Source organism: Schistocerca serialis, unplaced genomic scaffold (genome assembly GCF_023864345.2).
Source record: "Schistocerca serialis cubense isolate TAMUIC-IGC-003099 unplaced genomic scaffold, iqSchSeri2.2 HiC_scaffold_1407, whole genome shotgun sequence".
Taxonomy (NCBI): Eukaryota; Metazoa; Arthropoda; class Insecta; order Orthoptera; family Acrididae; genus Schistocerca; species Schistocerca serialis.
Window position 1 is genome coordinate 1,280,636 of NW_026047633.1, and position 72,089 is coordinate 1,352,724.

The 72,089-nt window shown below is 41.1% G+C and overlaps 1 protein-coding gene across 6 annotated transcripts; it reads right to left on the reverse strand.

Annotated features, from left to right (window-relative positions):
- Positions 1-29,574: 29,574 nt before the first annotated feature.
- On the reverse strand, positions 29,575-48,110 carry LOC126442778 (uncharacterized). 6 transcript variants are annotated; one of them, XR_007581634.1, is made up of 5 exons: positions 48,000-48,107; positions 47,613-47,729; positions 45,989-46,075; positions 39,010-39,072; positions 29,575-29,921 (listed from the first exon to the last, which is right to left on the reverse strand). XR_007581634.1 is itself a non-coding variant. In XM_050090808.1 (4 exons), the coding sequence occupies exons 2-4, from the start codon at positions 46,055-46,057 to the stop codon at positions 29,745-29,747; spliced, it is 309 nt and encodes a 102-aa protein (XP_049946765.1). In that variant the 5' UTR covers positions 46,058-46,075; positions 48,000-48,110; the 3' UTR covers positions 29,575-29,744. The 6 variants fall into 6 exon arrangements, 4 of the variants coding, with proteins under 4 accessions (XP_049946765.1, XP_049946766.1, XP_049946767.1 ...); XM_050090808.1 differs by lacking the exon at positions 47,613-47,729 and having other exon boundaries at positions 48,000-48,110; XM_050090809.1 differs by lacking the exon at positions 47,613-47,729 and having other exon boundaries at positions 48,055-48,107.
- Positions 48,111-72,089: the final 23,979 nt, after the last annotated feature.

The following is a 72,089-nucleotide window of genomic DNA, read 5'->3' on the forward strand; positions in this document are numbered from 1 at the left end:
TATTTTGCCAATCTATACAAGAAATGTTCTGCACAAGTAGTCACCTCTTGATCGGATTTCGTAGTGCTAAGATGGGTAACTTGCAGTAAGTGTTCAGAATGTAAAATTTTACACTTCACAAAAAATGTAGGATCCCACTACTACAGTATCAATGAGTCACAGCTGGAAATGGTCCACTCATACAAATATCTGAATGTAGCAATTTTTAGGAATTTGAAAGTCAACAATCACACAGGCTTAGCTATAGGTAAAGCCAATGGCAAACATCAGTTCAGTGGTAGACTACAGGAAAAACACTATGCGCCTCAAAGGAGATGGCTTACTAACTCTTACGACCCATTCTAGTACATACCTGAAGCATTCAGCACTTGTATGTAACAGGACTGACAGGAGATACTGAACATACACCATGAAGAGCAGCTCAAATGGACACTGGTTAATTTGAACCGTGAGAGCATTATGGACATGCTAACAACTACTCCTTGACCAATGGTGCAGCAACAAGTAGTGTAAGTGCTTCTACACCTAAATCTGCATCTACAAAGCTCTGCAATTCGCACAAGTGTATGACAAAAGTGCACAGAGCCACTTCCAGAATATTTCTCTCCTCTTCTACTCTCAAGAACGATGTGAGGGAAATATGAACACTATCTTACTGTGCAAGCTCCTTACTCTCATGTTGGGGACCAAACTTTATAGTTCACGGAAGTTGCTATTTTTCCACCATATAGTTATCTTCTCTAAATCATTTTGGATTTGTCTTCATCTGATGAGTTTACTAGAAAATAAAGATCTGTAAACAAAGCTGCTGAGATTGTCTCCTATATCATTTACATAAATTAGGAACGAAAGATGCCCTAAAACATTTCCTTGGTGAACCAACTAATTACTTCAATCCCATTAGAAGACTTCCTGTCAGTTCCTATGAACTGCGACCTTACTGACAGAAAATCAGGAATCTAGTGCCATGAGTATGACAATCTGAAGGCACATAATTTGACTGGAAGCCACTTATGACAAATGATGTTAACAGCCTTCTAAAAATCTATAATTATGGTATCAACTTGAGATACGCTATCACTAGCATTTATCACCACATGTGAATATGATACCAGTCATGTTTCACAAAGACATATTCTGAATCTCCGCTGATTATGTGTCAATAGATCATTTTCTTTAAAGTATTTCATAATGTAGGAACTCACCATTTGTTCCAGTAGCTGGGTCCCTCATTTCGCATGTAGTGACAAAATGTGGGCTGCAATATGAACATGACCTCATGCTTGTGAGAAACTACCTAAGCCATGAAGACTTTTACAGTGACTCCAGCTACATGACATCAAAACAGAAGTAAAGATACACTATGTGATCAGAAGTATCCAGAGACCTGACTGAAAATGTCTTACCAGTTCATGGCGCCCTCCATCAGTAATGCTGGAATTCAATATGGTGTTCACCTACCCTTAGCCATGATAACCGCTTCCACTCTCGCAGGCATATGTTGTCAGGCGCTGGGAGATTTCTTGGGGAATGGCAGCTCATTCTTCATGGAGTGCTGGACTGAGGAGAGGTATCCATGTCGGTTGGTGACGCCTGGTTTGAAGTCTGTGTTCCAAAACAACTCGAATGTTTCCAGAATGAGATTTCCACTCTGCAGCAGATTGTGCGCTGATATGAAACTTCCTGGCAGATTAAAACTGTGTGCCGGGCCGAGACTCGAACTCAGGACCTTTGCCTTTCGTGGGCAAGTGCTCTACCAGCTGAGCCACCCAAGCACGACTCACCCCCTGTCCTCACAGCTTTACTTCTGCCAGTACCTCGTCTCCTACCTACCGGTCCAGCACACAGTTTTAATCTGCCAGGAAGTTTCATATCAGCACACACTCTGCTGCAGAGTGGAAATCTCATTCTGGAAACATCCCCCAGGTTGTGACTAAGCCATGTCTCCGCAATATCCTTTCTTTCAGGAGTGCTAGTTGTGCAAGGTTCGCAGGAGAGCTTCTGTAAAGTTTGGAAGGTAGGAGACGAGGTACTAGCAGAAATAAAGCTGTGAGGACGGGGCGTGAGTCCTGCTTGGGTAGCTCAGCTGATAGAGTACTTGCCTGCGAAAGGCAAAGGTCCTGAGTTCGAGTCTAGGTCCAGCACACAGTTTTGATCTGCCAGGCAGTTTCAACCCGAATGTTTTCTGTAGAATTCTGGTCAGGACTCTGTGCAGGCCAGACCATTACAGGGATGTCATTGTCGCGTAACCACTCCGCCACAGGCCATGCATCATGAACAGGTGCTCGACCGTGTAGAAAGATGAAATCGCCATTCCTGAATTGCCCTTCAACAGTGGGAAGCAAGATAGTGCTTAGAATATAAATGTAGACCTGTGCTGTGATAGTGCCACACAAAACAATGGATGCAAGCCCCCTCCATGAAAAACATGACCACAATGTAACGCCACCACCTCCGAATCTTACTGTTGGCACTATACATGCTGGCAGATGACTTTCACTGGGCATCTGCTGTACCCACATCCCGCCATCAGATCGCCACATTGTGTACCCGGTACCAAGATTCATCACTCCACACGTTTTTCCACTGTTCAATCGTCCAATGTTTAAGCTCCTTACACCAAGCAAGGCGTCGTTTGGCATTCACTGGCTTGATGTGTAGCTTATCTACCTCTATGTGATTACTCTGCTATTCACAATTATGTGTCTGGGAGAGGGTTCAATGAACCACCTTCAAGCTGTCTCTCTACCATTCCACTCCAGAACGGCATGTGGGAAAAACGAACAACTTAAATTTTTCTGTGCGGGCAATGATTTGCTTTATTTTATCGTCATGATCATTTCCCCCTATGTGGGTGAATGCCAACAGAATGTTTTCGAAATCTGAGGAGAAAACTGGTGATTAAAATTTCATGAGAAGATCCCATCGCAACGAAAAATGCTTTTGTTTCAATGATTGCCACTCCAATTCACATACCATGTCTGTGGCACTATCTCCCGTATTTCGCGATAATACAAAACGAGCTGCCCTTCTTTGTACTTTTTCGATGTCATTCGTCACACCCACCTGATGCGGATCCCACACCGCACAGCAGTACTCCAGAATGGGGCGGACAAGTGTGGTGTAAGCCGTCTCTTTAGTAGACCTGTTGCACCTTCTAAGTGTTTTGCCAATGAATCGCAGTCTTTGGTTTTTTTCTATCCACAATATTATCTATGTGATCGTTCCAATTTAGGTTATTTGTAATTGTAATCGCTAAGTATTTAGTTGAATTTACAGCCTTCGTATCTGTCTGACTTATCACGTAACCGAAATTTAGCTAGTTTCTTTTAGTACTCATGTGAATAACTCCACACTTTTCCTTATACAGTGTCTATTGCCAACTTTCGCACCATACAGATATCTAAATCATTTTGCAAGTCGTTTTGATCATCTGATGACTTTACAAGACGGTAAATGACAGCATCATCTGCCAACAATCTAAGCCAACTACTCAGATTGTCTCCTGTCATTAACATGGATCAGGAACAATAGAGGGCCTCTAACACTTCCTTGGGGAACGCCGGATATTAGTTCTGTTTTACTCGATGACTTTCCATCTATTACTACGAACTATGACCATTCTGACAGTAAATCATGAATCCAGTCGCACAACAGAGTCGATACTCCGCAGGCACACAGTTTGGTTAGAAAACGCTTGTGAGGAACGGTGTCGAAAGACTTCTGTAAATCTAAAAATATGGCATCTATTTGACATCCCCCATCAGAAGCACTTGTTTTATGAGTATATGGAGCTAGTTGTTTTTCAGAAGAACGATATTTTCTGAAACCGTGCTGACTATGTGTCAATAAAGTTTTCTTCGAGGTACTTCATAATGTCCGAACACAGAATATGTTCCAACACCCTACTGCAAATCGATGTTAGTTATATAGGCCTGTAATTCAGCGGATTACTCCTACTTCCCTTTTCGAGTGTTTGTGTGACTTCAGCAATTTTCCAGTCTTTAGGTACGGATCTTTGTGAGAGTGGTTGTATACAATTGCTAAATATGGAGCTATTTTATAAGGATTATCTGAGAGGAATCTGGTTTACAATCTGGACCAGAGTCCTTGCCTTTATTAAGTGATTTAAACTGCTTTGTTACTCTGAGGGTATCTACTATGTTTCTCTCCTGTTTTTACCCCTTGTACCTGTTTCTTGCTTCTCTCTGTGGTTTTCTTTTCCTGTTTCCTCCATAGTAGTGTTGGTTGTCCGGCTTGTTATTTTGGTTCTGCCTTTCTCCTGTCATTTTGCTGTATGCCTCCTTTTCCTTCTTTTACTGATGACCTCGCAGTTTGGTCCCTTCCCCCTCCCCCTCTTTTAAACCAACAAACCATCCATTTTGGGGTTCTCCCACAAACTGTCAGACAGGTGCCCACTTAGCTGACCTTGACCAACTTAACCACTTCTATCTTAATACAGGAGCACCGACATTCCTTTCCCACTCCTTACACACCTAGTCCTATTTGGACATATACTTCTGCATCACCCAGGTTGCCCATGGTCTCAAGCGGTCCATTACTTCTGACACCTACTTGAGCGACCATTTCCTGTGTGCTATCCATATACTGACCCCTACCACACCTGCATGCACACCCGCCTAGCAGGTTACTAAGGCTGACTGGAGGCTTTACTCCTCCCTGGTGGCCTTTGACGAAGAAGATTTCACCAGTTGTGATGACCGGGCGGAATATCTCACAAACGTTATCCTTACTGCTGCAGAACATTCCATTCCTCATGCTTCCTCTTTACCACGCCATGTCCTGGGGCATGTAGATGTACTATCTGCATTTTCAACCATCATCCTACGAAGGCAAATTGCATTCATTATACAGCAATGAATGAACAGTGTCGTGTTTTTCAGGACAGAAAAAAAGCTTGCTGGATTTCATTTACAAGTTCTTTTAACAGTTCCACTCCCACTGTCATGTGGGCCAACCTCTGATGGCTCTCTGGGGCCAAGATCCATTCTCCAGTTTCCAGTCTGACAGTAGTAGATGATGCTGTTGTGGACTCCACTGTGATCTCGTAACGCCTTGGGCCGCCATTTTGCGGAAATTTCGAACTTTTCCCACTATCCCTCTCCTTTCCTCCACCGGAAACGAGCAGAGGAGGCTCGTGCAATACCCTTCTCAAAATCGAGTGTGCTACAATGTCGCTTATACTATGAAGGAGCTAGTTCATGCTCTCACTTCATCCCAAACCTCCACCTCAGGGCCAGATCTGTTCACATTCAGATGTTTTAGCTCCTTTGTCTTGCAGGCAAGCACTTTCTGCTTAATATGTACAACCTCACCTGGGCAGAGGGCACGTTTCCCAGGCACTGCTGTGAAGCCAGTCATACCCATACCTAAGCCTGGGAAGGACAATCACCTTCCTTCTAGCTACCACCCCATCTCTCTCACGAGCTGTGTTTGCAAGTTAATGGAACATACGATTCATGGCCAGCTGGTATGGTGGCTAGTCTCTCGCAGTTTGTTTATGACTGCACACTACGGATTTCGAGTGTGCCATTCTGCAGTTAACCATCTCGTCATTTTGACCACCAATGTCATGAATGTTTTCTGCACAAACCCCAGGGTGTGGCTGTCTGTCTCGATTTGGAGAAAGCCTACATCATGTGCTGGAGGACTGTTATCGTCTGCAGTCTCTACATGTGGGGCTTCCGTGGTTACATGCCCAATTTCCGTGAGGAATTTTTAAAGGAGACTTCTCGAAGTATGTGTGGGTTCTGCCTTGTCCGACACCTTTATCCAGGAAAATGGTGTGCCTCAGGGTTCTGTCCTGAGCATTGTCCTCTTTGCTATTGCCATTAATCCTATAATGCCCTGTCTCCCTTCAGCTCTTTTTTTGTTGTTTTTTCCATCAATTGCAGTTATCCACGGACCTTTCTCATTGAGTAACATCTTCAGCGATGTCTCGATCGTCTTTTCTCATGGAGCATCGACAATGGCTTTCGCTTTTCCACTGACAGAACAGTTGGTATGAATTTCTAGCATGCAGTCGATTCCTTCCACTGTCTTTACATCTTGGCCCTGTTGCTCTTCTCTTCATGGAAACTGAAATACCTAGGTCTCTTGCTCGGTAGGAAAGTTTCTTGGCCCTCCCATGTCTCACCTGCAGCCCACTGTATGTGATCCCTCAATGTTCTACACGTCCTCAATGGTACGCCACCATCCTGTTTGGACTGATCCCTTGTCACTTCGAAATTAGACTACCAGTGCTTTGTTCATGCACCTACACTTATGGCTCTTGCTCCAGCAGCTTGACTTCACACTACCTGCCACTTTCCTTGTAGGTGTGAACCCTTCACAATCTCGGATTCATGTGGTGGCCCACGTTCACCTTGGCCTTCATTTGCTTCCTTGGGACACTACTCCAGCCTTGCTCTATTCCATTGTTGCACGACATGCGTATGGAACGTCATGATAGTACCTTTGTGTACACTGACGTTTCTCAGACTGACAATGGTGTCTGTATGCCTTCATCATTGGCGATGTTTTTCAGTATCGGCTTCCAGCACACTGCTCAGTAGCTACAGCAGAGCTCCGCACCCTGTATCAATGCTGGAGTACATCTGGTGACACAGCCTTTTCAATTGTCATCTGCTCACTATCAGTGACCTTCAAAGTCTCTGTGCACTGTACACCGCCCATGCCTTAATGCAGTGGGTCCAGGAAAACTCATTTGCTCACTCTTGATGGAGCCACTGTGATGTTTCTGGGTTCCTAGTCGTGTTGGTATGACAGGAAATGTTGCTGCTGATGCTGCTGCCAAGGCTGCATTCCTTGTACATCAGCCCACTAGTTCTTACATTCCCTCTGGTGATCTGTGTGTTGCTGTCTGGCTGGAGGTTGGACAATCTCCTCTCGACCTTCCCCCTGCTGCAGACAGGTCATTTTAATTTCGTTCTGTATTGGGCGCTGCCTTTTTAGCCATCAGCATTTGGTAAGTGACACTCCCCCACCAATTTGTGCACATTGCGCCCAACTGTTAACTGTCTGCCATTTCCCAAGGAATGCCCTTTTTTAACTGTTCATGTACCTGTTTGGATTTGCTGTCTGAGTTTTTGGCCGTTTTTTCTTAGTGAATGATGTGCGGGCTGTCAACTGCATTATACTTTTTAGCCATCATAGCGATACGGCAAACCCCGGTTAATTTTTAGTTATGGACCTCTGTTTCTCTTTAATGAATTTTGTAGACATTTCTCCATGTCCACGTGTTTAGCTGTCTTCTCTTCAGTCGATTGGGATTAATGTGTGGTAATTGTTCTCTTTTTCTGCGTGTTTCACAGTTTTTACATGGGTGCGTATGATCCTAGTTGTTTTTACACCCTGACACAAAATACCAACAAATGTGCCTGTGAACAACCAAAATTTTATTTTCCAACTCTATATTTTGAGGTACTGGTTAAATATTGGACTATCCCACACGTACACTATGTGATCAAAAGTATCCCTACACCCCCAAAACATACGTTTTACATATTAGGTGCATTGTGCTGCCAGGTACTCCATAACAGCGACCTCAGTAGTCATCAGACATCGTGAGAGATCTGAATGGTGTGCTCTATGGAACTCATGGACTTTGAACTTCATCAGATGATAGGGTGTCACTTGTCATAGGTCTTTACACGAGATTTCCACACTCCTAAACATCCCTAGGTCCACTGTTCCTGATGTGATAATGAAGTGGAAAGGTAAATGGACGTATACAGCACAAAAGCATACAGGCCGACCTCATCTGTTGACTGACACAGACTGCCGACAGTTAAGGAGGGTCATAATGTGTAATAGGCAAACACCTATCTAGACAATCACACAGGAATTCCAAATTGCATCAGGATCCGCTTCATGTACCACGCCAGTTAGGTGGGAGGTGAGAATACTTGCATTTCATGGTCAAGTGGCGGGTCATAAGTTCAGTTAGACAGTCAGTGAGAGCAGCAGCACCACCACTAGTTCCTGCTACTAATAATGCAAGTAAACCACTTGCGTCTTACATATTTTACCCACTTCAAACAGCAGTGACTGCAGTAATGGATAGAAACTGTGACTGCTGTGTACAGATGTGAGCCGAGTTGGCGACCCTTCACTCACAGCTCCAGGCTGCTTTGGCTTCCATCACACAGCTTCAGGCTGCTGCCCAGGGTCGTCACTATAGGGGATCAAACACAGGGATGCAAGGGTCGTCGAGCACATCCCACATGTCCTCCAATTGGTCCACTGCTGTGGCTGCCCCATGTACTGCCTGCACTGAGATTGACCCCTTACCTGTGGTCGAGTGGGAGATCATTCTAAAGTCTTACATGCAGCGTAAAACTTTCCAAGGGGCCCGATCGTAGTGCCTCCCCAGTTTGTTTGATGAACAGGTTTCAGGTGTTATCTGTGGCTGATGATGTGTCTGACCTGGATGCAGTCATCCACCCTGTTCCAAAGGAAGCTTCTTGGCTCACATGGACTGGGCATTCACAGAGGGTGGGTTTGCTTGTAGTTGGGAGCTCCAACGTTAGGTGTGTAGTGGGGCCCCTTAGGAACATGGCGGCCAAGGAGGGGAAGAAAGCCAGTGAGTAATCCCGGGGAGTCATTCCAGATATGGAAAGGGTGCTTCTGGAGGCCATGGAGAGTACAGGGTGCAGCCAGCTGCAGGTGGTGGCTCATGTCGGTACCAATGACGTTTGTCTCTTTGGATTGGAGGAGACTGTCTGGTTTCAGGCGGCTAGCGGAAATGGTAAAGACTGCCAGTCTTGCTTCTGAGATTAAGGTGGAGCTCATCGATAGAACCAACTGTGGTACTTTGGTGCAGAACCGAGTGGAGGGTCTGAATCAGAGGCTCAGGCGATTCTGTGACCATGTAGGCTGCAGATCCCTTGACTTGTGCCATCAGGTGGTGGTTTTCCGGATTCTGTTTAATAGGTCAGGATCCCACTACACACAGGAAGTGGCTAGACGGGTACTGGCAGTTGTGTGGAACGGACTGGGCGGATTTTTAGGTTAGAGGGTCTCAGGGAACCACAGAAGGGACATCCGTCTAAAAGTAGGCAGGTAAAACACTGTAAGGTAGTTGTAGAAAAGATTGGTACTTTAGTTGTAAATTGTCGTAGCTGTGTTCGGATAGAACCAGAGTTCCAAGACCTAATAAAAAGCACTGAAGCTCAAATACTTGTAGGTACAGAGAGGTGGCTAAAGCTGGAAATAAGTTCAGCCGACATTTTTTTGAACAATCTAACAGTGTTCAGAAAGGGTAGATTAAATACAGTTTGTGGTGTATTTATAGCTGTCAGAGGTAGTTTGCCTTGTAGCGAAGTTGAAGTAGATGGTTCGTGTGAAATAGTATGGAAAGACCTTATACCTGACAATCGGACTAGAATATTAATAGGATCTTTTTACCGACCCCCGCCCTGACTCAGACGATATAGTAGCTGAACAGTTGAAACAAAACTTGAGTCATTTCAAATAAGAACCCCACTCATGCAATTAAAGTCGGTGGCTACTTTAATCTACCCTCAATATGCTGGAAAAATTATACATTTAAAGCTGGTGGCAGCCATAAAACGTCATCAGAAATTGTAATGAATACTTTCTCAGAAAATTATTTTGAGTAATTAGTTCATGAGCCCACTCGAACCGTAAATGGTTGCCAAAGCATACTTAACCTTTTAGTAACAATCGTCGACATATAGTGAGTATTGTGACGAATACAGGAATTAGCGACCACAAAGCAGCTGCTGCTATGCTGAATACCGTAACACCTACAATCATCAAAAAGAAACGCAAAGTATATCTATTTAAAAAAGCTGATAATGCTCTTAAACCCTTTTTCAGAGACAGTCTTCACTCCTCCTAATCTGATCATGTAAGTGTAGAAAAGTTGTGGAATGTTTTCAAAGAGATAGAATCGACAGCAATTGAGAGATATATACCACACAAATTAGTACGTGAGGGTACTGATCCCCCATGGTACACAAAACGGGTCAGATCGTTCTTGTAGAAGCAACGAAAAAAGCATGTCAAATTTAAAAGAACGCAAAATCCCCAAGATCGGCAAAGTTTTACAGAAGTTTGAAATATGGCGCTTTCTTCAATGCAAGATGATTTTAATAATTTCCACAATGAAATTCAGTCTCTAAATCTGGTAGAAAACCCAAATAGATTCTGGTCATACATAAAGCACACCAGTGGCAAGACAATACCTTCACTGCGTGGTAACGGTGAAGTCACTGATGACAGTGCCACTAAAGCAGAGTTATTAAACACGGTTTTTCGAAACTCCTTCAGCAAAGAAGAAGTAGTAAATATTCCTGAATTCCAATCAAGAACAACTGGCTGCCAGACCACGAGAATAAATAGGAAAAAGCAGCCATTCTGCACTAGGGTGGAGGACACAGACATGCACTAAAACTCAGATCGAATGATAATACCCACCCTCATGGATAAAATGTAAAACAGAATCAGCTGATGAGGCGTCATCTGCTAAAATCAATGATAAGCCTGGCAATCGAAGATGAAATCACAGGGCAGCCAAAGAAGGACAAAGCAGAAGAATTTAGGTCACTGTCAACCAGGTGCTGCACCGACACTGAGGTGGGTCTTCACAGCACAGGAGGTAGCCATGGGTTGCCCAGGCATGGCCGATGCAGAGCCGGCGGAGAACCACCAAGTCCCTGTGAGAGGCCCTCATCAAGGACTTCCACCCATTCGTGGTCCCCTTAATGGCTCGCAGTTTGTTGTGCATACTGAGATTTTGCCATTCCGTCTCCCAAAGCTGAAAAACCTTGTGACGTAATAAAGAAAGCAGGTTAGTTGCCGGGATGCTGATCTCCAGAAGTGGTTTCGTGTAGCCTGTTTGGCCAGCCTGTCAGTAAGTTCATTTCCTGGTATTCTGGCATAAACACCACTGAACGAATGCACCGTTACAGGGCATAGATGGAATCCCGGATGGATGCTACCAATGGATGACGAGGGTATCACTGGTCGACAGTTTTCAGGCTGCTTGAAGAGCCTGTACATAAAAGAAATGACTCCCCAGGGCATGAACAGACACACTGAGGTCCACGATAAATGGCCACCAGCTCTGCAGTTAATAGATTGCTGCCATCAGGTAAGGAATTCTGGTCACAATATGGCTGCCTTGAACATAGACAAAGCCAACACGACCATCAACCATCGAGCTATCGGTGTAAACCACTTCAAAGCCCCGAACATGTCAATCGAGAGGAAGTGAAAGCAGAAAGCTGCAGGGTTAAGAGGGCCCTTATGGCCACCTGAAAGGTCCAGACAAAGCTGCAGCCGATGTGTACACCATGGAGACGTACGTGAATGGACTGCAAGTAGAGGTGGTAAAGGAAAGGATTCCTGTTTGGAGAGAAGGGACCACACACGAACCACAATCATTAGCCCTGACCTGGGTTGCCGATGCAGGAGATGAACCACCATGGGTGGGGAAAGGAGACAGTGATTTGGATGTGCAGGAGAACTAAGTGTGTGCAAGTAACAGGCCACCAGTTGTGCATACTTAATCTCAAATAGAGGTACTCTGGCCTCCACAAGGACATTGGTCACTGGACCCGTCATAAAAGCTCCTATCGCTAAGTGTAGGCCACAGTGGAGCACCGGGTCGCGTAAACGCCACGCTGAGGGCGCCTCCAAACCATAAACCAGACTGCAATAGTCAGGGTGGGATTGAATAAGGGCTCTGTAGAGCTGCAGCAGCATAGAGCTATCAGCACCCCAGTTGGTGTTACTCAGGCAGCGGAGAGCATTGAATTGCTGCCAGCACTTTCACTTAAGCTGATGAAATTGAGGATGAAAAGTTGATCAGGTGTCGAAAACCACTTCTAAGAATCGATATGGCTCCACTACAGTTACTGGATCGTCATGAAGGTAAAGTTCTGGTTGCGGATGAGCGGTACGATGCCGACAGAAGTGCATGTCACGCGACTTAGCGGCCGAAAACTGGGAACTGTGGGCTAGAGACCATGACTGCATCTTCTGAATTGCTCCCTGTAGGCGCCACTCAGCAACACCCGTACTGGCGGAGCAGTACGAAATGCAGAAGTCGTCTGCATTCAGAGAAGGTGAGATGGACGACCCAACACCTGCTGCTAGACAATTAATGGCCACCAAAAGCAGAGAAACACTTAATACATCGCCCTGTGGGAGCCCATTCTCATGGATATGGTGCGAACTATGTGAGGCACTAACTCTGACACCGAAAGTACCAAGTGACAGGAAATTCTGGATAAAAATCGAGAGCGTCCCTTGGAGACCCCCTCGTATAATGTGGTAAGGATATGATGTCGCCAGGTGGTGGTGTATACTTTTCGTAAATCAAAAAAGTCGGCAACCAGGTGTTGGCAGCTGGAAAGACTGTTCAGATGGTAGGCTCAAGTGACACGATTATCAGTGGTAGAGCGACCCTGGTGGAAGCTGCCGACATGGCATCAGTAGGCCACTTGACTCCAAGACCCAACCCAACTGCTGACACACCATAAGTTCCAGCAGCTTACAAGTAACGTTGGCGAGGCTGATGGGGGGGACAGCTATCCACATCAAGTGTGTTTTTACTGGGTTTGAGCACTGGATTGATTGTGCTCTCCCACCATTGCAATGGAAAGATGCCATCACACCAGATCCTGTTGCAGACGATGAGGAGATGACGCTTGTAGTCAGATTAGATATGTTCAATCATCTGACTGTGGATCCGATCCGGCCCAGTAGCTGTATCAGGGTGATGTGCAAGGCAATGAGGAGTTCGCACTCTGTAAATGGGGCGTTATAGGATTCATTGTGAAGTGTAGTGAATGAGAGGACTTTTCCTTCAACAGGCCATTTGAAAGTGCGAAAGCCTGTTGGGTAGTTCTCCGATGGAAAGGCTTGAGCATAGTGTTCAGCAAAGCGCTTGGCAATCACTTTTGTGTTGGTAGATAACATGCCATTTATGTTAACACTGGCAACACCTTTTGGAGTCAGGTACCTGAAAACAAGTCTGATTTTGGCCCAGACTTGGGAAGATGATTTACTGCGCCCAATTGTCAAAACATACCTCTCGAAACACTCCTGCTTCCGTTGTTTGATAAGTAGGTGAACATAGGCATGGAGCCGTTTAAAGGCTATGAGGTGCACCAGAGAAGGGTGCCACTTATGCCGCTGCAGAGCTAGCCAACGCTTCTCAATTGCTTCAGTGACTTACGGCGACCACCAAGGGCCTGCCCTTCGCTGGGACACCCTGAAGAGCGAGAGATCATGTTTTCTGCCACAGAAACGATTGTTGTAATTACCTGCTCAACCATCACATCGATGTTGCTGTATGGGGAAGATTCAATGGTGACAGAGGTGAAAGTTTCCCAGTCCACCTTGTTTAAAGCCCATCTGGGCAGGCGTCCATGGGCCTGACGCCAGGGCAGTGGCAGGAAGATGGGGAAGTGGTCACTACCGCACAGGTCATCATGTGCTCTCCAGTAGATAGATGGGAAAAGTCCTGGGCTGCCAATTGATAAATCAATGGCCGAGTAACTACCATGAGCCACACTGAAATGTGTGGCAGCCCCAGTATTTAAGAGGCAGAGGTCGAACTGAGACAGTAAAGATTCAACGTTTCTGGCTCAGCCAGTAAGCATGGTGCCTTTGGATTTCTCTCACTGGCTTCCATGGCAGGGAGAACTTCACTAATTGAGTCTCCGGGACTGAGGATGAGCGTGAAGCCCTATGACCAACTGCTTTTGGGCTCTTCAGCCAGTGGTGAGTGTCATCTTTCCCACTAGCAGAAACCTGGGAAGGCAGTGACCCAAGTGACCCCTTCCTAGCAAGAGGATCCAAAGAATACTTATGTTTCTCAAGCTCAGAAGTGGGTACCGATATCCAGAATGGTTGTGTGTGTGTGGGGGGGGGGGGGGATTTGCTCCCATAGTATGTGGTGCGGGACCAACCGGGAGGGAAGTGCCCTGCACCATCAAGGGGGCAGGTGTAGCCTTCTGGTTCCGAGAGGCGACAACTGTTCTCATAGTGGCTGTGTAAGAGGTCATAGCTGAAGGATGTAGGTGCTCAAATTTCCTCTTAGCCTCAGTCGGTCCAGGGTCTTATATTCCACGAATTTCCTCTCTTCCTGTAAAATCCTTGCCATCAACGTGATTAATGCTCTCCACAGTTGACACAGATGGGAGGCAGGGCACATGGAGTATTGGGATGTGATGGACATTCACAATATCGACATGTGACACTAAAAGTACAGCAGGCAGACATATGACCACTTCCAGCACCTCATCGGGGGATGTATATATGGCTTGACGTCAAAGCGGTAGACCATCACCTTCACCGGCAATGTATCACCCTCGAAGGCCAAGATGAAAGCACCAATGGCAAATTGATTATTCCTCTGACCCCAATGGATGCGGCAGATGAAATGAACACATCGCCACTCTAAACTGGCATGCAGCTCGTTGTCAGACTGCAAAACTAGGTCTACATCTACATTTATACTCCACAAGCCACGCAACGGTGTGTGGCGGAGGGCACTTTGCGTGCCACTGTCATTACCTCCCTTTTCTGTTCCAGTCCCTGTGGTATGAAATACCCTGGACCAGATTTAAGATTTTATGGAGTGTGATGGAAACAGAAACATCCCCCAATTTGTCACAAGCGAGTTATACCTGTGATTGGGCAGAGGATGCTGTTTTTATAAGGACTGACCCAGAGCGCATTTTGGACAAACCCTCCACCTTCCTGAACTTGTCATCCAAATGCTCCACGAAAAATTGAGGTTTCATGGACATCACAGATTCCCCATGAACTCTTGTACATACGAGGTACTGGGGCGAATAAGCTTCACTGCTATCTTTAGCCTGGCATTCCTGCCATGATGTGGCCAGGTAGGGGGACGATTTGGGCTCTTATTTCTTAGCATTGAAGTTAGACTTTTCCCACTGAAAGACTGCTGGCAGCGGACCACCAGCATGAGATGACATACTACACATCATGGTGTGTCATCTGCCCTGATGCCACCAACCCAATGCCACCCACTCCGGACAGGGGGCCTCCCCACAGGTGAAACCCAGCCTCAGCAAGGATCACCTGGCAGGATGGCCATTGCTGGGAGTCCCGATGCCCTAGGGAGATGGCCATCTACTCCATGACATATGTGGGGAGTTAATGGCGCAGACATCAGCAGAGTGATCCCTGTGTTGTCGGGGGACGCTGCAACCAACAGGGTACACACACACTGGACTAGATACCATGCTGGATATGAGGTACAAAGAAGTCCATGGTCACCATAGGCACAGAAAGTGACGCTGCATAGTGCATGGTGGAAATGCACCCAGGAGGGTGTCTCACCCAAGATATGCAGAATGGGCAGGACTGCAATGCGATGACGAAAAAGTGTGTTAAAGATCTCAATGCACAATGGACACGATGCACCATGTAAGGCACCCTTCCCCACTTGGCTCGCTCTTCAGGAAAATTTAGAAAGATGGTCAAACCAGACAGGAGACCATCACAAAGGCCAAAACATATGAGAATCCTTTTAGTCGCCTCTTACGACAGGCTGCAATACCTCTGGCATATTCTAACCACCGGACTTTGAGAGTTGGGGAGGGGGGGGGGGGCGGCGTTAGAACGGATGGTGTGCTTTAGTCACTGAGCAGCAGAAGTGGGTGAGGAAGTTGCCGAACAAGCTGCGAGAGTCTTCCCTGGTGACACTGAATGATGGAGGGATTTAAGTGGTGCAAAGGGAGAAGGTCAAATGAGGAAGGAAAAGGCGAACTGGAACAGCTTGAAGGCGGGGAGTCAGGGAGATGGCTTTACTATGAACATCATCCGGTATGATCAGCTTGACTCCCCAATAGATGAGCTTGGGGAAAGTCAAATCAGACCAGGGAGAAATGCAAAATCTCAATGCAGTTATGAGGACACAATTTTGTTTCCTGAGAGCAGAATACAAGTGGATGCTGCAATTCTAAAAGCAGACCTAAATCCTCTTTGTTGGATTGAAGGCCATGAACATCCATTCAGAGAGTCATGATAAGGAAACAATGGATGGATGTCACCTCAGAGGATGCCGATTGCCATCCTGTCAAGACTCACTGCTACAGAGCACAGAGCCATGACAATCGTGTTCCATTTAGTCTACAGACGTGTCGGCTTTGTTGTGCAGACAGCTTGCAGAGTTCAATACAGAGAAATGGTTAGTGGTGCACACCAGAGACACAAAGGCCAGCCAGGCCAAGGTATAATGTGGTGACACCACCAAAGAGGCTCTTTGAATTGGCGAAGGAGAAGACCATTTGCCTTTCTTGGACTTCTTCGGACCTTTCTGGCTAGCAGATGAAGACTCAGGCTGTGGTTGGCAGGAGAGACATACGAGTTCTTCACGGGAATATTCCTGCTGTCCTTCCTGGCCATCCGGTTGTATAACTGGTGACTTCACCCCGTGTGGCCAGAGTTGGATGGCTTGTTGCCCAACTGGAAGAAGGAATAGCAATGCTACCATAACACTGGGCAATTTCACAACCTCAGAGTAGAATTTAAGATTTCAGGTTTGCATGGAGCGAGATTTAGCAAGAACGGTACTCTAAGTACCAGACAGCAGAAGGCAGGGTTTGAGACTAGTCAGTAACTTTTGAGCGACCAGCTAAGGTACTTTTTCTTTTAGCTAGATCTCCTGGACACCCCACTCATCAAGATACATGGGGCTATCTCGAGCAGCATGGTGGCCATTTCTGTTTATACAGTGGGGAGGAAGAGAACAATTGCCCTTGTGTGCATCCCCACCACAGGTTAAACATTTGGCCAGGTGTCAACAAGACATTCGAGTGATTGAAACAATGACACTGGTAGCAGCGCATCAGATTCAGAATATATAGTTGGACTGTGATAACTTCATAGCCTCCTTTGATCTTTGATGGAAGCACCAATCTATCAATGGTGAGAGAGAGAGAGAGAGAGAGAGAGAGAGAGAGAGAGAGAGAGAGAGAGAGAGAGAGAGAGAGAGCATGAGAGCATGAGGGTGCGCGCGTGCATGCGCACTAAGGAGGCACCTACCTTTTTATCACCAGATTGACGGCAATGGTCAGAGTGGTATGTTTGGATTTCGGCCTTGATCAGACCATCCCACAGCCTACTGTAAACACCAGCACAGAAAGAGTTCAGAGTTGTATGGACCTCAAAACAAACAGGATGTCATCGAGAAGCAAAGCAGCAAGCAGTCGTCATGCTTGAGAATCAGAAGCAGTTTCCAAAAGCAAAGTGCTATACCGTAAAATGAGAGCAGGACATCACAGGGCTTGCAATTGCATCAACACCTTTCTGAATTAGAAACAGATTTACTGTTGTGAAGGACTGACCGTCTTCAGCAAGTGAAACCATGAAGAGTAGACAACATTCCATTAGAACTACTGATAGCCTGATAGACAGGCAAAATACCCTCAGATTTCAAGAAGAATACAGCAATTCCAATCACAAAGAAAGCAGGTGTTTGAAAATTGCCAAGCTATCAGTTTAATAAGTCACAGCTGCAAAATATTAACATAAATTCCTTACAGATGAATGGAAAAACTGGTAGAAGCTGACCTCAGGGAAGATCAGTTTGGATTCCATACAAATGTTGGAACACGCGAGGCAATACTGAACCTACGACTTATCCAAATCTGCATCACCTGCATCTACATGGATACTCCGCAAATCACGTGTAAGTGCCTGGCAGAGAGTTCATTGAACTTGGAAGATAGATTTACGAAAGGCAAACCAGCATTTGTAGACTTAAAGAAAACTTTTGACAATGTTGACTAACACTGTCAAATTTTGAAGGTGGCAGGCATCAAATACAGGGAACAAAAAGGTATTTACAATTTGTACAGAAACCAGATGGCAGTGATGAGTCAAGTGGCATGAAAGGGAAGCAATGGTTGGGAAGGGAGTGGGACAGAGTTGTAGCCTATCCCTGATGCTATTCAATCAGCATATTAAGCCAGCAGGAAAGGAAACAAAAAAATTTGGAGTAGGAATTAAAATCCATGGATAAGAAACAAAAACTTCGATGTCTGCCGATAACATTGTAATTCTGTCAGAGACAGCAAAGGACCTGAAAGAGCAACTGAACGGTATGGACAGTGTCTTGAAAGGAGGATATAAGATGAACATCTACAAAAGCTAAATGAGGATAATGGAACGTAGTCGAATTAAATCAGGTGATGCTGAGGGAATTAGGTTAGTAAATGAGACACTCAAAGTAGTAGGTGAGTTTTGCCATTTGGGGAGGAAAATAACTGATGATGGTCGAAGCAGGGAGAATATAAGATGTAAGGTGGCAATGGCAAGGAAAGCGTTTCTGCAAAAGAGAAATTTGCTAACATCAAGTATAGATTTAAGTGGCAGGAAGTCCTTTCTGATGAATTTGTATGGAGCGTAGCCATGATTGGAAGTGAAACATGGACAATAAACAATGTAGACAAGAAGAGAATAGAAACTTTTGAAGTGTGGTGCTACAAAGAATGCTGAAGGTTAGAGGTGTAGAAAACCTAACTAATGAGGAGGTACTGAATAGAAATGGGGAGAAGAGAAATTTGTGGCACAACTTGACTAGAAGAAGGCATCAGTGGGCAGGACATGTTCTGAGGCATCAAGGGCTTACCAATTTAATATTGGAGGGTAGCCTGGAGGGTAAAAATCGCAGAGGAAGACCAAGAGATGAATACACTAAGCAGATTTGTAAGGATGTAGGTTGCAGTAGGTACTGGGAGATGAAAACCATTGCACAGGATAGATTAGCATGGAGAGCTGCACAAAACCAGTCTCTGGAGTGAAGACGACAACAACAAACAACAGACATTTATTGTGAAGATGATTGGCTCATTGTGAGGAAATCCCCACCCCCATGACTGCAAGTGCCTCCAAGGGAACACTCTTTTCAACTAGAGGTCCCCTTCACAAGTGGGCACACTCGCCTTAGGTGATTGTTCATACCTCACTCAGGTCACACCTCCCAACAGGTCATGCCTCCCAAACATAGGACAACTGGCAATTTGGAAAGTTAGCAGCTCAGGCAATCTCCCCTCCCTGAGCCTGGCTTGTACTTCTGAACCCTACATGTTGAACCGGGGCTGGGAATTACACATTATGAAGTCACCTGTTACGTGTCACACAGATGGGCCGGCATCAGGAGCACACTGGGAAGAAAAACAACAATAGGAGCCTCAAATGCCAAAGTGGAGAAGGATAGGCGAAGGTGAATGATGAACGGAAAAGGGAACGAAAAACAGTGTGAGATTGTCTCTGTGTCAGCTGTGGATAGTGCGGAACATTACCAGAAACACAGCAGACTTGTTCCCCACAGGAGCAGAAAAAGAATACCAAGAGGATAGACATGTAGCACCAAAGGGAAAAGATGCTGAATAGACTGGGGTCCAATCATAGTCAAGCACAAGTGGCAAGTGGGGTCAAGTGGCAAGACCCGGGTGGGGGGGGGGGGGGCTCCTCACTAAGAGAGCCAATCCACACAGCTAAGTCAGTCATCAAGATAAGCTGGACACAGCTCTAACGTTCCTGCTGCTGCCGGAAATGAATTCCTCTACACTAAGCTTTTCCATAATTCTTTTTTCGTCATAAAGCAGCCTACTGTGATTCGGAAATTAAAAAGGGTACCAGCAAGGCTGATATGCACCTGCAAACAAAGCAAAATTTAATTATGTAACCAACTTTTTTAAAGACTGCCACTCATATGTAGTAGAGTACAGATACAGATGTAGAAACAGAATGAAGATTAATCATGGGTATGTACATGCACCAGATGGCTGCAACACAAACAATATAGGAAAGGCAATTATTTTACATTGAACACTAACAAGAACACCTTGTTACATATTTTACCAAATGGGTATCTTCATATATGCTGAGTAGCTTAAGAGTCATGAGTAGGCATTGGATGTGGTTAAGTGCCAAGTCTTATGCATTGCAATTGTCTCAGTAAAGTTCTCATAGCAACAGACCCTGCTGCCTTCAAATTCAAACTGGTGATCATCTGACTCACAGTAGTATGTTTATCACCCCACATAGCCCTTTTCTAGGTCCCATTTCTTCATTGAACACTTGAGGTCACCTTTACATTTATTTCTTTGTAATAGTGAGTATCTGCCCTAAATGCGATTCATGTCAAAAACCCCAAATCTTGTGTAATCTCCAACCGATGATGACAGTTCTTCCAATAACTGTAATCTTATATTCAATGTTTGGTCCACTTACTGTGTACTGCCATATTCAATTCTTATTTGTCTGCAGCACATAGCAGATCACAGCCACAGTTGCACTGCATTTTGGAAATACCGTCATCCTCAGTTCAATGTCGGTCGCCTGGAAACGCAGTGCCATATTCTGTACTCATTAATATGCAAGCAACTGTTCTGGCACTGTGTCTACAGCACTAGTACCTTTGAGAAAAGAGATCTAGTTATGTCATAGGCTATTCCACAGTACTGCCACGTTTATGCTTTAGAAACTGAATTGTGTGGACATAACGATGAAAACTGTGGTATCCGTAAAAAGCAAAGCATGCAACACCCTAGACATCTGCATGTCAATCACTGCAAAACACAAATGAAGACAGGCACTGTGGCAATGTTCTTTAGACAAGATTGCTCTGGCAGTACCAAATCATACGAAAATATACATAAATCCATGCTTTGTGAAAATAATCCACTTGCCACTTCAGTGATACGCCTCATTTTCATAAAAATCTGTTTGATAAGTCAATTTGGAAATTGTGTTGCATTGTTTATGCATGATAATTTGTTCACACAAGTGTAGTGAAAAAAGGAATTTCATTCAGAGAACAAATTTCCTCAGAAGTGGAGGATGTACATCATATTGGGGCTGAAGAAGAATAGTGGTAACCTGTCTTAAGCTGTCAGCTATCTTACAGTGAAGCTGTTCACACTGTTGAGCTGTTGTACACCAACTTCATGCGTGGTAACCACATAAGATGAAATTACCTACCACCTATTAGAACAGTAAATGCATTAACATTGGTAAGAGTGCTGTAATATCACAATAGGGCTCCACAGCTCGTAGGTTTGATGCTACTTTCATACTTACTTTTATATTTTTGTTGATGACAGCATGTGTTGGCATATATGACTGAAAATAATGGTTAAGAAAGCTGAATTTAAATCTTATACTGGTTACTAGCTGTAAAATTAATATAAAAAAAACAAATGACGCATAATGTCCTTAGTAAGTTGTTTCTTAAATTTATTGTAAATTAAATGCACCTGTGGCAAGCTGTCCATCTAACGTTCATGGTGCAATGAAACGTATCTTACTGATTTTCCTTAGAGGAAAAGCGAAGGAAAATTCATTGTGTAGTAGGATCTGAACCACAAACCTCATCTGTTATACTAAATGAGGTGTAATCTTTTAAACAGATTTAAATTTGTCGATACATGTGCAACAAACGCCACCATGACAAATGGTTTCTGGATGGGATACCGAGCACTTTAAATAACAGCAGCCGCAGTCTGTTTTCCTATCCCGTTGGACTGTTTGCTAGCTCTGCTATCCATTTCTCTTCAACATAAGCTGTTAACCTCTAGCGAAGTTGGTACTTTTTTGCATTGTTCATAAGCTCACAGAATTTCTGCCATACAACACATTTATCACATTTCCCAGGCATTTATACTGTGTACATGTTACTGCTTTTCCTTTGGCATAGATATTCCGATTCCACTCATCTCAGTATTACATACTTCTTGCCGCAACTTGCAAACAGAAAATTGGACATTTAATATTTTTGTGTATTCTTTCACCCTTTGCCTCTGCAATGTCATTGCTTTCTCATCAACAAAAAAAATTTAATTTTGTTAACAACAACATCCCATAGCATTGAGCACAACTTTAACTGGAACATGGCTGTGTCTACTCATAAGAAATAGTTTATTCCTACTACTGCTTGGTATGTGCTTCATATTGCTGACTAATACATTATTTTTCAAGGTGGTAGCTGGAATACAATTGCTACATGACACTGTAATTAGACAGGTATGCCATTCTGCCTGCAAAGGAGCTCATAGGTGTACTGGACACCTTGAGGAGAAGTTGAGGGGCAGAGAGAAAGGGCAAGCATGAGACAGGCAGAGAGAGTAGGTGACAAGATGGAAAAATAGTGGGTGAGGGGGAGACAAAAAGAGTGGCAAAGGGGGAGATGGAATGAACATGGGAGGAGAAGATGGACTAACAGATTGGAATAAATACCTACCCCGGCAATGCCACGAACTCAGCTGGTTACTAATATACTGCTGATCTCTAGAAAACTCACAATCTATGATAATTTCAATTAGCTTTCAACTAGCCGATAACTTTTCTCAATCTACATGCAATATTAGTGATGTAAATGCTTGCAATATTCTCGAGATCATCCCACACCAAATGTAGTCTGGGATCCTCACTGATACAATCACTGTGACAAGATACTCCCAACAGAACTTCAAAAAAATGACAAATATGTTCGAATTAATACAGCTTGTGCAAATCTGTAATACAAAGATATAATTTGCTGATCAGTTTTTCTAACCCACATTCCCATGATTCCACCTTGTGGTACATTTCACTGTGCTCTTTGCAGAGACACTAACAGCTCTCTGCTACACTGTTACTTCACAGCACAGCCAGCACAGCACAGCATGGCACATACTGACACTGACCATCATCTGGTGACCCAAAAGTTTGCCTCACGTTGCAGTGATGTGCTTTTCCTATCCACACAACTTTTATCACTCGTCTTCAGCCTTCACCTGCCTATTGTTGCCCGCATTTATCAACTTAACTTGTTCTCACACTCATAGCTTTAGTGCAAATGAGTTCAGGCATTTCACACCCATTTCTGGGCAATGTATTATTGTTCCGGTAATCTTTGACTTCTCCTCCTCTCCAATCAACAGTAGTGTCTTGCACTGGACCCAAGATAACATCCAAGATTTTCAGCCTGCCAAAATTATTTTGCATTGACTGCCTGTGTGACAACCAAGGACCTGGTTCTAGAAAGCAACAGGGTAATTTAATTGAACACTATTCAGAATTACTTTAGGACTGGCAACTAGAAATGAAATAGTGTGGTGATACATGCAAAGACTTCAGAGCATACATTCAGTCTATCCCAAGGGATATACCTTCACCACACTGCCAATACATTTCCCAAGTGCAGTACAGTTCAGTTTTAGGCAGCTCGCTGTCCTATGGAAGCATTCACTGCACTATGGTATTTTGTTTGCATTCATTTCGTATACTTCTAGTTGCAATGTTACCTGTCATTACTCTTAGCAGTTGTGGACCACTTCAGCAAAAGTTATTCAGTGGATATATCAATACATTTCTAGCATTTGTAGATGTAGAGAAAGCTTTTGACAATGTTGACTGGAATACTCTCTTTCAAATTCTGAAGGTGGTACAGGGAGCGAAAGGCTATTTACAATTTTTACAGAAAGCAGATGGCAGTTATAAGAGTCGAGGGACATGAAAGGGAAGCAGTGGTTGGGAAGGGAGTGAGACAAAGTTGTAGCCTCTTCCCAATGCTATTCAATCTGTATATTGAGCAAGCAGTAAAGGAAACAAAAGAAAAGTTCAGAGTAGGTATTAAAATCCATGGAGAAGAAATAAAAACTTTGAGGTTCGCCGATGACATTGTAAGCAGATGACCTGTAAGAGCAGTTGAATGAAACGGACAGTGTCTTGAAAGCAGGGTATAAGATGAACATCAACAAAAGCGAAGCAAGGATAATGGAATGTAGTCGAATTAAGTCAGGTGATGCTGAGGGAATTAGGTTAGGAAATGAGACAGTTAAAGTAGTAAAGGAGTTTTGCTATTTGGGGAGCAAAATAACTGATGATGGTCAAAGTAGAGAGGATATAAAATGAAACTGGCAATAGCAAGGAAAGCGTTTCTGAAGAAGAGAAATTTGTTAACATCGAGTATAGATTTAAGTGTCAGGAAGTTGTTTCTGAAAGTATTTGTATGGAATGTAGCCATGTATAGAAGTGAAACATGGACGATAAATAGTTTAGACAAGAAGAGAATAGAAGCTTTCGAAATGTGGTGCTACAGAAGAATGCTGAAGATTAGATGGGTAGCTCACATAACTAATGAGGTGGTGTTGAATACGATTGGGGAGAAAAGGAGTCTGTGGCACAACTTGACCAGAAGAAGGGATAAGGTTGGTAGAGCATGTTCTGAGGCATTAAGGGATCACCAATTTAGTACTGGAGGGCAGCGTGGAGGGTAAAAATCGTAAAGGGAGACCAAGAGATGAATACACTAAGCAGATTCAGAAGGATGTAGGCTGCAGTAGGTACTGGGAGATGAAGCTTGCACAGGATAGAGTAGCATGGAGAGCTGCATCAAACCAGTCTCACGACTGAAGACCACAACAACAACATATCAATATCACTCTTCTTCAAAGCATTGCGATATAAAATCAGTTGAGAGAAATGGTTTGTGCATAATCTGCCTACATCAGCAACACCTTTTGTTGATAGTGCTCCCAAATGTGCAATTGTTGATGAGAAACTTATGCTAAAATAAAAAGAGGAAATTATTGGCTTCAGCATCCGGAAGTGGAAGTAAGTAAAAAATTTGTAAAGATAGAGCGCACAAATCCAATACCTCTCAATAAACCAGTTGGCCACATACAAAAACTTACAGGTTGACAAAAACATACAGGCATAAAATAATTAGGCTGATAGCTTCTCACTGGCACTTCAACCCAACAGAATTGATATGGGCCTAAATTGAAGATTATGTTGCAAAACATTGATGAAACAAGTAAAAAAGGTACACTGTCCAGTTGGGGAACTCTGTAATGAAGCTGTTAAGAAAATTACCACAGAATGTGTGGTGTATTTACCTGCAGAGCAGATTGTATTTTCATTACTAAGAAGGCTTTTATTGGCAACTACAATCAAATGAAGTGTACCTCAGGAATTCAGCACTTTGACACTAACAAATCTTAATTTTTTGACTCATCATTGTTGTAATTAGAAGGTAGTGAATGATGTTATCACTACTCTTCTTACTTTCAAACTGTTAGATTTCCTTACCTCTACCAAAATGGGTAACTTTCTTGTTACATGGATTTGTAGTGTTTGATCAGAAAATGTAATGTCATGTTAATCGTAAATCCTGTGCTGTGTTTCTCTCGACAAAACAGATGACTGATACCTTATCACATGACCAGAGCATCACACATAATGTTTAATTTAAATTAATCTTATGTTAGACATCTCTGACAGTTTGGAGCTGTTGAAAATAAGACATGTTCTAAGTATTTTGTTAACACAATTTGGTCATTTAAACTCAGTAACAAAGTTTCCCTATGAGTCAAATTTTCAGGAACATTAGATAATGGATTTTCGAAAACATTCTGCATATAAAACTAAAAATTTATTGCCACAAACAAATGTGAAATGAGAATGTAGTGCAACTCCTCCAGAACCCACTTCCACCTTTGAACACTGATTAGTATGCAAATTAGAGTGTGATCAATGAAATGTCAGATCATACGAACAGTCAAGGAAGAGTGAGGCAACTGCATTTTGCATCTCCATGTGTTCCTGCTCTAGTGTCAATACCAAAGTACTTTTGAGGACAGTATAGGTTACAAGCCTCGTTTCCTCAGGTAATGCTCTACAGACCAACTTTCATGCATGCTATGGACAACCATTTTAGCTCTGGAATTTACTATGACAGTGCCAAGCACAGATTTTCCCATTCAATGTATCACTGTTAATTTATCAAGTATTATGTTGAACACACTTGAACAATGATGACGATGTTTTTCAACACCCTCACAGTGCTGTGCAATCATTGTCTCTGAGTACTGTGATCTTTAAGAAATGGGTTCCTTATTCTCTCATAATAAATGTGTGATTACAATCCATAACCCTGCCTATTAATATCCAATTCTTTGTACACCTACATCTACACCAGACTAGTCACCCAATGGTGCATGGAAGAGGGTAAAACTCGTACCACTACATCCATTACTTCACTCTTCTCTAATCCATATCAAGGTGGTGTTTGGGGAGAACAATTGCCAGGAAGCATCTATATTAGCTCTAATGCCTCCTATTTTGTTGCCACACTCATTTTGCAAGATACATATTGGAATAAATAGTACATTGTCCAAATCTTGCTGTGTACTGAATTACACTATATCCTCCTCAAAAAAGCACTTCTTTATCTACTAGTTTAGAGTTGCAAGTGCGCGATGAGGTTCCACTATTGACTATGTAACTAACATAAAAATTAACTACACTCTATTTAAAGTTCCTATTTGATATGTGTAATAGTAGCATTTTTCCCCAAGTGAGATGGAAACACATCTGACTAGTTCACTACCTGATGTCTTAATACTTATCCTATCATCCTGTCCCTTCTTTTAGTCAACATATTCTGTACATGTCTTTCCTTAACAGTTCTACTGAGAACTCCATATTCCTTGTAAGTTCACTTAATTTTCAGTGGCATTCTCTAATCCGACATCTGAAATGTTTCAGTTCTCTTCTTTTCATTTTCCAATCATGCCTACCCAGTAAAAATTCCAATATTCAGCACAACTGATCTTAGTCCACAGAGCTGGATACCGTTACAAAGAATAGATTTCTACTAAGTGTTACAAATTTTTGTAAACAGCATTAAATTTGACTGTTTGCTTTCCCGGGAAAGACTGTTGAAGGTTTCTTGGGTCTCCAGCCGGGTGGTAGCATTTATATCTTGCGACGTTTTTGACAAAGAAGGAGATGAATGACATCAGAGCCATGATCAATTTGGCTGGTAAAGAACTGGACGCTGCCACAATCGCAGTCCTCAAGAAAGAACTGAATTTTGCCCCTATCCCCAGAACAAACCCGAAACGAGACATTATAGTGGCGTGGAAGAAGCAGTAAGGGCTTCCAAAGGAGGAAGCAGAGGAAGTCAGGTGGGAAACTTCCAGAACAATCAACAGATCTCAGTTGCCTACAAATAATGTATCTGCGGAAGAACGAGCAGCTCTCTGGTCCCTTAGAGATGACAGTGATATAACGATCCTACCAGCAGATAAAGGGAACGCTACAGTGCTATTAAGGACTGCTGAGTACCAGTAGAAAATAAACCTGCTGCCACAGCACGAGGCCTATAAGAGGCTGAAGAAGTATCCAACCCCGACGATGAGTAGAAAGATGATAGCTCTGCTGAAGAAATCTGGCTTACCTGAGCCAATGAAGAAGTGGCTGTACCCTAGAGTGCCAGCAATACCACACCTCTATGGACTCCCTACGATCCATAAGGAAGGGGTACCTCTCAACCGATTGCAGACTCCAACTCTCACAGTTAAGGACTTGTGAAATGCCTAGCAACACTGCTCCAACCCCTTATGGGACATTGCAGCCACCATGTCAGAAACTCAGCCAAATTCGTAAAAATACTCAAGGGCATGCTACTACAAATCGAGCACCTACTCGTGAGCTTCAACATGACGCCGCTTTTCACGAAAGTGTCCTTCAAGACTCCTTGACACTTTTAGCCCAGCACTTTGAACCACAAAGTCAGCCTCTTCGAACAAGCATTAACAACCTACTTTCAGCACCACAGGGAATTCATTGAACAGATTGACAATGTGGCCATGGGCTTCCCACTGGCTCCTGTGAATTCAAACCTCTATATCTAACATTTCGAGGAGGTGGCCCTTCAAAGTGCCAGACAGAAACCAAAGCACTTCTTCCGCTATGTCGACGACACTTTTGTTATATGCGGACATGGCAAACAGGTGCTAGATGAGTTTCAGGAACACCTCAACAGCATCCATTCGAACACCAAATTTATAATGGAAATGGAGGAAAATGGATGCCTCCCCTTCCTTAATATTTTAATTAAGAGGAAGGCAGATGGTCACTCGGCCATGCAGTACATAAGAAGAAGACACACACTTCATGCAACAAGCTGCCACCATCCAGCACAAAGACAAACAGTACTTAAATGGCTCTGAGCACTATGGGACTTAACTGCTGTGGTCATCAGTCCCCTAGAACTTAGAACTACTTAAACCTAACTAACCTAAGGACATCACACACATCCATGCCCGAGACAGGATTCAAACCTGCAACTGTAGTGGTCATGCGGTTCCATACTGCAGCGCCTAGAACACTCGGCCACTCCAGCCGACCAAACAGTACTTACCACGCTGGTACACAGGATGCATGCCATCTGCAACTAAGACAGCCATCCATCCGAGCTGCAACACCTGAGGTAAGTCTTCCTCGAAAATTGCTACAGTGAAATGCAGATCAACGGGGCACTTAAAAGGAAGAAGGAAGCAGTGAGAACCCCAGATTATGATGAAGTAGAAGGAGACAAACGACTCGCTTTCCTTCCGTACACAGTTACGCTCTCAGCCAAAATTCTACTATTTCTGGGCAAATATAATATCGAAACCATTCTCCAACCACCACCAAAGGCAGGGAGCTCCTAGGTACTGCCAAAGACCCGCTGATCCTTAACACACCAGGAGTATAAAGCATACCATGCAAATGCGTCAAACAATACATTGGGCAAAGATAGCACTGTACATCTAAACACTGTGAAGAACGTACAGAAAAATCAGCCAAAGCAAAATACAGCATAAATGAAAAACTCACCTTCAACTTCGAAAACACAAAGGTACAGTGCCGAGCATCTGGCTTCTGGGAAATCATTATCAAAGAATCCATAGAAATAAGGATTTACAACAATCTGGTCAACAGAGATGAGGGATCTCAACTTGGAGCAGCATGGAACTCTGCAATAGCGGCAGTCCATCGGGAGCTTACCCATCAACGTCCTCCGCCAGGGACGTAGACAGGATGCTTACACCGAGAACCAAACATGGCTGCCAAGGGCGACTCATCACCATCACCGTGTGCACGCCACTGGTCCACCGCGGCTACCCAAGGTCTAGTGGAGGGGGGTGACCGCACATATAAATAACCCGCTCTCCACCAATCTCGACACTTCGCCACGAGATGGGTAGTATGACAATTCCTGAAACGTTGCGAGATATCAACACTACCATGCAGCTTAAGACCTGAGAAACCTTCATCAGCATTAAAATTAGTACACTATGGTGATAGTTAATTAAATGAATATGGACTTTCACACACTATCACTGTAACATGCTAAATTTAATGCTGTTTACAAGAATTCTTGCTATCACAATGTTTTCTCTTTGCAAGCAGTTTGGGATAAGCAATGTTCCGTTACACTGTAAATTTATGTCATGCATACTGGATAAACCCATTGTCTTTACACAGAGCAAACATAATTCCAGTAATGCAGTATGTTTTTCGTTAAATACTTCACAGAAAAGAAGTAGTATGACAAATACCATACTTATCTGATAACATACTGCTTACAGTTGATTGCTTTACCTCTTACATCTTTTCTATTATAGAACTCTGACAGAGAGAAATAAATTGACAGCTGCTGCAAAGAAGTCTTATTAGGTACATTTGTTCCATGAACAAATTTGAGACATTTATTATTTACATGTACAATAAAATTACCATGTGTTACAGTTAATAAACTTATGTTTCCTACAAGTTTCATTCAAATACCATTACACACAACAGAACAATATACCTACAGTCAATTGAAATACCATAAAAATTCTGGAGAAGTGCTAATATCCTCGGTTTTAATGTTTCATCATTTATGATCATTGGAATTTACTGCACCCAATGCATTTCATGATATTCACACAGTACTTCATGCACAATGCATGACCGAAGTGAAAACTTACATCATGCTCAATGCCATCTAAATCCCGTTTCAGTTCTAGGTCTTGCTTTATACGAAGACTAGGCATTACAATCCTTGGTGGATCTTGAAGAAACTGAAAAAAGAAAGAATGGCACATTCAAAGCTTCTGTTCTTGTGCTTGTGTTACACATCAAGTGGGGCTAAAAAGCTATTTGTCACATGTATTCACTTACTGGCATTAGGCAACAAGAAAATGTGTCACATTAAATTAGATTTACTTTCATTCCAATTGATTCATGCTGAGGAGGTCCTACAGGATGTAGAAAATGTCAGAAAAACATGACGAACATTTGAAATCAAAGTTCTGTTTACTTTGGAGGTAGACACATCAGATATCAACCAAACAGAAATTATTTCATCCATGCCAAGCAGCTACTACTACTACTACTACTACTACTACTACTACTCTCTCTCTCTCTCTCTCTCTCTCTCTCTCTCTCTCTCTCTCTCTCTCTCTCTCTCTCTCTTCTCCCCCCCCCCCCCCATATGAATGTGCCAAGGTGAAGGCTCCAATACGAACATTTTTTGATTTTATGATGATCTCAGCTCCCTATTTTCTGACCTATGTTATTCAGTGGAAGATGATAGGGTACCTCTGCAAAGCCAATGAGGGCACTATGGTCAAGAAGAAACTAAGCAACTAGCAGGTTATATGCAGAATGCATTTTTTTAGGTCAGAAAACCACCTGTAAAGACAACAAGCAGGTAAATGCAGCTCTAAGTGTGGGTCACCAAATTTTGGTACTGAGGAAAATACATGTCTAATGTCACAAAAACTAATGCAAACCTGAAGTAAAAGTAAAGCTTTCAACTACCTGGAGTTAGTTATTAACACCTTAGTGCTCTGTTAGACATTGTCTTACTGGATGTGGTACACCACTGGCTTCCTCCAACTTTTGAACTCACTGACACAGTAAAAAGTTACATGAGGACCTAGAGCTTCACACTGGAATGGAAACTGTCATTTTCCACATAGACAATTTCCATGTGAAAAAATGACAGATGATGCCTGGGATGGAACCCAGAACACTTGAATTTGTAGCCTCACACCCATTCAATAACCAATCCTCTTACTCTTAGAAAAGTGTATATGCATTCAAGACAAGATCCAGAGTTTCATTAACTAACAGTGGAATTTTACACAACACTGGAAGGAAAAATTGAAATAATTAGCTACAAAATCAGATATTCCATGCCGAGGACCCACTAGAAAGATGCACCACAGAACACAGGCAGTAATACATTATCATGAAAAATCAGTATTGGTCAATGAGATAAATCTGCATTTATCTCATTGCATGTTACTGGAATTTGGAATCTGCATGCAGGTAAGTATCAAATGTGAGGAAAAAATTTTGAAGTGTCAAATGTGATGTGGAAAAAGTAACTATTTGAGTTCCAACATCCACCCACCATAGTACATTAATGCTTAAGAAATAGTCTGGTAAATATTGTATTCAAATCAAAATCCTCTATCATACTGCTGTGACAGGATATATATACTTGTTAGCTACGTAATTGAAGATGCATGAATTCAAACAGTGAAAAAGATTTGGAGGAAAATTACATCAGAAAAGTACAACATGACATGAGGTTGACCAAATATAGATAACATGAGCCATGCTGTCCATCCATTTCATTGAAGAGATTTAGAGAATCCATGGAAAATGTAGATCTAAATTTTGAGAGGACAATCTGAACTCTCATCTCAAAACCATGTCCTGTGACATTAGCACAGCTGTGAAAACAAAAATTCCTGTGAAAATCTATGAAACATGTTTTCCCAAAATTAGCCTGTGTAACTGTTTAGAAAAACCACACAACAGGAAAATATTTATTCTGTTAGTAATAGACATGCCCAAAATAATAAATTCTCTGAATACGGAGATTGGAACATGAGCACTGGACTACTGAAGCATCACAGATTGCAACTGTTAAAAACAAACTCTGGAAGACAGGAACATACTTTTGCCTAACAAACCTGATAAAGTGATCAGACATGACATAACAGCCAATACACCCAGCATGGGGAATGTTGTGGCATACAGTGAGGACCTGCAAATGTTAACAACATTACATAGTTACATGACAGCAGATATCTGAACAGCAAATTCAAATGAAGCTAAATCCCCTGAATCCCCATGGCCAACCAAAAGTTGAACATACGAGAACCACCAAGACAGCTTATATAAGAAGCCTTCCATTAATTTATAAGCAACATCATATCTTGCAAAACATGAAACAAAAAACGAAAACCCCAGAACTTCTGAACAAAAATGTTAGAAAAGGGATCAAAGACATCTCTACAGTTGATAGTTGACAATGATGCAGATGGTAGTAAAACAGAAGACAGTAACAGAAAAGACATAATTACAATGCTTTGCCTTAGAAAGTTTCTCCACTAAAGAACATAAAAATGCATTTAACATTTCTTACTACAGCACAGATACTAAAATGACATACATAATTGACTAAAGTGGGGACAGGAGGGAGAAGGAAAAACCAAACTTTTTCTACACAGTTGACCACTAGACCTGAAGGGGCAGCCATCAGATGAAATAAAACAAGTGGATGTTGCAGGATCACCTCTGGCAATGGAACTGTTATTTTATAGAACAGTGGTGTTTCATGGGAATAGAAAAGTGCACAGGTAATTTCAGGTTGTAAGAAGAGGCACAGCAAACATGTTTGGAGCTAAAGACCTAAACAGCAGATAATTTTGTTCTCCTATATGATTTTGGAAAGAAAACAGTTCCTCTGCATGAATGAAAATGAATCCTACAGTCATTGATCAAGTAAAATTGACTGCTCTATTCACTCACTGTTCTGCTGAAAGCAATCAGCCAATACAATTTTGAATACCGGGTGATTGAAGCTAATCAGAAACATTCACATAGTGATCTAGTGACTGTCTAATATTAGAGATTTGTCTAACAACAGATGTAAAAATTTATTTTGGCTGCACTGATAAGTTAAACCTGGATTTCTTGCATTTTATGGGCTGCCCCCTTAACGATTATGGACACATCCCTGCGACAATAACAACTTGACTGAAAAGGGTATCTTGCAGATCATCCTCTTCAATTTCCTTCAGATTTACAGTATTTGGAGTTTAGTGCTGGAACATCAATTTCCTAAACCAGCACTAGGCAGCAACCAAACTAAAAAAATTTGACTTTGAAGATCAGAAGACTTCTGAGTGCTGCCTACTACAAAACATTTCCTATTTATTAACACAATTGCTGGTAATTGGAAGAATAGCATAAAAGTGCCTTAATGAAAAAGTTGCTGGTTCGAATCTCCTAGTAGGAACCACTACTTTTTAAAAACTTCCATGTCTACTAACAAACTGCAAATTTAACAAGTACTGAATTGTAATGGTTTGGTAAAAATTACATATTTTTTCATCATTCAACATATTAAAACAAAAATTTTGATACATTCATGCAAGATTTATTTATTTTTAATTTTATGCTCTCCATTTTTATACTAAAATGTAATTTTTTAACAATACTCGCATTTTTATGTAACTTAACTAAAAATAACTATTAGAAAAGTATGACTCAGCATGAATTAAAATTACCATTTGTTTTACATATGGAATTTAAGTAAAACTAAAAGAACTGGTAGCACTTAGTGAGATCTGAACCACCAATTTTATGATTATTATAATATTATCCTATGCACTCAGCTACAGACAACTATACAACACATTTTTTACACTTGCGAGCACTCACAAATCACCCAAGTGCCAAATGCATTTCTTGTTTCTACTTTTATGGAGAATGGTATCTTACTGCTTTACCAAATAATTGACTGGCCACTGACCTTCAAATCCTGAACCTAAGACAAAAATCAATGAGGACACACGAGTGAAATCCCCTTGGTGGAGGCATGCTTGGTTAGGCTAATTGTTTAAGTAACTGATCCTGAAACTAGGAGTTACAGCCTCAAATCTGAGACCTAGCAACAGTTTTCATCTGTTGGTTTGTATGTGTATCAATGCAGTCTCACAGAATTGTTATTTATCTTCATATAGATAATGAAGTAATTCTACACATATACATGCTAGAACTATTGCTCCTGCTCAAAGACAGCACTTTAAATAATAGTTCACAGTCCCCACCCCAAATGAACCATGGACACTGCTAAGGCAGGGTTGCTTGCATGTCAACAACACTGAAAACAGTGTTAGGTGCAAACACAAATAAGTATTATCTGAGGAGATATCAAACTTAGACATGGATCCTCAAGAGGGGCAAAATACTTTTCAGTAGTTGCAGGAGCAATGGTCTCGATTATCAACTGACCTGGCCTTGTAGCATTAACCAACTTCCTGTGCCAATAATGCAAATGGCTGAAAGCAAAGCGAACTGTAGCTCTCTGTTTTTCTTCTCAAGAGCATACAGCTCTACTGCAAGAAATTATCTTAGGCAAAATATTCAGGAGGTAAAATAGTCCCCCATTCAGATCTCCAGACAGAGTCCACTCAGGAGGATATTATCAGGAAAAGCAGGCCAGGCAGTCTATATGTCTGAGTGTGGAGTATTACTTATCTTAGTAGGATAAGCATATATCACTAGGGGTAAGATAGATATTGCCTACAGGAAAATTAAAGAGACCTTTAGAGAAAAGAGGAGCACTTGGATGAATATCAAGAGCTCAGATGGAAAACCAGTTCTAAGCGAAGAAGAGAAAGCAGAAAGGTGGAAGAATTATATAGAGGGTCTATAGAAGGGTGATATACTGGAGGGCAATATCATGGAAATAGAACAGGATGTAGATGAAGATGAAATGGGAGAAATGACACTGCACGATAAATTTGACAAAGCAGTGAGAGACCCGAGTCGAAACAAGGCCCTGAAAGTATACAACATTCCATTACAACTACTGATAGCCTTCGAAAGGCCAGCCCTGACAGACCTCTACCATGTGGTGAGTAGGATGTAGGAGATAGGTGAAATACCCTCAGACTTCAAGAAGAATATAATAATTCCAATCACAAAGAAAGAAGGTGTTGACAGACATGAAAATAACCAAACTATTAGTTTGGTAAGTAATGGGTGCAAAATACTAACATGAATACATTACAGATGAATGGAAAAACTGGTAGAAGCTGACCTTGGGAAAAATCAGTTTGGATTCCATAGAAATGTTTGAAAATGTGAGGCAATACTGACCCTACAACTTGTCTTACAACACAGATTAAGGAAAGGCAAACCTATATTTCTAGCATTTGCAGACTTGAAGAAACCTTTTGACAATTTTAACTTGATTACTCTCTCTCAAATTCTGAATGTTGCAGGGATCAAACACAGGGAACGAAAGGCTATTAACAATTTGTACAGTAACCAGATGGCAGTTATAAAGAGTCGAGAGGCATGAAAGGGAAAGAGCAGTTGGGAAGGGTGTGATACAGGGTTGTAGCCTGTCCCTGATGGTATTGAATCTGTATACTGAGCAAGCAGTGAGGAAAACAAAAGAAAAATTCAGAGCAGAAATTAAAATCCATGGAGAAGAAATAAGAACTTTGAGGTTTGCTGACGACATTTTAATTATGTCAGAGACAGTGAAGTACCTGGAAGAACAGTTGAACAGAAGGAACTGTGTCTTGAAAGGAGAATATAAGATGAACATCAACAAAACCAAAATGAGGATAATGGAATGTAGTCGAATTAAATCAGTGATGCCGAGAGATTTATATTAGGAAATGAGACACAAAGTAGTATATGAGTTTTCCTATTTGGGGAGCAAAATAACTGATGATGGTCAATGTACACAGGATATAAAATGTAGGGTGGCAATGGCAAGTAAAGCTTTTCTCGAGAAGACAAATTTGTTAACATCGAGTATAGATTTAAGTGTTGGGAAGTCTTTTCTGTAAGTATTTGTTTGGAGTGTAGTCTTGTATTGAAGTGGACAAAATGGATGACAAACAGTTTAAACAAATCGAGAATAGAAGCAAACATCAAACAATGGAAAATCCAGGATGGAATGTAACAATACCAGAGAAGGGAAGTTGCTACTCATGATACAGCAGTGATGCTGAGTCATGATAGGCACAATAAAAAGATTCACACAATTAAGGCTTTCGGCCATTAAGGCCTTTGTCAGCAGTAGACACTCACTCGCACGCAGTCTCAGAGAGCTGAGAGCACAGCTTGGCAGTGTGGTCCCAGCTCCCTGCACGTGTGTGTGTGTGTGTGTGTGTGTGTGTGTGTGTGTGTGTGTGTGTGTGTGTGTGTGTGTGTGTGTAAGAGAACAGAAGCTTTTGAAATGTGGTGCTACGGAAGAATGGTGAAGATTAGATAGGTAGATCATGCAACTAATGAGGAGGTACTGAATAGAATCAGAGAGATGAGGAATTTGTGGCGCAACTTGACTAGAAGAAGGTATCTGTTGGTAGGACATGTTCTGAGGCATCAATGGATCCCCCATTTAGTATAGGAGGGCTGTGTGGAGGGTAAAAAAGAGAGACACCAACAGATGAATACACTACACAGATTCAGAAAGATGTAGAGTGCAGTACGTACTTTGAGATGAAGAAGCTTGTAGAGGATAGGGTAGTATGGAGAGCTGCACGAAACCAGTCTCTGAACTGATGACGACGACAACAACAGCCTAGGAAGGTTGGAGACTTTAAAAAGGAAAAATTGATAGGTTGTATTCAGTTGTAGTAAGAGCTGAAGTGCAGTGGCAGAAAGGACAAGACTTCCGGTCAGGTCAGTACAGGATTATCTACAAAAAATCAAACATGAGTCATGCAGGGAGAGCCTTAGTAATTAGCTAGAAAATAGAAATACGAGTAAGCTATTATCAACAGCAATGTAAATGAATTACCATAGCTGAAATAGGCACGAAGGAAATACAACAGTGGTAGAAATTTGTATGGCAACCAGACCAGCAGAAGAATGGAATAGGAAAAGGTTTGATGAGTAATTATTCAATAGCTAAGGAAGAAGAAAGCCAATTCTAGAAGGTAATGAAATTCAATAGTAGGAACAAGATGCACAATAGTTAAGAGAACATCCAATGGCATAAATGACTGAAAGAGGGATGCTGCCTGGTAGAATTTTGCACATTGCATGAATTAGTCACTGCAAACACTTGTTTCAAGTATCATGAAAGAAGGTTGTGTATGTGGAATAACATGGAGAAATCAAAAGGTTTCAAGCAGATTATGTAATGTCAAAAACGAAGGTTTCAAAACAGGATTGTAAACTACAAAACATTTCCAGTGATAGATGTGGTCTCTGGCTAGAGTCGTTTTTATTAACTGCAGAGTAATGTTGTTGAAATGGTAAAAGTAGAATTTAAGTACATGGGATTTGGGTAAGTTGAATGAACCAAAAATCATTGATAGTTTGAAAATGAGCATTAGGCAACAAGTGATAAATAGAGGGTAATTATACACTGGGTGATGAATAGGCAGCTTTGAGATGAAACAGTGAAGGCAGGAGCAAACGTAGGTAAAAAGTAAGGCCTAGTATGAATACCTTAACAACTCATGAGATGCTGAACTTAACTGATGAGAAGAGAAAATACAAACATGTGGCTATTTAAGCAGACAAAGGGGAATACAGACATTACTGGAATGATGTTAACAGAACATGCAATATGGCTAAACAAGAATGGTTGTAAGGCAAAGGGGAACAAACTTGCTCCAGAGTGGGGAAAGGAAGTAGTTGTAGACAAGACTGGAGATATTATGATATGGCCAGAATTTGATACAACACTGAAAGAGCAAAGTCTTAACACGGCAATTGCAGTTGATGACATTCCCTCAGAGTTATTGGGATACTTGGGAAAGCCATCCATGACAAAATTATTCCACTTTTGTGCAAGATACGAGATAGCTGACAAAGTTATACATCAACCAGAATGTAATCATTCAAATTCGAAGAAAGGCAGGTGCTAACAGGTGTGAATACTATCGGACCAGACCATCAGATTAATGTATCATGCTTGCAAGAATGGAAAAGCTTTTAGAGGGTTAACCCTAAATAAGATCACTTTGGGTACCAGGAACATGTAAAACAAGGCAATACTGATACTATGGCTTACCTTAGACGAGTTAAAGAAAGAAAATTGTGTTACAGATTTTGCAGATTTACTGAAATGCTTTTGAGAATGTGGAGTTGACTGCACTCTTTGGAATTTGGACAGCAGCAGAATAACTAGACAGGGAGCCTAAGTTTGTTTGCAACTTCCACAGAAACCAGACTCCAGTTGTAAGAGCTGAAAGACATGAAAGGGAAGCATTGCATAGGAAATGAGACAGGCTTGTAGCCTACATCTGATATGCACTCTGTACAAGGAAGATATGAAGGAAATCTGGAAGGTAAAGGAAACTGTGTGTTTACCAATGACAATGTAATTCTATCAACAAAACCAGCATCTTGAAATTGTCAATGAAGGGATGTGTGGGAGGTAAGCTGGAAGAGTAAAATTGTATAGTATTACTAGAAGAGACTGTACGACAAACATCAATAAAAGCAATAGAATCTAGGTGAAATAGATCAGTCAATGTTGAGTTTCAACTAGAAAATGACACACTAAAAGTAGCAGACAACTTTTGCTATTTGGGCACCAAAGTAACTGATAATGGCTGAAGTAAGAAAAAAATAAAGTGAAGACTAGGAATATCAAGGAACAAGTGCCTAATAAAGAGGACTGTTCACATCTAATGTAAATTTAAGTGTTAGTAAGTATTTTCAGAAGATATTTGCAGTGCAGCCCTTATGGAAGTCAAACATGAATGATAGGCAATTCAGACAAGATGAGAATGGAAGCATCTGAAATGTGCTACAGAAGAATGCTGAAGATTTGATGGGTGGACGAAACAAATGAGGGAGGAACACAGGGACCAATTTCACTAACACAAGGGACCTGTTAATAGCACAAATTCTGAGGCATCTAGGGATAGCCAATTTGGTAATGGAGGGATATGTGAGGGTAAAAAGTGTAGAGGAAGACTGGCATGAAGACAAGAAGAAAGTTCGAATGGATGTAGTAGGTGACAGTCATCAGAGATGAAGAGGTTTGTAGAGGGTAGACTAACGTGGACAAGTGCATCAAGTCAATCTATATTATATTCACCAAAACTGAGCCATAACATAACACTGCTTAATTTCATACAGTCACGCAAATTCTAGACTTACCTGTTGGTTCACTTGCTCATCCAATTCTTCTTTTACTTTCATGGTGGATGTGTGTAACTGAACCTGTGGTGAATAGTAAAAAAATATCTGCAAGGAGTTCTTTTAACAAGACAATTTTAGATATATTACAAAAAAGTATCACATATTGTACGTCTATGACACTTCTAAAGAATAAATGACTCATTCTTTTCAGAGAGTGGCCTTCTCAGTGACAGTAAGGTGCATTTCAATGGTAATGATTGAAAAGTTATGAATGATCAGTGACAACATATTTGAAAATTTATTAGCATCTTGCACTTCATTTTCCTATGCCGCTATTTTCAATCATATTTTCTACTTCCATAATCTTTATTTACTTATCATTAACTATTTTATACGAAATGCGCATCATATAAAAAAACAGTAGTGTAATGAAATCCGTGGGTACAACTAGAATCTTTAATATTAAAATCAACAATACCCATATAGTACAACTAATTGCAACATGAATTTCCTATCAGCCAATCACACAGTTTTATTTTGAAATATTAAAATGATGTGGATGAAGCAGGGAGGGAATAATAAGTAAGATTTTTGAGGCCATTCACTTACTGAGAGTTTCCTGTTCTTGCTAGCCTATGACTAGGGATGTGGATTTTTGCATTACTTACAGTATCTTGTTTGTAAACTGCTTTCTGGGAACACATTCTTTAACACTCTCCCTGATGCCAACAGCAGAGTCATAGAGATATCAAAAACTATTAGTATTCTAAGCCTGGTAAACAAAATACAGACAGCACCATATGTTCCACCTAGCATATCACACGGACCTTTTTTTATGTTACTGATATCAGGGGAATTAACACATATCTGAACCAAACACTCCTCTCAGTTTACACACGAGGTAGAACAATCTTGAGGACTTTTCTTGCAGATTTGGTTGGTGTGTTTTTTCCAGTTCACTTTCCCATTAACATGAAATTTGGCATGTATACTTTCTATACTGACTTGCAGACAAATACAATGAAACAGTATTAAAAAATTGAGGTTCTGGACAAAGCCCTTCTGAAATAGGGAACACATTCACAGGACCACAACAAACACACACATGGCCACTGTCTCCAGGAACTGGGAATGACCATCTGCTTTTGGTATGAGCAACCATCTGTTAGGGTGGGTTGTGAAATATGAGGAGGTGCGGGGCAGCAAGAGAGGGATAGCAGTGTAAAAGTGGGAGGAGGGGTGGGGGGAAGATAATGTGTTCTCTGTGGTAGCATGCAAGGATGTGGCAGAGACAGTATGAGTTGCTAAAGGTAGTTTTGGGAAGCTGTACTGTGGGAGGGGAAGGGGAGGAGAGAAATTGAGAAAGGGAAAATAGTAATTGCACTGGGAGGAAAGAGTGTGAGAGTGTGTGTGTGTGTGGGGGGGGGGGGAGGCGAAGTTAGAGCAGGGAAAAGGGACATGTGTAGAGGACATGGACTAGCACAGGCTGAGTCTAGAGGGGTTACAGGAAATAATATGTTGTGTTAGAAGATAGAATCCAGTTGGAGCCAGCTGTGAAGCAGTCACTGAAGTGAACCACATCATGCTGGGGTACTTTCAGCAAGTGGGTGGTCCAGCTTTCTTGGCCATACTTTGGCAGTGGTCACTCCTGCAGACAGAGCGATTTAGTTATGCCTATGTAGGATACAGCACAGTGGCTGCAGGCGGGTAGTCGCCAATCACAAGGTTCCTTTGACATGTAGCGCTGCCTTTGTGTTGGAGATGTCTGACAGGGCTGCAGGAAACGTGCATGTCCTGCATGTAGCTCTGTTTCAGGGATATGAGACATGAGGCAAGAGGTTGGAAGCAGGACTGGAGTAGCGATGGGCAAGAATATTTCATCAGTCGAATTGGAGACAAAACACAACTGTGGGAAGGGTGGAGAGATTATTCCTCATTTCAAGGCATGAGAGGTAGGGTAAATCTCGGCAGAAAATGTGATTCAGTACTTCAGTCATGGGTAGTACTGACTTGCAAGGGGAGTGCTACTCTAGGAGTATGTGGGAGATGGGGGTCGACCAAAGCTTCCGACTCCACCCGTCAGCTTTGACCCGTGACTTAAGGCTATTGTGGTGTGTGATATCATGGCAGTGTGGAATTTAGTTTATGAGAGTGGCGCATTTGTAGGTGTTTTGATGCGATCGGTGGTGCTCTCTGGTGGTGTGTTCATGTGTTGTGTGTTAGGTGATGTTTTTGGTTTAGTTTGCATGTGTGGTGTGTTTATAGGTGGTGTATTGTTGCGGTTGGTGGTTCTCTCTGGTGGTGTGTTTATGGGTAGCGTGTTACATGGCGTATGATGTTCATTTGCGTGGTAGCATTGCACGTGTGTGGTATTGGTAGTGACCGTGCTTTCAGCGGAATATTTTTCAGGGAGTTAACAATTTTGGTTTTGTCATGTCAATATTACTTTTTTTTATTAGTGTGTGTGAATTTTGGTAAACTTCTTTTTTTATGCCTTTGGTAGGGATGGATATGACTGGCAGGGTCAACAGTTTTCAGTTGTCGGCGATGATGGGGGACAGTGCGTTGTCTCTAATAAAATTTCTTCAACTATTCAGATTTTTGGATGAAGTCTAAGTGTTCAGTGTGTTATGAAGAAACGCGGCTTACTAAACTTCTGGCATCTCTGATCAGGGACGGCTGTATGTGGAGGCGTCTTAAGGATAAGAGGTGAAGGGAAATGTTCGATTCCAATTCGTGGGATCGGGAGCTGCTGTTGAGCTATGTAGATCAAGCGAAGTGTCCGTTTCCACTGTATATTGTGTTTAGTGGAATTTGAGTAGTTTTGTGCCGTCTTTTTTTTTTGTCGTTTTGTGTGGTTTAGTATGGTGGTGTGTGTCTAAATTCGTTTGTATTTACTTTGTCCCCACCCAAAAACCCCCAATTTCCCACACTTGTCCCGTTAGTTTTTGTGGAACGTGTGTGTTGGTTTTTAATTGTATTTTCGTGTTAGTGATCATGTTTATGTAATGACATCATAGGCGCCATATTGGAGTCTTAGTGTATGGTCGTTTCCACCATATTTGTGACGGCATGGGTCAAAGCAGATGGGTGGAATCAGACGCTTCTGTATTTGTGACTGACAAGGCAAGGCATGGGATTCCATTTCTGGGAGAAGGCTGTAAAGGAAATTTTAGGCTGTGCACGCCTCAGTGTGACCCTTAGTATTTCCTTCAAACCACATTGTTTCCCAATATTCTTAGCTGGTGGAGTCTCCTTACATTTCCTTCCCCGTAACACACTGCATCAGAAAAAAGTCTACCTTGCACACCTACAAATTCTTTCATCACCACCACTACCAGAACCACTAGTGGCAGAAACTCCAGTAGTAAAAATACTGCCAGTATTAACTTTTAGTTCATAGTATTATTCACTGACACTGTTACTTCAGACACTCAAATCATTGTAATACTATTTTCCATATTAAAACTTAGTTTCAGAAAAATATGCTATAAAAAGGGAAACCATGGCCCAATTTAATAGAGGGTCTGATGGACTTAATCAGATCAGGTTCAATAAACAAACCAATAAGATCACAAAATGTCATCAACAAATCTTGATCTGGTTAACGGTTTGTGATTCTGGGTGGTTAGTAAGGAATCCTCGAGGTGGGCTATGAATAAATTTGCGGAGCATGCTGACATACAGTTGGCCTTTGATGTACTGCAGATTTGTTTGTAGGCCACCCCTTCAATAGAGAAGTAATTGTCTGTGAGAATGTAGTTGAACATGACGACCAGGAATGGGCTGTAGGTTAGGAGACAGTCAGACACTGGGGAAGGTGTACTGTTCAGTGACCAAGTCATGTGTGTTGGGGGATGTGATCATAGAGGGTGATAGCACTTTCCTAAATTGTGCAAAATGGAAACTCTTCCTACAACATATTACTCATCCCCATAACCCCCCATAGCGTCAATGTTCACTAGTCTGTATGCTCCGCCCCACCTATTCCCTACCCTGCTCTCATTCTAGCACTGAGCAGTGCACACACCTACCCCACAACTCCCCCCACCCCCCATACAGCCTGCCAACACTGCACCTGGAAGCCCTATTCTGTCACCCTATGTCCTTGACCAATCCCACAGGCAGCACAGCATCACCTCCACCCCTACCCTGCTATCCCTCACTTCCCACCCCACAGCACCTCTTTACACCACCAGTCACGCCAACAGATTTCTGCTTGCATTAGATGTATTCATGCTCTAGTGTTCTGTACTTCATATGAATGACTTTGTCCAAAAGCTTAAATATTTAGCAGTCAATTGATTCTACCTACCTGCAACCAAAGGCCTCCTCAATGTGTTGAGTACAAATGTACCCTTTGTATACCATTATTCTATCCTGACATTTTCTGTGTTTGATTTTACTTTCTCTATTCTTTGGAAAATGTAACTGAGGCACCTGAGTTGTCGGTTACTGAGTTTTGCTTTTCACCATTGGACCAGTTCAGATACAACCTCACATGAAAAGCTGGAACAGCAACTGCTCAATCACACAGCTTTGAGCTAATGGGAAAACAGATACATTTACAATACAGATGTAACACATGATATGAAAGTACATTGTAGTTGTCACTTCTGTAGTTGTTCCAAAAAGAAGTGATAAGACGACGAACACCAAAGGCATGCGTGCTAAATCTACGATGACCTACCTTTACCAACTGCTTACATTTTGAGATCAATGCTAGACCTACAGTACCACTAGAAGAATTAACATCCTGAATATGAGCAAGACACTACACACACCATAGAAAGAAAGGTGAGTGAGACATTGAAGGTACAAAGGTTTTCTTCCTTCGGGGGGGGGGGGGGAGGAAGGTCCTACTTGACCCAGACTTTGGCAGTTGACACTAACAAAAACCTGTAAAGGCTACTTTCATAACGTGACATTGTCTAGCATGGGTATACATTTGTGTTTTCACTGCTTCTAGATAAATTTTCAAGACGAATGATTCAGAGCAAAGACATCTTTACAGGGTCACAAGTGTTTTGATCTAGCTACAAAAACACAAATTAATTACAGCACTTTGATGAAGAAAGGAATGAACAATATATTTTCAAAACAAGTTCAATGAAGAGAGAATTATCCGTAGAATGTTGATGGCCACACACTGGCAACTTCAAATCCTGCTGTTCTCAGAAATACTGAATCAAGAAGTGAGCTCTAACAGTAGGTTTAGCATGTTTAAATTTGCCAGAAGCTGACAGTGACATTCTGCTATAATTACTTATTTTAAGAGCACCAAATCTGTAGGCATATGTTGTGTGTTACAGAAGTGTCATATTTGAGCCCACACAGTTTAACTCTGTGATTATACTAACATTTAAATAGTTTATGAGTTACCAAATATTTATAGTGGTAATGTGAAAATCTACTGGTTAAAGAGCATTGCAAACATTCCATAGTTAAAACTGTAAAACTCCTTGGGTCGACAGAAGCGTCCGATCCCACGCGTCAGCTTTGACCCATGACGTAAGGGTGTTGTGTGTGACATCATGACAGTGCGGAGTTTGGTTTAAGTGTGGCTGTTTCCAGTTCTGTTTTATTTTATTTACTTTTCTGATCTGTTCATTCTATCTCTTGAGATTTTTTTTTAAATTTAAAAACACTTAATACTTATTTTAATTATCTGTTTCCTCCAATTTCTGTTTTAGTTTATTATATTTATCTTTCTGATCTGTTCGTTCTATTTCGTGAGATTTTTTTAAAAAAAGACAAAAAACACTAATCAGCTACTGAAGCATCTTTATCTTCTATGGGTTGCAGGGATTACGACCCCTGCGGAGGTGGGTGGGTATTCATGCATGGCTGTCTTCACTTACACGTTGTAGCTACACAAGGCGTCTAAATTTGTTTATATTTAGTTTGCCCCCACCCAGAACACCCCATTTCCCGCGCTTGTCCCGTTAGTGTCATTAGGCTTCTTGTGGAAAGTGTGTGTGTTTTTGTTTCCGCCATATTTGTGACGTAATAGGTCAAAGCAGACGGGCAGGATCGGACGTTTCCGTATTTCCCACTCCTTTACTATTAGTATCAGCATTACCACCATTTCCTTTTTAGGGTTGTAAATTACACTACCAACCACTCATTCATTTAATAGTATTTAATCTCCTCAAAGGATTTCAACAACAGCTCTTTGTCACCTACCACTTCCCTATATTTAATAGATTCTAAATACCTACCCCCAAATCAAAAACTGATCAAGAACAGTAATATTGCTAACAAGAACATTGAGTGCATAAAACCAATTAGATGAGCAATAGCAAAAATAATACACCAGGAAAACAATATTGTAGGTCATGAGGTTAGATTTCTCCATCAGGCACCATGACAAATAAACTGCCAAATATTGTCTTTGCAATAAATCCACATACATATATCCCTCTTGTCTGTGAAAGCAACTATGGTCAACCTAAAAACTGACCACAAATAGAGCATCTGATCAATTCATCCAGCAAGCCGTACAACTGACCTACAGTAGCAGTAAAGTCCTACTCATATATTACTTTATCATATCCATTAATAATACCACTTTCTAAGAAAGGAACAAATCTAGACGTTAACAACACACCAAACTAAATCTCAGAGTAGAAAATTAATTTGTAACAAGTGATTGCAAACACCACAATAGTTCAAGAACATGTGACAATTTCCTAGTTGACAACAAACCTGTAATCATTAACTACTGGCATGCCAACATCACACTAACAATAAGCTACAGAAATTTTAAAACAAATTAAATATTGGAGAGCACCATTATATACTACAAGATACCAATCCATTGCAAATATGTTGCACAGCCAAGAGTCACAACTTCATTTGGTCAAGAATCAAAACCAACAGCCAGTACCAAATATTTCATCTGACAAACAACAGGGAAGGTAATCTACTTGTTTACACACCACATTGCACAGAGAAATTAATGAAACAATGGTAAAAAATACAAGAAGCTATTTACCAAGGAGCCTGGTTCAGCATATACTTCATTCTTCTCTTTTTTCAGCCAACTAGTTCCCTTGGAGTCCATGAGTGCTCTCCTAATCCACTGAAAAACAAGAAAGCAAAAGTGATATTGTTTAAATTGTTACTATTCAACATAGTGCACAGGCAGCATTTTCTGGCTGCAGCAAACGAGTCAATGCATATTAAAAATTTAAAACTGGCTGAGGAACAAAGAACCTGATAAAAAGAACTGATTTACAACTTGCTGGTTATAAGGACTCTGAAGCCTCACTGTCATTAATGGAAAACATAACTCAATTTGACAGAAAACAAAAACCACACACAATGGAAAAAAATGACTTACAGTTACTGCTGTTACTTGGTAGCATTTGCTTGTGGTATACAATCCCATTCTGAATATGGTAGCTGACATATCTTGCTTTTTTCATGTAAATTTCTGTGTCATGTGAAGCAACTAAGATAAAGTGAATTTACCAGACAAATCTATATACTGTAGACAATTTTACGTATGAAGAATAAAAGATTAAAATGTGTCTCGAGGTATATCTAAGCCTGTCAATGTTTCATGCAAATTCCTTAATATATAGAATAATGTAAGAGGTTTATAATTATGTTCTTAGCAACGTATGCAAGGACAGAAAAGAATTATTTCTCAATCATACTGGCTGCACTTTCAATCAATCTATAAACCCATATTTGTTCATGGTATTCAGAAAAGCAGAACATGAAAATCCACCCATACAGACAGAACTTTCTTTTTTTCAGTCAGTTTAGTATGTATTTTTAACAACTGTTTCCTTATACAGTCATCTATATTCAACGTTATCAACTCAATATAGAGCAATGCTGCAATCTTTACCCAGTCACTAAAAAACACACACTGCTGCCTGCACGTTGTATGGAAAAATAAATGATTCTTGACTGTCAAGATTTAACACCGATTACATTCCTCTAACAAGACTTAGTGAAATTACTTTCTCATAAGCATACCCATGACAATGTTCTGTGGTTTTGTGATGCTTTTGTCGATGGCAATTACACATACCCATTAGGCCTTACAGAGTCAATTACATTTCCCATATCCTTCCATAGACAAACGTGCACATTACTACAAACAGCAGTTAACACTATTTACTAAACTATGGAGCACATAGGCACATTGATAATCCATGGAAAACGCAACACAATGAATTCCCTCTACAGCATTCTCTTTCATACCAACATAACCAATCCCTGATACACTGTATTAACGTGTGCTAACGAATCTGATGTATCGGCAGTACAACTGTTTGCGCTACAACCCGGGCGAACTACAGATCAGATTACAGTGAACTCTTACCGTCCCTATTCCTTCCTTCACAAATATTGTTACCGAACTTCGCATGCACAAGTAAATATAACAATATGAATGCAGCGGACGTGTGAACTTCGTGAGGGCCTTTTTTCGTCAATCACCGAGTATTTCACATTGACCTGCACTTTCTCCAACCACCACATATAGACACTTTGCCGGTAATTACAGACAACACATCAAAATTCCTAGTGGTTCTTTAGCTAAATCACGGGAAACATTTAGCAATTTCATCGGACAGAACGAAAACTGCAAGCATATTACATACCCACACGTCGATCTGGTATTTTTCGTAATTGCCGAACAGAACAGGTAAGTAATGTGCACTAATATGTTTGTCTAAACACTAGTCACCTCCTGCTCGCAATGCGGAAACACAAGCTCACTGAAAATAACAAGTGTTTGGTTCTGGTACACATAACCTGAAATAATCACTTACGAAATTCTAAGGCTTTCTCAAACCATAACCAGAGGCGCCAAAGATGATACAAGAATTAAATGTGGAACAAACTTATCGTTCAAATGTGCCCAATAAATGAAATTAAACCGATGTAATAACTGTACGAACAGTTACTATAGCATCATCACAAGGCATTGGCAAACTACTTCAATCGAGGCAGTTAGCTGTAATGATAATTAAGTATTGACTTAGTACCACACTCAATATGCGTCTTTCCGTGATTTCCTGTCTCCACCATCAAATCACTTACATATTACACAGAAAACGCAACATAATACCATACAACCGCATGACAATGAACTAGTGGTGGGCAGGAAATCGCGTATCTGTTAGAAATCACAGTGACTGAGAAGTCACAGATATCACAGTAGCAACTTTACAGAATCTAACTGCAATTTCAGTCACAGTTAGCAGTCGCAAGTAGTATTTCACATTGAAAGACGTGAGCCATCTATTGGTCGAATTTAGCACTGCTTTCTGCGATTTCAGTGACAAGTCGCAACTAAGAGTCGCAAGTAGCAACTAAAAAGCGCGGTTAACAGTGGCATCTGTTGGCCGAAGTTCGTACTACGTCCATCTCTGCGGTACGCTATGGAGTCTAACTGCGATTTCCGTGACAAGTCGCAACTAAGAGTCGCAAGTAGCAACTAAAAAGCGCGGTTAACAGTGCCATCTGTGGGTCAAAGTTCGTACTACGTCCATCTCTGCGATACGCTATGGAGTCTAACTGCGATTTCCGTGACAAGTCGCAACTAAGAGTCACAAGTAGCAACTAATAAGCGCAGTTAGCACTGCCATCTGTTGAGCAAAGTTCATACTACGCTATTCGCTGCCGAGTCAAACTGCGATTTCTGTGACAAATCGCAACTAAGAGTCGCAAGTAGCAACTAAAAAGCGCAGTTAACATACTTCTCCTAGTGTCATCTGTTGACCGACGTATGTACGTTATGAGAGCCTTGTGCCTCACGAGATCGATGTGCTGTGTGTGCATGTGAAGGGCTTATTTCAATAGTGGTACAAGTCCATTTTTGTTAATTTTAATGAGTGCTGAAAAATCTGCAGTTGAGATACCAGAAATATTCACCATATGGCTTCTTGCTAGAGATGAGCCTTTATTTATGTTTGTTTGGATCACTAATTTCAGAAGCATTATAGACAGAAAAGTGTAGGTAATGGACTTGTACCACTACTGAAACAAGCCCTTCATATTATATGACGACATGCACATTCAGCATCAGTTATGGTTCGTCAAATACTGCTGTGACTCTGAATGTATTATATTAATAAGAAGCGACATTGCCTTTTTCTCCTGAAAATATCGAGTAACGTAACAAATGTGTTTGATTCTGCTTCCAATATGACAGTTTTGGTTAATACTCCACATGCCTACAGGACTTTGCAATGTTAACACAGCAGAACTCAGACATCTGTATAAGTGTAGAGAAATGAAAACAGTCATATGAATGCCTCACAGTTCAAGACTCGGGACAAAAGTTTTACACCTGGTGTTCTACATGGCAACTTCACACACAAGAACTTTTTGCCGACACTACTACCACCTACATAAGTAAGCTTTTCCTGTGTCACTTTCAAGTAATGCACTTAAGCTATTCCTGATTTAACTGGAAGATCTGTACTTCCCACTTTCATATCAACAGCCTCAAAATGCATATTGTAGACTTCGGGATATGTTACAGGTCAGTGTCACACCAAGATTGAGGAGAAGGGGGGGGGGGGGGCGGCATGTCACTCTCCAACAGGTGTTTACCAATAAATAAGTGGCGGAAAATTACGGGTATAGGACGGCTTAACATGTGGAAAATGAGATTTTTATTATTCACTCAATGTATTTAACATTTATTATTCCTTTAAAATCGCACAACAACTTCAATAAAACACTTTAATCAGTCATACACTTATTTCATAATTATTTCACTTTTAAACTGCAAATCCTCTAAGAGCTATCTTGAATCTTCACGAGTCTCTCTCAACAGCCTTGATGTGGATAGATATGTACAGCAACCAGTAATCAGTCAGAACTGCGTCTGCAAAAACACAAGGATTATTAAACAATTTTTGCTGTCACTAATTACTAGCAATATAATTGACAGAGTAGATTGCTAATATTTGCTATATCACATTTGCTAAATCACATTCGCAAGAACGATATCACTGAAGTAATTAAGTCCATCAAAACGCTTAGAAACTAACCTGTCGTCTGACGAAAACGGTCTAAAGACTGGCAATTTCTTCAGATCTGTTGACAATGATATTTTGATTTATCACTTTACTGAGTGACTGAAATGTAGTTCAGGTACCTATGAACATAACAATATGTTAGAATTCATTTTCTAAACACGAACTATTACGGTACTGTGCGGCTACTTACATATTAATTACACTATTAATATTTTCACAGTTGTTTCTTTAATACAAAATTAAAGCCAACGGAAGAATAAACGTAAAACATACTTACCAATGACAGGTTTGTTGAGATGCAATTTTCTGTGTGGACAGATGTAACTTTTTCATACGGTGGTACGTCGCAGCAATCGCAGGAGTCACAGAAATCGCAGAAGTCACAGAAATCGCAGAAGTAGCAGAAGTCACAGAAATCGCAGAAATCGCAGAAGCAGCAGAAGTCGCAGAAATCGCGGAAGTAGCAGTAGCAGTGGCGGAGGGATACGCGACTTAGGTTCCTTAACTGCGACTCTTAACTGCGACAAATCACAGTTAAGAATAACAGATACTGAAAAGTAGCATTCACAGAAATCACTGATATCGGAAAATCGCAGTTTAGCCCATCACTACAATGAACTACTAAACTCTACAGCCATCCACTGCTGTGGTCAAAGTCAATAAATGCGGAAGAGAGAACCTACCACGGAGGTCGTTCTAACATTCTTGGAATCAGAGCTGCATATCTGCTAGGAAAAAAATTAAAGTCGTTTGTTGGTTAATTTGGGGGAGGAGACCAAACAGTGAGGTCATCGGTCCCGTTGCCTTCTCTGAAAACTAACTAGAACAGACAGTTAGGAACCTCACGCATGATGAAAATATATTGTTTCTAACGGCAACAAAGAGACCTGACCTCTTTGAGGATGTCCACATCAGTGAACTTGATATGGTTGTGGCAGCAAATCACTAACAAAGTACAAAGAATAACTGAAACAAGCATATATATATATATATATATATAGGGTGTTTCAAAAATGACCGGTATATTTGAAACGGCAATGAAAACTAAACGAGCAGCGATGGAAATACACCGTTTGTTGCAATATGCTTGGGACAACAGTACATTTTCAGGCAGACAAACTTTCGAAATTACAGTAGTTACAATTTTCAACAACAGATGGCGCTGCGGTCTGGGAAACTCTATAGTACGATATTTTCCACATATCCACCATGCGTAGCAATAAAATGGCGTAGTCTCTGAATGAAATTACCCGAAACCTTTGACAACGTGTCTGGCGGAATGGCTTCACGTGCAGATGAGATGTACTGCTTCAGCTGTTCAATTGTTTCTGGATTCTGGCGGTACACCTGGTCTTTCAAGTGTCCCCACAGAAAGAAGTCACAGGGGTTCATGTCTGGCGAATAGGGAGGCCAATCCACGCCGCCTCCTGTATGTTTCGGATAGCCCACAGCAATCACACGATCATCGAAATATTCATTCAGGAAATTAAAGACGTCGGCTGTGCGATGTGGCCGGGCACCATCTTGCATAAACCACGAGGTGTTCGCAGTGTCGCCTAAGGCAGTTTGTACCGCCACAAATTCACGAAGAATGTCCAGATAGCGTGATGCAGTAATCGTTTTGGATCTTAAAAATGGGCCAATGATTCCTTTGGAAGAAATGGCGGCCCAGAACAGTACTTTTTGAGGATGCAAGGACGATGGGACTGCAACATGGGGCTTTTCGGTTCCCCATATGCGCCAGTTCTGTTTATTGACGAAGCCGTCCAGGTAAAAATAAGCTTCGTCAGTAAACCAAATGCTGCCCACATGCATATTGCCGTCATCAATCCTGTGCACTATATCGTTAGCGAATGTCTCTCGTGCAGCAATGGTAGCGGCGCTGAGGGGTTGCCGCGTTTGAATTTTGTATGGATAGAGGTGTAAACTCTGGCGCATGAGACGATACGTGGACGTTGGCGTCATTTGGACCGCAGCTGCAACACGGAGAACGGAAACCCGAGGCCGCTGTCGGATCACCTGCTGCACTAGCTGCGCGTTGCCCTCTGTGGTTGCCGTACGCGGTCGCCCTACCTTTCCAGCACGTTCATCCGTCATGTTCCCAGTCCGTTGAAATTTTTCAAACAGATCCTTTATTGTATCGCTTTTCGGTCCTTTGGTTACATTAAACCTCCGTTGAAAACTTCGTCTTGTTACAACAACACTGTGTTCTAGGCGGTGGAATTCCAACACCAGAAAAATCCTCTGTTCTAAAGAATAAACCATGTTGTCTACAGCACACTTGCACATTGTGAACAGCACACGCTACAGCAGAAAGACGATGTACAGAATGGCGCACCCACAGACTGCGTTGTCTTCTATATCTTTCACATCACTTGCAGCGCCATCTGTTGTTGAAAATTGTAACTACTGTAATTTCGAAAGTTTGTCCGCCTGAAAATGTACTGTTGTCCTAAGCATACTGCAACAAACGATGTATTTCTATCGCTGCTCGTTTAGTTTTTATTGCCGTTTCTAATATACCGGTCATTTTTGAAACACCCTGTATATGTGTGTGTGTGTGTGTGTGTGTGTGTGTGTGTGTGTGTGTGTGTGTGTGTGTGTATTCAGTAAAGCAGATAAAAAAATTAGTAGTGTCATATCTCAATGAGGAACTGAAAGTTTAAGCACAGGGCAGCAGTATGTAGAGGAATGCTGGCTCAAGTTTAAAAGAATAGTTGAGCATGCACTGGACAGATATGTACCCAGTAGAACAGTTCATAATGGGAGGCAATCTCTACAGTATACAGTTACTGTAAAGAAACAGCAAAAGAAATAGAGTACTGTGTCATAGATGTAAAACAAAGCATAGAGCTGTAGCTAGAGAATTGCTGAATAAAACGCATTTGTCTGTCAAGAGATCAATGTGTGAGGCTTTCAATGACTACCACAGCAGAATATTGTCAAATGTTCTGTCAGCTACCCACGTCCAATATCGATGCTGTGACTCTGACGTGGAGCTATGAAGGAATAAACATAGATAAACCGAGACCAGGCAGACCTCACGTACTGATGGGCAGGAATTGCCGGGCATTGTTGTCAAATGATATTTCACGAACCCCAAAGCAATTCTGATTGTATGTAAAGGCTGTTAGTGGCACAAAAGTTACTGTCCAGTCCCTAGCGAAGGAAACAGGAACTGAAACTGAGGGTAGCGAAGCAAAATTTAAAATGCTTAACTCTGTTTTCAGATTTTCCATTTCAAAGAAAAACCCAGGAGAAATGTCCCAATTTAGTCCTCATAACACTGAAAAGATGAGGGAACTAAGTACTAGTGTCAGTGGTGCTGATAAACCACTGAAATCGTTATACTTGAGTAAAGCTCGAGGGCCCAATGAAATCCCTGTCAGATTCTACACCGAATTTACGGTAAGTTAGCCCCCCTTCTAACTAAAATCTGTCACAGATGCCTCAAACAAAACAAAGTGCCCAGCAGTTTGAAGAAAGCACAGGTCGCGTCCATCTATAAGATGGTAGTAGAAGTAATCCACAAAGTTACGGTCCAGCATCCTTGACATCCATTTGTTTTAGGATCTTAGAACATACTCTGAGCCCAAACATGATGAGGTATCTCGAACAGAATTACCTCCTCCATGCCAGCCAGCAAGGATTCCGAAAATATCAGTCATGTGAAACCAACTCATTCTTTTCTCACATGACATACTAAAATCTTTGGATCAAGGCCGTCAGGTAGATGCAGTATTTATTGATTTTCGAAAAGCATCTGACTCAGTTCCACACCTGTGCTTTTTATCAAAAGTACATTCATATGGAGTATTAATTGAACTTTGCGACTGGATTGAGGAATTTTGGTAGGGAGGATGCAGCATGTTATTTTGGATGGAGAGTCGTCGTTACATGTAGTAATAACTTCAGATGTGCCCCAGGGAAGTGTGTTAGGCTCTTGCTGTTCATAGCGTATATTAATGGCCTTGAATACAATATTAACAGTAACTTCAGACTTTTTGCAGATGATGCAGTCATCCGTAATGAAGTACTGTCTGAAAGAAGCTGTGTAAATTTTCAGCCAGATCGTGATAAGATTTCAAAGGCATGTAATAACTGACAACTTGCTTTAAATGATCAGAAACATAACACTGTGCACTTCAACACGAAAAAGTGTAGTATCCTATGACTATAATACCAATGAGGCGAGCTATACAAATACCTGGGTATAACCCTTTGTAGGAATATGAGGTGGCTCAGTCGGTGCAAAAGCAGAGGGTAGACTCCAGTTTATTGGTAGAATACTGGGGAAGTGCAATCAGTCTACAAAGGAAATTCCTTACAAATCAGTCATGTGATTGGTTCTAGCATATTGTTCAAGTGTGTGTGACCTGTCCCAGAAAGGGCTAACAGGGGATATTGAAAGCATACAGAGAAGGGCAGCACAAATGGACACAGGTTTGTTTGAGCTTTGTGAAAGTGTCACAAAGATGCTGAAGAAGCTGAACTGCAGAATTTGAAGACAGACATAAACTATCCTAAGAAAGATTACTAACAAAGTATCAAGAACCGACTTTGAATGATGACTATGCGAATATATTATAACCCCTTATGTATCAATAACATAGGTATAGTGAGGGAAAGATTAGAATAATTCCAGCACATGCAGAGGCGTTCAAACAGTCATGCTTCCCATGTTCCAAGGGAATGAAATGGGAAGAAACACTAATAACTGGTATTTGGACATACCCTGTGCCATTGACTTCAGGCTGGCCTACTGAGCATAGATGTTGATGTAGGTACACGGGAAATTGTCTACAGTTGTCATTTATTTGTGCCAAAAGCCAAAATAAGAATTAATCACTATGTCTATTCAATGAACATAACAAATTGTTAAAATCTTCGAAGAGTGGCGTGTGTACAGATTTATCTGGCACCTAAAAAGATTGTTTGCTGAAAATGTTTGGCACTACATGAAAAAATTGTACTCTAGAAACCTGTTATTTTATTTTATGTGTCTACAAAAGCTGCTCACGGAAATTGACAATGGCTGGGAGAGTGGTGTACTCACCATGTGTCCCTCCATATCCCCTTCTGATGATGCCTAAAGATTGAGGATGACATGGCGGCCAGTCAGTACTATTGAACCTTCAAGGCCTGTTTGGATGGTGTTTGCTTGTTTTTTTTCTGTTAGAAAAACAATCTGTATTTTCTTTAAAATATGTTGTGATAATCTGAGAAAGTTGGGTAGAAATACTGTTATTACACTGCTTAGCAAGTGAGACAACAAGAAGATATAAAGTGTGGTATCATTCTGTAGGTTGTGTACAAGGTGAGTACCAAGCAATTCTTACAACATGATATGTATGTTTTTAGTTACATTATTTCAGTAGGAGCATATATCAACTTCCTACTTTCGAAGTTGTTCATAGCTTAAGTTTTTTGAGATTGCAGATATGAGTAAAAATGGTTAATCTATGTGGTGGAAATGTATCATATCTGTGCTATCAGGCACATGGGTAGGTTCTGGTTGTGTGTAAGCATGTGTCATTGTGTAATTAGTGGAAGGGGATTTGTAGTTTTACTGCAGCTCACTGAATTCTACAAATGTGGAACGTCAACACAATATTGGCAAATGTATTCAGATCATAGTACTGGTTACGTACATTTGAGCATCTATCCAGTGAATTTCAGAAAGGAAGTAAAGAAGGTTACTGTTGGCAATATACTTTCAACTTGACTCTAGCTTTTAATACAGGAACATGGATATTCAATGTTCAATTATATTATATTGCACTTGATCAAAGCATAACTACAAAATGTATTATAGAGTAACATTATTGTTTTGTCATTTTTAACTGACATTGGGTGCAAGGATGAAAAAATATTAGCTCTCAATTGTATCTTCTGGTCATAGTACACAACATGGAACAGAACATGCCAGAATTTAAAAATTTGTATTTGGGGACATGATATAAATATTGAAGAGATGACAGGTAAATGCCACATGTCAGATATCGAAGTGTCATTTGCAGTTTCACTCGAACTTCTAATGCATCTTTAATATGAGTATCGGATTTTTAAATGGTGTCCAATATGCAGCTCTACAACTATGCAACATTTGTTCTTGTTATTCGAAAGTGGTCCACAGATAGAAATTTTATTATGATTGCTACGTCTGTAAACATCATCCAGCATCTCATGTAAGTACCCCAAAAATGAATTTTTGAGGATGCTGTAGAGGCACTATAACGCTGACATGCCAGTATCTATTACCTGCAGTTTCAGGCAAACTGGGTTTGCATGCAAAATTTGTGTTCCTCATCTTTAAATGGAGCTTGATACATGATTCAAGAAGTACTCTAAATTTGTTTTTGTAATTCAGAAATGTTTTATAAAACAATTTTCAGGTTTGAATGGTAATTCTTTTAAAGGTGAATGTGTGATTTCCATTTTATTCCTGCCTGAAATCCGTTTTGGTATCCTTCGCATTTTCTTTCATGTGTAATTAATTATTCGAATGCCACACTCTTTACTACTACATAATACCTGCCTCAATAATTTCAGTTGACACAGACACCATATAGAAAACTGTGTAACTATGCAGAAATTGCAGCACCCCGATTACTGTGTCATCACTCAAGTGAAGCCACTTTTAGTTATGTCATAAAAGATAAAGTCGTTTTAACTATTTGGTACCACGTTCATTCACCCTCACTAATTAGTGTCAGAAGTAAATCGAGCAATTGCCATTGTGGTTTCAGTGCTTCTGAAGCTAGTATACAGTATTGTAGCTTTGATATTTATACCTGTATATTAGGATAATGTGCAGATTCAGTTTTAGACTATATCAAAGATCTCTACAAAAAGTGTCGGTTTTAGTACTGTTTGTTGTGCTACAGCCACAGGAAGTGGTGTGTCTGCCAGTCCAACTGGCACCCATACAGACTTATTTCAAAAAATTATGTTGCAACTATATGGTTGTAAATAAGTTATATTATAGCCTACTAAAAGAAATTATTAGTTAATTTTGTGTGCATGTTGAAAAATATCCTATATATTCTTTGAAATGCAGAGAGACAGTTGTGAAAGTCTGATCACAATAATAATGTTACCGTACTTAAGCCAAAAAAAAAGAAAAAGATGAGGAGCATGATTTCATTATTGGTAAGCACCAAGTAACTTTGACAACATCATGTGTGGTTTTATTCCAACAGCATGTGCCCTGACTGTGACTATATGATGTGTATATTAACAGGAATATAATATTAAAGTTCTACATTTAGGGTTGCAAGCAATGAAACGTTTGGCCACTGCAGTTTTGGGCACATCATTGTTAATTTATATTGTTTATGCTGTCCCATTATATGATGCACAGTTCAGATTTCTGTCTGAGTAAGCAAGTATTATTGGATAGTTAATGGAAGGTGATTTCTAGTTTCACATTAGCTCACTCATTTCTACAAATGGTGAAACTAAATACAGTATTGGCAGTATATTCGGATTTTAGGGTTGGCAGCTTCAATGCTCTCAATCCTTCCCACTCCAATGGCCAGTGGCGATCGATATTCCAAATATTGCTTTTTGTAGCTCTTACATGCCCCATTCTCGAACCTGACTGCTTCCCATTTAGGGAAGTCTGTGTTAACTCAGTGTCGAACTATAGCCATAATGTTGAGAGAAAAGTTGTAATTACAAAGTTCAAGTAAATTGGTGTGAAATGGCTAATTCTTCATATACATTCCTTTCTGAGGTTTGTTTCCACAAAGAGGCTTGTGCAATTCCCTGTGGTACGCTAGCCACCAGGTGGTGGCCATTTAAATATGAGTGTACACAGATGCCCTATGTCACCATTACAGACTACAAAGTGTTAGACACTGACCTAGTGGATTTGAGGAAGGAAGTAAGGAGGTTTCTGGTGACAGTATAACTTCAGATTAAGTATACTCTTTAATATAGGAAATGGACGAAATTACAGAGATTAAGTGTAGTTTTTAACAATGCAAATGAATTGTATTAGAGTGTCTTTAAGCGCACTTGCACGAAGCATAATTCCAAATTCGTTATAGAGTAACTTCAATATTTGCTCTTATTTAACTGATGTTTGGTGCAGGAGTGACTTGCAACCAAAGTGACGCCACAGCAAGTGGCATAACAGAAACAGTTTCATCAGTTGGTAATTATTGTTATTCTTGGATTGATTTTATTTTGCTTCAGGAAGCGATTAATAGCATTCAAAATACAATTACTTCATGTAAACCTTTTGTTAATAATTGTTACAAGTAATGTAGTATTTATATTGAAAAGTCACATGGAACTCCGATCCTCAGGAAAAAAATAAGAAGACAAATGAAGCTTAAATGTCCTCTTTAAAAAAGTGCTAACAATGACAGAAAACATTATAATGTTGTAAGAAAATAATTGTGTTAAAGAAATGTGTCAAGTGCATTAGACGAATATTTAACTATTTTCACATTTTTACTAAAAATTATGTAAGAAATAAAGTCGAGAAAAGAATCCAGAAGGTAAAGTCACGCTCAGTTTGTGCTTTGTTCCTCTCCGAGTCTGTGTGTTTTGTTAACTAGAGCGTCTACTGTAAGCTTCATACTGGTAGAAGAAAGTCTATAACAAAAGTTCATCAATCACTTTTTATTCTAATTTGCTAATGTCAATTAAAAAGACTCCACTTTCAAAAGTTTCCTTATATTGGAAAGGTACTACAGCCAGTTATAGATTACTACATAAATACACATCCAGCAGCTGTACAAAATTTTTGTTTTGTTTGTTCACAAAACTTGTTTTCTAATGGCACCTTTGTGATATTTCACCCCATATTTCCACCAGCCTGCTCATTACCCATCTGTTCCCTAAGCTTAAACTGGCATATAACTTCTCTGATTTTTTTTATAATGAGAAATGAGAATCACCGATGTCTATGTACTTTAAAGAAATAGTCTATAGGCTAGATGATTTCGATCCAAACAGTTTCTTATTGACTGGTTTCAACAGCTAAGATTGTCACCTGCAGATCTTTAAAAACTTGTTCGGGTCTACATCATGTTCCATTGTGCATTCATCACTCATGTGATGTTCACATTTGAGTGGAGATCGGATTGCACATTCCACACAGGTTTGACAAAAATTTCATTACAAATAGAATTGTCGCAAGTAAAAACATACACAGCTAAAATGCACCTTGTGAAAATCGTCTACACAGCACTCTTTTGATGCTTTTCAGTTGTTAAAATTCACAATGTATAGCAAGAGTGCACATTTATATCACTGTTTACATTTACATAAAGAGTGAAGGACATGTTGGAACTTTTTGACTCAAAATTCATAGTGCTGTTATAGCATCTCTGGCTGCTTGTGGTAAACATGTCACAACTAGTTCACTTGGTCTCTGTCACAAGCCATTCAGGGCAACACGTCTTTCTCCACAAACGCACTGTAGAAAAATGAAAGAATAAAAATGTGTTAGTCTCTTCATATTAGCTCAAGCTACTCAAAATAATTAGCAGTACCCTAAGGTTGTCTAGTTCTAAAGTACATCATTTACTGGTGTCATGCTGCTTATGACTATTACTCGTGTGAAATTTTTCAGTGTCAGATATACATATCATCTGCTATGTATTTACTATCAGATAGGAATACAGAGAAATTTTTATCACTGTGTGGCATACAAGCCCAGTCCATTTTTTTATATCGGTTTTTTGTGTTCTTACATGTCAGTCCCAGGAAGAGTTCAGTGCATTTCTCATCCTTCTGAAGAACTGGAAACTGAATTTTCTGTTTTATGCCACAATGTTATGTTCTCTGTGCTTTTAAATCTGTCCAAGGCAGTTTCCATCTATATCACCAATTACATTGTCAGCGACCATATTAGTCCTTCCTTTCAACTCTTCCAAATTAAGTGGCAATGGAAGCAGGAACGTGGTGATCTTTGAATTAACCCCGTAAGAAGAAATCATATGAAGCTAAGACACGTGACTCTGGGGGGCCACTGGAGAAGAGGGTCACAATGGGAACCATGTGCATTTCGACACTGAGGCAGTTCGGCATTGAGATAATCATAAATGTCTGAAAGAAAGTAAGGTGGAGCATTGTCTAGTTGCAAAATGAACTCTTCACTTGCTTGCTGTACTTCTGGCATAAGCCACAGCTGCAGTGTGTGTAGGTACACGAAACCACAGTTTTCTCCAGGAAGAAAAGTAGTCTGTAAACTTTTGAAGAGGACATGGCTCAAAAGACGTTAATGTTAGGTGAACCACGAAATTCTTCTATAATGTCGTTTGGATGATTCACCTTTTGAGACACACAAAACTTGGCTTCATCAGTGAAAATAAACATTGTCAAAAACTGTCTTCCACTTGTAGTCACTTGAAGTCGTCGCTTGTAGGTGGTATGGTTTTAAGCCTGTATTACATGATGTACCTAATATGTAGTACTAACCCTATGCAGCAGAGCCCCAAGCGTACATGTTTGGAACTGCACATTGGTTAACGTCACTTAATTACTTGATGCAGACAGAATAGTCCTAGTGTAAGTCCAGGCACTCACACTAGATGGTAATTATGTGCAAATCTTGAGGTGGGCTGTCTGATTTCTTGTAAAGGTGTTCATTCAAATTAAAAATGTCTGAGAACTCGAAGTTTCTATTTATTAAGTAATTGTTTGTATTTCTTGTTATTATTATTTATTAAGTAATTGTTGTTCTCTTGTGTAACTATCATCGAATTATATTATTTCTGTTCTGAATTATCGGCTTAACTGTTTGTTTCAAGTTATGACATATGGAATCACAAGAATATGTTTGTATGAACTGCACTGTTACAGCATTATGCACATGGAGGATGCAGTTGTTTTTCGAGCTACTAGACAGGCAGTGTTTGTCACTCTTAGGATTAGGGGAGTATAATGAAGAGCACAAACCAGATATTGTTGGGTTCAAACCAGGCTGGGTAGAAGGGAGGAAGGTGATGGCATGTATTCCATATTGATGAAGGAACTGACGCACATCTGCAGGAATTCTGGAATTTCGTGAGAATGGGGTGGCTTATTTCAACAAGCGGCTGTCGATGAAGGAAGTAATTCACTCAACTGATACAGTAATGTTAGAGACTCTTTCATCTAGACATAAGTAAGACTTAAACCAGTAAATATTTTTTTACCCATTTTGTAATCGAGCACTCTCACCTACTCTTGGCAGTTTCTCCTTCCTGGCATGTTGAAATATACCAAAAGATGAAATCAAATCAAACGTGACCTTTCAGCAATTATGGCACTACATATAGAAATCTAAAGTACATATATAATGTTATACACTTAATTACTCATAACTAAACGTTTGCCGACGACTTTAATATGATACAGTGGGTTGTGATGACCATACAGACACGATTCTTCATCAAACACATGATTTATACCGCTAAATACTTGTTTATTTCTTTCTATTTGTAGGATACGAAACAATCAGTACAAAGTTGAGTTCCTGTAACAATTTGTCTAAAAGAAAGTTTGTTGGCAAAATATCGCTTTTGTTTAATTATTACATTTATGAAAATTTAATCACTGAAAACTGTGGTAAATTTACACTATGGAAACCTGAAGTTTAAGTGCGTTTAAAATAAGTGGCGACTCTCGACACTTCACTACAGAGCGAGTGGAGGGAAGTGCAGTTTACCAGGGTGTGCTAGGCGGGTGAGCAGATGACCACAGTGTAATGCCAGTACAGACCTACTTGGCGCAGAACCAGTCAGGCTCGCTTAACTGCCGCTCAAGCCGGCCAATCTGCGATCTTTCTGAAACGATTTTAAAGAAACTATTCGGTAGTAAATGCTCATTCTCGCGCATCTTATAGCTTAATTCGCCAGCTTCATGATGGACCATGTAGCATTTCGTTAATGGTTATATTTATTGCGATATTTCGCTAGTAGGTAAACTATTCAAGAAATTCTTAGTTTACAGTGAAAAATAGGTACCGCTATGAATCTGTGTTTGGTTCATGTCAGATTACATGTTGCTGTGTATTAAATGTAGATAATATATTGAGCCATTCTTTAAACTTGGAAGTATATCGGTGTCTGTTTCCAATCTCGAGATAATAGAATGTATGTAAAGCGCTCCATCACGAACTCGTGTGTCAATGAAAAACTAGAACGACATATTCAAAATTTCCTCGTACGTCATTAATGGTCTGAGATATCGAAACAAGATTTTGGCAAATGATAGCACGAGAGTGTTTTGGCATATGTATAATATGTAAAATTCAATGTCTGCCTCGATATTCAAGCGACTCTAGGCTTTTTGAATGAAATTATGTAATTATTGAGAACCATAGATGTCTTGTGAAATGAGAACTGCTGCAGGTTTTGTAACAGTACATGTAAAGTATTTACAGGTTTATTTCTATACTGAGACTCGGCTGTTTCACAAACTATTGACCTGACTTGCACTTAGTTGTTAGTTTAATAATCCAATTGTTCATTATTCTGCTGCAATTTCAACTGTATTAGCCCGTAATGGGGTTTCTTTGCTTGCAAAAGCTGTGATAGAATATTTAATTTTTTTCATCTTTTGCATATAGTTGAGAGCATGTAGAATCCAAAACCCTCAGGACAATTTTTGTGGACAGAAAACCACAAAATTTCAGTACTTTTCTCGGGTTTTCACCTATTACTCGGTCACAATGCATCCTACTCAGAATATCACTACTAGCAAAATGAAGGAGCATTAAATTTTACATCGAATTATTACGTAAATGCCAATATCGCTGTAGCCATCTGGCTGCAGTAAGTTCGTTCATTTTAAGCAACTTGTCTAAAAAATCGTCTTCAACTCCTGTAACTCAAAAATGCCTACTCCAAATGGAAAACGTAATCAAAGTTGTAGAACATGAAATTTCATGTTACGAAAGCATACAGTTTTTCAGTTTTAGGCACTATAAATTGTTCATACTATTGAAACCAAAGGTATCTATTTTTCTTTTCACAAGCAGAGTTATTCAATAAAATGAATTTCCAGTGGGAAGACGGCTCTCTAATGAGCACATATGTGTTTCTATGTACATCTTTTCATGTTTCTTCATTTGTGTGTATTTTTATTCTATTTTATGCATCGCTTTATTGGTGATAGTGGATTGCTAAAATGAAAACCAAGTACATAGTAATAGCCAGTATGAGTTTATGTACGAGTAATACGCAAGTATGTACAAATTGCAACGTAACCTTCCAGCACTGGTCGTTGTATAAGTCCACCTAAGTAGGTAGATTACCGTCGCTTTGACATGTCCTACCACTCCTTCAAGCTACCATCTGCAGTAAATGGTTTCTTAAATTCGTGTGGTCCACGAAATTACTGGCCCCTGCGAGTTGTTGCTGGGTATTAATAATTTCTAGCGGAAGGTTTTAACAAACCGGTAGAAATTTGAACGCGATGGATAACGCATTTTTTGAACCACTACAGAAGGCACCTATACTGGGCGTAATAGTCATTATATAGCTTTTATTTGCTTTCATGACACAGAATTCGACTGTGGTACTGACTGCCACCTATTCTTTAGGATCGATGGAGTAAATAATCAGTCGAGGGTAGAAATTAATTGATATTTATCCAGTACCGATGGTACTTCAACAACTAGTCGTGTTTCTCTTGCAATTTACATCGTCATAACCGGTCTCTAGCTAACATGGTTCAGTTTCGCCACGTAATTATGGAATGGGACAGAGGAGCGCAGACCTGCCTCCAATGTAATTCTATGCAACCGCACAATTATACCTATACCCTCGGTTATTACATTCAGTTACTATAGATTACTCAGAACAAGTTCCGCAAAGACAATACAAGCAAAACTAGGTCAGGGTGGAAGAGTATTTCGCAAATCTTTATCAAATCAGTGGGCATTAAAATCCGATACTTTTCCTAGTGGCACGTGTATTTTACTTAACGCACAACATCGCCAACAAATCAACTCGTTATTGGGGTGCACAAGAAACATCACTTCAATGCTGTTCAACCCACATGGCCAAGTTTCAGTAGCCAACAGAAACCCAGAAAAATATGGACCCACACGATTACTCCTTCCCTATTTTACACTCGCTCACTACCGTATGATTATTCATTGTGTACAATATATTTTCAGACCGAAACTACAATTTATCAATGCGGCTGTTGCTCCAACCGACCACGTGGCGCGAAAGCAAGTTCACAAAGAAAACATATGGAAAATAAATAAAAATCCCCAAAATATTACTGTAAATGAAAGAGCAGATTAAAATACATTGAATGAGTGAATTTCCGTGAAGCACAGAGCAGTAACGTGACCGTGAGCTTATGGCACATGGTGCGTTGCCTGAGCAAGGCACTAACGCAAGGTCTACTGAAATTCGAGTAAATTAAGGAAATCCATTCCCTTATGGGGTTCGGTGGTAATTTCGCACCTGATTTCAACATCTGGACTTCATTACAGAGCAGATTTGAGACAATCTAATACCTATGTTAACATTACCAAAACGGGAGCTGCGTCTCCATGTCTGTCCCGCACCACGACCCAGGAACAAGTGCTCTTCCAACCGAATTCGCCTAACCGTTCCGCTTACAAACGTGGTGGGGGTGGCGCGCCAACCTGACAACCAATACGCGCGCCTGCGTGTCATCTTTGCCCTGACCTGCAAACTTGGTCTCTGATAAACTTGTTCACGCTTTGGATGGTTGGTACTACCCTACACCAGAACGACCATTCATGCAGTGTTACAATCTGTGCCTAAAGCTTTCTGCTAGTTCACCCACTCACTCATTTATACCATCCAGATCGCACAAGGGGAAGGAAAGTGGGAAACGTGGTGCACAACAGAAAAATTTCAATAAATAACCCTGTTTAGTCCATTCTCTCCTTTTGGACACCAGCTGAGGTATTACCTGCAAGAGAAGAAACTCTTGCTAATAATTTCTGCATGCTAGCAATTTAATAAAACATTGGAACGGTACAACAAGTTCCGTTTCAACATTATCGTGTTGGAATTTGAATTTGGCGCAATTTTCTAGTGGAGGTAGTCCTGTAATAATAAATAACAATAATAATAATAAATGATGATAAATGATAATGAATGGTAATAAATGACTGTGGTGTCACCGCCAGACACCACACTTGCTGGGTGGTAGCCTTTAAATCGGCCGCGGTCCGTTAATATACGTCGGACCCGCGTGTCGCCACTATCAGTGATTGCAGACCGAGCGCCGCCACACGGCAGGTCTAGAGAGACTTCCTAGCACTCGCCCCAGTTGTACAACCGACTTTGCTAGCGGTGGTTCACTGACAAAATACGCTCTCATTTGCCGAGACGATGGTTAGCATAGCCTTCAGCTACGTCATTTGCTACGACCCAGCAAGGCGCCATTACCAGTTACTACTGATACTGTGAATCATGTACCATCAAGAGCGACGTTCACCGTTAATGGATTAAAGTTAAGTATTCCACCAGTTATGTCAGTTTTTTCTAAATTCTAATTTCCTGGTCCTGTTCGAGACCTCACGCCAGCCTGCGTGAGCTAAAACGCATGCCTTTCGGCTTCCTCTAGTAACACAGTGTTGGCTCTCCTGCCAACCCACAACAATGACAGTGAATGATAATGAATGTTAATAAATGATAATGAATAATAATGAATAGTAATAAACAAAAGTAAGGTTTTGCAGCCATTATCGTGTTGGAATTTGAATTTGGAGGGAATTTTCTAGTGGAGGCAGGTCAATAATAATAAATAATAATAAATGACAATAAATGATAATAAATGACAATGAATGATAATAAATAATAATGAGTTATAATAAATGATAATGAACGATAATCAATAATAATGAATAATAATAAAGAAAAATACAGTTTTGCGTGCATTTTCCTATTGGAATTTGAATTTGGGGCCTATTTTTTCTGGGGGCTTAGGTTAGTGGATGTAGCACAATTGGTCTATTTAAATGACAATAAATGATAATGAATGTTAATAAATAATAATCAATAATAATAATAAAGACAAGTACGGTTTTGCATGCATTATCCTGTTGGAATTCAAACTTGCCGCCAGTTTTTTTTCTTCTGGAGGCTTAGGTTAGTGGACATAGCACAATTGGTCTATTTTCCCGCCAAAATTCAAAATTCCCGCCATTTTTTTGGAGGTTAGGTTAGTGGACATAGCACAATTGGCCTATTTTCCCACCAAAATCCGCCATCTTGGATGACGTCATGGGCTGTTGCCAAGTCTACATGCCGCCATCTTGGATGACGTCAGCGCCGCCATCTTGAATAAATGTGGCAACAATGGAGAGTGGGCTGCAACAAACCTTGCCCTGGTACTAATGATGATGATGATGATGAGGTTCCAAATAAGGGGATGTACAAAAGTATTGTCCACGTGCGTTAAAGCGTTGGTAGCTGCTTTATTGAGCGACCGAAATTACGCTCTTTGTGGTAAGAAGAGTGTGGCGATCGCTGGTGTAAGAACAAGACTTTAGGCGTTTAGGGATGGCCAGAATACATCTGATCGAGTAAGGCCCCATTCGAACCGCTGTGCCCAGAGTCGCGGGACGCCGTGTCGCCGGCCACTGCTGGCGTGCGGCAGCCTCTGCCGCCGAGTGGGTGGGTGGCTGTGGTCGTAGCTTCCGGTTTCCTGAACAGTTTCTCACACACCGCGTGGACTCGAAGAATGCAGACGTGCAATATCAATAACGTTTGTTTCATTTACAGGCTTTTAACAACTTCCATAAAAAAAATCGCAGGCATTACTTTACAGCACGCCCCTGTAGATGACTCTGAGTCAGAGAGACAAAAATACAGAGAAATGAAGTCCTCTTGCTATCCTCTTACATACCTACGGCACAAGAATAATACTATACGGAAACAAACACACTTCATCTATTTCTCCTGGCCAGAGTCTAACTTTATGACATATATTTACAGTTTTAACTACACTGCCTCACGTCTCAACGTAGGTCAACTACAAGAATTTAATAAGGTACCTGCTGAAAATTTCCATGTTCATACTGAGGCACCAGTGTGAACAATAAAACAAACACAACGTTTAAATGATCCACAAAACTAGCAAGATGAAAATTTTTATAAACTTGTTAGACACGCATGGATTTTTTTATATTGGTGTTACTTTTACACCCTTGGTCTCTGAATGACATTTACCCTGGTTGAATCGAACTTTGCAGTAATGTCATAATAATTTTTTTGAGAGTAGGACAACAGTGGAATCTTACGGAGGTGGAGCATACGGCACAAGAGGGGTGTCCAAAACTCAAAAATACATCAGTCTATGCGTTCGAAGCCGCCTTATTATCCCCCACAGCACCACCACACCCTGATTACGACCGTTCTGTAAATAAATGAACTGGTCGCTGGTGGAAGATTATTCGACGCAAGGTTTCCGAGTCCACGAATCGCTGCAAAACCTCCGACTGAGGAGAGGCACATAAACACTGCTGTACGTTCAGCTGGCATCTGCGATGTCGCCAGCCACCAGATCCGTACGAGAGCCTCTGCCACTGAGTGAGGCGTTGGCTGTGGTTGCGGCAGATTAGAAATTAGCCAGCGGTGGACGACTCAGGACTGCTACGTGTCAGAACGATTTCTGTGGTGCAGCAAAAATATAATTTCAGTATCTTCCAAATAAATAAAAATTAAGTGCAATATTTTCAGTTAAATGGAATAAATACGAGAGTTTGAACTCAAATTGAGGCAACTATTTATTCACAACCGATACAAAAGAGTTACATGTTTTCACCTGTTACTGTCCTTCAAAATAGTCACCAGCCTTGTGTAGAACCCGTTGCCAGCAATGTGCAAGGCGTAGCAGAGCCTGTTCTGTTGATGGTATAAATGGAGCGGACTGAAGATATGGTGATTCTCGTGTTCGACTGTGACGGTGTTATCCTAACGCATTACGTTCCTCCACGGCAGACCGTCAACGCACGGTATTACTGTTCGCTTTTGGAGCATCACCTGCGACCAGCTTTGCGAAAAAAGCGGCGACACTTTCTGCGCAACCCATACATCATTTTGCACGACAATGCGCGGGCGCATACAGCGCAAGCTGCGGCTGCTCTGTTCGGTCGATGGGACTGGGAAGTACTGTATCATCCACCATAGTCCTTGTGACTTTGATTTGATTCCGAAGATGAAGGAACCACTTCGTGGCATTCGTTTCAGAACTGTTCCAGAGATTCGACAGGCTGTAGACCGCTCCATTCGCACCATCAACAGAGCAGGCTCTGCTAACGGTATACTACGCCTTCCACATCGCTGGCAACGGGTTCTGCACAATGCTGCTGACTACTTTGAAGGACAATAACAGGTGCAAACATGTAACTCTTTTGTATCGGTTGTGAATAACCAGTTGCCACTATTTAACTTCCAACCCTCGTAACTTCTCGCCCGTTGCAGTAGTCATACATCTTCACACCGCATCAAATAACTTTGTCCACATTAACCAACATTTTTGGAAGCAAGAGGGAATGTGACAATGTGAGCATTTCTTAAAACGGTTGAGCGTCTCCGTGGGAGCAAATATCGATTGTGGAGCTGGAACTCTTTTATCGGTAACCGCATTTCCAGAATCGATATAACCGTGTCAACATGACCAACGAGAAGCTGTTTTGTGAGATAGATCCGCCTTTGATTACCCGTCGTAGGACGCACTAAACAAACCGTACTGTGCGTCATTCACAGAAACGATTTCTGGATTACATACACTTAGGTACGTGAGTGTCTTCCTGAGAAGTTAAGGATTCAAATGATAACAAATAATTCTAGCATAAGACACTTGTTTGGCTCTTACTGGGACATGGTTTTGAAATAATTGCAGATACAGGCTGCGGACCTCTCTCTGTTACGGTTTTGTGCTACCGACTGTCAAACACGATGGAATATCGACATTATACTTGACAAGAGGTTATAAAAATGATAACTTTACTTGTTTCCGAATGTCAACAAGACGTGTTTGTGTCCGTTGCTACATACGATAGGACTGTTGATGAGATCGCGGCACAATTTCCGTACAGGAAATATAAATGTCACAGCAGTGTAAACACGTCGCCTACAGGGCTCGCGTGATCCTTTTGCTGAATCAGAAGATAGAGCGATTGATAACTGTATAGTTGGCAGCCGTAACCAGGAGAGTTAAAACCGATCAGGCCGCGCGGGATTAGCCTAGCGGTCTAAGGCGCTGCAGTCATGGACTGGGCGGCTGGCCCTGGCGGAGGTTCGAGTCCTCCCTCGGGCATGGATGTGTGTGTTTGTCCTTAGGATAATTTAGGTTAAGTAGTGTGTAAGCTTAGGGACTGATGGCCTTAGCAGTTAAGTCCGGTAAGTTTTCACACACATTTGAACATTTTTTAACAAAACCGATCGGAAACATTTCCGTCGTTTGCTTTTTCAAGATGTATCGGGGCCCACATTAGAACAAAAATGAGACACACTGGAAAGTAAAATTAAAAAAAAAGTTTTTCCATAAACGCACGGAACTTTCAGAGTAATTATTGTATTACTTTAAGGAGCAGAATGTCAGGGCAGACACACTCGATTACATGGGTAGCATATGCGGCAGTGCAGGATCGTTAATAATGAATGAGTCGCGAGTGTCGATGTTATGACGTCACCATAGTGTATCAGCAAGAGGCGTCCCCCGAGACCAGAATATACGTAACGGAAATGAAGTGAAGGGAACAGTTAATCCTGGGAGGCGCGCCATATTTCCAACATTTTCCGTCGTTTTCTACTTGTTTTATCTAATTATAATATTTCAAACTAGTGTTTTAGGCGAAAATATTTACAGTACTGTTATCAACGCAAAACCGAGGGATACAGATATTTTTTATGTCGTAAAAAGGCTTTACATTTTCTGTCATCTGAGAGTCCTCACGGATCATATTTCGCAACAATAAATTCAACCTGGACAGCGGCTATTGTCCTAACGTCGAGTGACCACAGAGCAATTGGCAGAATTTATTAGGTATCCATGTGGGGAAACAGCATTGCAGACATCGGCACCTTATGTGGTAGCACGGCACCACTGATAGGGTCCCGGAAAAAAAGGCGATGATCATTTTCGAAATTATCTTGATTTGTTACTCAAGTCTGGGGGCAAGAATACGGATAATGTCTGACGCAAGAAAGCCGTCGCGAACAACTTCGTTCCCGGTTGTAACGGAACTTTCGGCCTACAGTTTTTTTAGCGGCAATTTATAAACACCGTGTCATTATAATTGTCTCTCTATCTGATGCTAACGAATTACAGAGCGGTGAAGTGGGAAGAAACGTGATTACGATGATGAGATGGAGGCCATTTCTTACCTGTAGTTTATTCGGAAGAGCCAGCCGCTCTGACCGAGCGGTTCTAGGCGCTTCAGTCTGGAACCGCGCGACCGCATCGGTCGCAGGTTCGAATATGGATGTGTGTGATGTCCTTAGGTTGGTTGATTCCTTCAGCAGGGCATAAGAACGATTTGGCCTCTCCATCAATAATCCAAAGACAAAGGTGACGGCGCAGCCAACTCCTGGCTCCTCCGTTCCTGATTTCAGCATATACATTTATGATACACCCTTGGAACAAGTGGATCATTTCCTCTACCTAGGAAGCGTACTGTCATCTAACTGCTCATCTGGAAAAGATGTGGAGAATGGATTACGTGCTGCCCATGTAGCATTTGGACGTCTTACAAAGCGTGTCTTCCTGAATAAAGACCGAACACTGTACGCCAAACTGATGGTGTACAAAGCTGTAGTCATTTCCACCCTGCTATATGGTTGCGAAACCTGGGCGTTATGTTGCTGTGATCTGAAGAAACTAGAATGTTTCAACCAACAGAAGCTAAGATATATCATGAACCTGAAATGGGATGACTTCATATCCAACATGGCTGTTCTTGGGAAAGCAAATATGTGTAGCATGGAAGCTCTTATCATTGGGCATCAACTCAGATGGGTCGGACATGCTCTTCAAAACTGTGAGCTGGAACGTCGAAGAATGGAGAATGACAAACGCCGGAGACGTAAACTCCTCCAGGCTCAGCCACGTCCTCCACCTTCCATCAGCTGTAATGTCTGTGGCCGCCTGTTCCACGCTAGGATTGGATTGCTGAGCCATCAACGACACTTCCACGCCTGAACCGTGACAAAGGAAATCTCAGGAGAGAAATGAAAACTCGGATACGAGTATCAGCCGACGACGACGAGTTAGGTTTAAGTAGTTCTAAGTTTAGGGGACTGATGACCTCAGAAGTTGAGTACCATAGTGCTCCGTGCCATTTGAACCATTTTATTCGGAAGAACGTAACTTTCTGTGGATTAAGGGAGACATCACTATGCACTTTCAGTCTGTTCCCATAGGAAATGAAAGTAAAACGCAGAACATTTTGTAAGTAGGCTGTTTAGGTTTTTTTATTGGTAACGCCACCTCTGTATGAAAATCACAGGCTGTGCTGTGTGCAGTCTGTGGCTGCTTTGCATTGTTGTAATACTCGCCATTGTAGTGTTGGGCAGCGGCAGCTGGATGTGAACAGCGCGTAGCGTTGTGCTTCTGGAGGTGAGCCGCCAGCAGTGGTGGATGTGGGGAGAGAGATGGCGGAGTTTTGAAATTTGTCATGAACTGCTATATTTATATATGATGATATCAAGGTAAATACATTGTTTGTTCTCTATTAATATCTTTCATTTGCTAACTATCCCTATCAGTAGTTTGTGCCTTCCATAGTTTGAATCTTTTATTTAGCTGGCAGTAGTGGCGCTCGCTGTATTGCAGTAGCTTGAGCAGCGAAGATTTTTGTGAGGTAAGTGCTTTGTGAAAGGTATAGTTTAATGTTAGTCAGGGCCATTCTTTTGTAGGGAATTTTGAAAGTCAGATTGCATTGCGCTAACAAAATATTGTGGGTCAGTTTAAGCACAGTCTTGTATAATTGTTCAAAGGGGACGTTTCATATGGCGACCCTGCCAGGATACCTCACTGGAATCTTCTGATTTTTTCTTGTAGTTTGTGTAATTAGTGTAGATTTTGTTTATTGCTAGCGCGTAATTGTAGAGAAAATCTCCTTTGTAGTTGCAGTCTTTCATT

Excerpts from the sequence above, each read along its gene's own strand:
- LOC126442778 (XM_050090807.1), bottom strand. The coding sequence starts at position 48,095 with ATGCGGTTGTATGGTATTATGTTGCGTTTTCTGTGTAATAT. Across the intron at positions 46,068-48,054 it reads TTGCGTTTTCTGTGTAATAT|GAGAGCACTCATGGACTCCA; the intron begins GTAAGTGATTTG and ends TCAGTGGATTAG. Across the intron at positions 39,073-45,988 it reads ATGCTGAACCAGGCTCCTTG|GTTCAGTTACACACATCCAC; the intron begins GTAAATAGCTTC and ends TATTCACCACAG.